Genomic DNA, 72,089 nt, shown 5'->3' with positions numbered 1-72,089 from the left:
CCTAACACTGGAAAATATAGTAATGTTGCCTCAATAGATGTCCTCTCAGGAGCTCCTCTCATCTCTTTTCCTAGTTGCTAGGCCAACACCTTGGGTTAAATCCCAAGGTTCCAGTAGAATCCAGCTGGGAATGTACTGGACCTGATAAGGGAGGGAATAAATTATATTCTAAAGTATAATTAGCTTGCACTGGAAGGAGTCAATGGGGACAACTGATACTGAATTTTGAGGATGCTTGAACAAGGGCTGGAATGTGAAACTGGATGAGTAATATTTAATTGACTTGAAAGTACTTCCATAGGATGTATAATTTAATACTTTGGCAAGATGCAGGAGATAAGGCAAATTAATTGTTAGAATGGCTCTTAGAAGACTAAAGAAAGTGATGGCCAACACTTGGGACAGTGGAAATGTCTGAGTTTCCTGGGCAGGAGGAATAAGAAGAAATAAAATTGCTGAGGAAAAGGAGGAAGAAGTAAGCTTGCTGGAGCAGATATATTATGTGAGGTCAGAAAAACTACAAGATGATTGTGTTACATGGAGGAGTCCAGAGAAAACACCATTCACCAGGGTCATCAGGGATATACTGGTAAGAGGGGCACCAGCATCACTAAGAAGTTCCCCTGCAAGCTAAGACTGACAGTAGACGCAGTCACAGAGCTAGGCTTGCTAGTATCCAGTGGGAATAATGGGATCCCCAAAGTCACAGTGGTCAGGTGATGATGCTTAAAGTAAAAAGCCAGAACCTAACAACAACCAAGGTCAGAGGGGCAGACAATGAAGGCTTGATCCATAGCAGATTGTGAAAGTGACTGCTAGAGTATGACATCTCTAAGAGCAAAATGGGGGGGGGGGGAGCCAGCAAGGATGGTATTTAACATTCACTGGCAGAACAATGCAAGAATGGAGGAGCAAGAGACTGAGGACAATTGCCTCAAGAAAATTCACAATCTACTACTCAGTTCCCAAACTTGACCTGATTTCCAGATCCAAAGCCCATTAACTGAAGAGGTGACCAGATTCCTAGAAGGGACTCTGCAACATTGCTGCAAATATACCCATGTACTGTAATAATTCTCCCAGTCCTTCCTCAAAGGGACTGACAGCCATCTACTAGGATGACCATATACTAGGACGACCATATACTAGGACAAGAGGAATACCTAACATGTTGAGGACTACTGGTCATGGGCAGAGTTGACATGGATACAGGGAGACCCACGTCGTCACCATGTGGAATCCTGTATTGGCATCTGCTTCTCATAAAGAGAGAGTTAGCATGGGAATGAAGTTCTTTTAGAAGAAGAAACATGGTCCTGGTCATCCATCAGGACACTGGGTCAGACAGTGCTTGGAGTTGATTGCTCCATACTCAAAGTAAAAACATTCACCTGTTGCTTTAGCCATTTTGAGTTATGTTTTCTGTCTCTTGAAAATCCCTTGATGATAACATATTAAAACTTCAATTAGGTAGAAAAAAATGGGGGTAACAAATTTGTGATTATTGCTCTTAAACTAGGTCTCCTTGCCCCTTCCTAGAGCTGATCTGGATATCACAATAAGGAAAGGGAAGATGTAAGTGCCTTATAAGGGAGGTTTCATTGCCTCATCAAAAGTACCATCCTGCCCAGAGGGTAGCCTCAACTCTGACAAATTTAAAACCAGAATCTCATACACTCCCAACTAACTGCCACCTATTTGTCACCCTTACAAACCACTCTTAGTTGATACCCTTACTTGCTATCTCGGAGAACATGGACCAAGCCCACTAGAACTCACACTCTTCATCTTCCCAGCACCATTCCTCCAACAACTCTCCTTTTTTTCTTCTGCATTATTCATTTTTCAGTCTCTACTGAATAATTCCCAATAGTATATCACCATGCTGTTATTGAACCTGTCTTCCAAATCACATATAAACCTTGTCCTAACACCACTTTCTTAACCAGATATCACTGCATTGTTCCCCTTAGTAGAAAATGTTACAAGAGAAATCTCAACTATTGACTTCATTGTTCATCTAATTGTCTCTTAAATCCTCTCCAATCAGATGTTCCCACAACGGCTCAACCAAAATGACTCTTGTTAGGAACATTCATGACCTCCATGTTCCATATTCAAAGCTCAAATTAGTCATTCTTCTCCTTGACTTATTAACCACACTTGGCATAGTTGGTCACATCATCTTCTTTGATATCTTTTTCACTTGGCTTCCAGTTCACCATGCCCTCTTGAATATCCTCCAACCTCTCTGGTTGCTGCTGCTCAGTCTTTTTTCTTTTTTTGGATGTTCCTTTACTCTAAGGCCTGTTAATATTGGAGTAACCTAGGATGAATCCTTGTTTTTCTAAGCATATTCATTCTCTCAGTGACCTCATCCAGTGGTATGGCTGTAAATACCATACATGTGGTGTACTGCACACTTCCAAATTTATATCTTCAACTTGAACCTTTCTCCAAAACTCTAGTCAAGCATACCAAAATGCCTACTCAACATCTCCAAATGGATGACAGCCATCTTAATGTGTTATGATCTTTTCTTCCATCCATTTTCCCATCCTTCTTGTATTTAATTTAAAAAATCGAGGAGTCCTTTCTTTTCTTTTAGGAAACTCCACATACAGTCCACGAGTAATTTACTTCTACCTTCAAATTAGAAAATTTCTCTCTCCTCTGATGCTACTTCATGGCCTCTTCACTAGTCTCCTTGCTCCTCCCCTTGACCTGCTCTCCTCTCACACTCTTACAACCTATCATTGAGTTTTGCTGTTTTGTTTTGTTTTTTGAGATACTCTACCACCCAGGCTGGAATGCAGTAGCTCAATCATAGCTCACTGCAGTCTCAGCCTCCTAGGCTCAAACAATCCTTCTGCTCCAGCCTCCCCAAATACTTGGATTACAAGCATGAGCCACCATGAGTGACTTCACAGCCTATTGATAGCATAGCAACCTGCAATTCTTTTAAGATGAAAGTGATACCAGATAATACCTCTATTTGGAAGCTTCTGTCTCACTCAGAGTAATACCTGAAGTCTTTACAAAAGACTGATGGCTGTGTGATCTGACACTTATCCATCTTGCCTCTCTGGCATCATCTGTTATTACTTTCCTCTTCTCTTAGGCTATAGCCTTCTGGAGTTTTTGCTGTCTCTCACGTGCACCAGATATGCTGTCATCTCAGGGCTTTTACAATGGTTGTTCCTTCCTTCTGGAACACATTTTCATCAGATAACACCTTGGCTAAATCACCTTAAAAACTTTACTGAAATGGCATCTTCTGAATGAGACCTAATCTTAATGGCCTTGGAGACTATTGCAACTAGCACTCCCTCACACCAGCATCTCCAATTGCAGATTGCTATATTGTTCTAAGGCATTGCTTACCTTCCAAAATACCGTATACTTTGTTTGTTATATTATTTATTTTTCTTTCTCCTGTTCATTAGAATTTTAACTCCACAGGGTAGGAATTTTTGTCTTTTTTGTTCACTGATGTAACTCAAGCATTAGAACAGTGCCTAGCATATAGTAGGTGCTCAATACATATGTTTTAATTAAACCTATGTCCCCAAATTGTTTATCACCTTACCTCTGGTCTTATATTCTAAGTTCTTTCTTTCTTCACATACCTTAAACTCAGTATGCCCAAAGTCAGACTTGTCTCCCCTATTAAATTTTTCTTCCTTTTGTTTTCCTAATTTGATTCATAGCATTGATATCCATCTAGTCACCTCAAGGAGAAGCTGCAGGGTCATTGCTCATTTTCAGTTTTGGGGCAAGTTCCTAACCCTTTCCAAATGCTAACCGGCAGTTGAAGTTAATACTGATCTTTTAGTCACACATGCAAACATTTTCTTTTTCATAGACTTTTCTTTTCATAGACTAAGACTTGTCCTAGTCTCTTGTGGATTATCATCCATTGATTAGTGTACTACTCTGCTGGGGTGCCATAACAAAGCATAACAAACTGGGTGGCTTCAACAAACAGAAATTTGTTTCTCACAGATTTATTTCTGCAAGCTAAATGTCTAAGATCAAATTGCCAGCAGGGCTCGTTTCTCCTGAGGTTTCTCTTGGCTTGGAAATGGCCGCCTTCTCACTGTATCCTCACATGACCTTTCATCTGTGTATATACACTGCTGGTGTCTCTTCTCCTTACATAAAAAAACCAGTTCTATTGGACTAGTGCCCACTCTTGTGACCTCATTTAACCTTAATTATCTCCTTAAAGGCCTTGTCTCCAAATAGAGTCACATTAGGGATTAGGGCATCAGTATATGAATTGGAGGAGGGGATGAAATTTAGTCCATAATAGGCACAGTCCATATTATCTCTTCCTGCCTTTATCATAAGCAAATGTAGGACTGTTAAAATAGATTTTTCAATACTCTTACTGTTTTGTATCTATCAGGTATGTATATAGTTAATATTTGTAAAGCATTTTTTTAAATAGAGAAAAATAGCAAAAAGAATCAAGACAAGAACACCTCATGGCCCGAAACGGCTGAGTATGACTACTAATGCCATCTGCTGGTGGCAACAGAAATGGCATGTTTTAGTCTGGATAGCAGCTTTGTTCGAGTCTATCACGGTCTCTGTGCTGAAAATCTGTAGGTAAAGAAAACCCTGTATTATCTTCCTTGACCTTCTGTATTTTTGTCCATGGTAGTTGGAAGCCAAGCAGGAAGGTTGATTGAAGAGAATTAACTGAAGGAACTAAATACAGAGATGTGGCAAGAGTAACACAAACAAATGATGGACTAACAACAAAGGGAGACTTTTACTATCTTTGGAATTGAAGGGAAAAAGAGAGGCTGAAATAAGAGAGAATGGAGAAGATCCACCCAACAGAAGCTGTTGCCACGAGGGAGAGAAAACACAGTTTGACTGAGGGAATAGGGGTTATAAATACCCTAACCTTTTTCTTCTCTTAACTGTCTGTTCTTCCAAAGCCAATGGGACAAAGAAACTCAGGTAATACAATCCGTAGTGGTCAAAGCAGGGCAGAGAATGATGGAGAATGGATATGGAGGGTCAGCTGGTGTCTTAGTCTTCTTTGTGCTGCTATAACAAAATACATGAATTTTGTAACTTATAATGAATAGAACTGTGTTTGCCTCATGGTTCTGGATGCTGGGAAGTCCAAGATCTTGCATCTGATGATGGCCTTCTTGCTATGCTATCACATGGCAGAAGGCAAAAGGGCAAGAAAGCACACATGTGAGAGAGAAAAGGGGACCAAACCACCTACTCTCATAATAACCAACACACTTCCGTGATAATGGCATTAATTAGTAAGCTCTGAAAGTTCCCACTTCTCAACACTGTTGTGTTGGGGATTAAGTTTCTAACATATGAACTTTGGAGGACACATTCGAACCACAGCAGTCAGTGAATAACTAGCATGCCTTCTCTTCATAAAATAAATCATCCTGTTTTCATACATCTATACATATACATATCTATGGGTATATGTATGTAAAATCAACTTATTTTTCATACTTGGCTCCCTAAATTAATCCAAGTTGAGTTCTTAAATGTTTCATTCATGGTGGTCAGTATTCCAACATCCAATTATAGGAGGAACTCATAAATGATTATTTTTGGATAAATAAATGAGGGAGTGAATACTCATTATTTACCCCCATGACTTAATATCTTGTTGAAGGAAAAGAAAAAGGCAAATGCATTTTATCTTATGTCTTATGCTCAGTGAATTCCGTCTGGAATTCAGTCCATCAAGTTCCAGGCCAGGTATCATGTTTCACACCTGTAATCCCAGTGCTTTGGGAGGCCGAGGTGAGAGGATTGCTTGAGCCCAGGAGTTTGAGACCATCCTGGGCACCATAGCAAGGTCTCATCTCTACAAAAAATTTAAAAAATTAGCCAGGCATGATAGCACATGCCTGTAGTCCCAGCTCCTCAGAAGGTTGAGTCAGAAGTATAGCCTGAGCCCAGGAGGTAGAACCTGCAGTGAGCCCTGATCGTGCCTCTATACTCAAGCCTGTGAGACAAAATGGGACTCCAACTCAAAAATAAATTAATTCCAATTCTGAATATAATAGATACAACAACAAAGCAAACAAGATCATTTTTCCTGATTTCTGGCTACCTGTTTATGGAAAATCAAATCCAAATAACAGATTCTAAGAGAGCTTCCCCCTGTTTGACTTTTAAGAATACAATTTGCAGTATATTTTAAAAGTGAGACTAGCTCACTTATCTTTGCTTTCAGTCTTAAAAGTTTATAGAAATGCTTTAAATGGAAGTGAGGAGGTCTGTTTATCTCCAAAAGAAGCATTAAAGTCAACATTGAAAGCATTCAAATGTAGTGTAACAGTTTAATAAATAAAAGCCTACTGAAAGCAAGCAGATAAAAATTATTTGGCATACTGCAGGTTAATCAGTGAACATTGTTACAGCCAGAATCTATACCTCCTTCCCCCAAATACAGAGAAATTATGTTGATGGTGACTTTGTTCTAACCATTTTAACTCTCAATCACTGAACGGTGGAAGTTGTTGTATATGACATTCAAGACAAACATACAAGTATATTCATTAATGGCTTTCTAATTACTGCATTCGGCTTCCTGACAGGGTTGCATCAATTTTTTAGTAGTACTATCAATCTTGAAATTCTAAGGCAGATAGTTCTCCAAATGTGATTTTCCCAACTAGGGAAAAGACAGTATGATGAGATTATATTCTTGTTATTTTGTTGTTATAGAAAAGAGCTATTTATAATCTATTAGACATTTTTAAGGGCATATATAACATGAAAAGGACATTTCAATGAAAAATGTACATTTTGGTTGGCTATCATTTCCAAGTGCATTGTTCAGCAAATGTTCTACTATATTAAGTTTCAGGCGTCAGTTGAATTATATTATGGCAAGATTTGTGATTAAAGTAAGCTAACTGAAAATGACAAGCCAGGGGCTTTTAAAACCCACATTTCAATGAAATCTGGCAGCACAAAAACAGCTGCTGTAAGTCTGCTCTTCTAATATTTCAAAGGAAGAATAGCATTGGATTTCTGATACCATATGTGCCAATTGCAGAAATTCTAGACCAGCCTGAGAGACCATGGGTGAAAGGTCACACTGCCTTATACAGATGGCATCTTTAATTATTCAAGAGCAATTTTAATCATTTAATCATTTCAGACTTTGAAATGAAAGGTCTTTTTGGGTATCTTGAAGCTTGTTGCAACCTAAACTCTGCTGTCAAACTTCTAGGGAGCCAGTAAGTAGCATATTTGATTTCATATACTAACTTGATTTACATTCTCCTGTGAGTTGAATTCATTTTGCAGGCTTTAAAAGACATTTCTTGGGGGAAAAAATGGAGGAACGTGTCTTTGGCAGAGAATTTAAAATTAAACCAAAATCCTTGCTTCAGACTTAAGTCAGTCTCAAATTCCTCAGAAAGATGACTGAAATAGCCCTATCTTTCAGTAGAATATTTTATAGTTCTGCTGGAAAATTTCACATATAGCCTCAAAAATATTTTCAAAAATTGTCTTTCTAATTTTTGTCCGTTACAAACACCACCACCAACAAAGTGGCTGATATGTAATGTTCAGTAAATGTTAGGCCCTCTTCTCATTCTCTCATCAAATGCATGTACGCACATTCACAGGCACTCACTGGAATTCACTTTTATGTAATTTTATAAGAATACGTGGAATAAAATCAGGGATAGTTCAACCATTATTTGAAAGCAATATCAATTACAAAGCTTAGAATTAGTGTGGTCTTTAGATGAAGAAAGTAGGACTATAACTGAGCTAATAACAACAAACAGTATTGAGTAACTAATATCAACAAGAAGGCAGAACAGGATTTTCCAATGCTCATCCCTCCATAGAAAATTCAATTTGAACTACCCATGCAAAAAAAACCTTTAGAAGAGATGAAGATTAAAAGGCAAAACTATTACAAATGAATAATATCTGTAATGGTTTCTTAAGCAATACAAATATTTAAAGATGTGTGCATTGTGACACTGTAAATGTAAAATGTGGAGTTGTGGTGGAGTAAAAGTATAAAGTTTCTGTAAGTAATCAAAGTTAAGGTGTGAACATATTAAAATAGCGTGATATAACTATGAAATGTTTTATATAAGCCTCATAAAGTAAAAGCCTATGTATAAACATAAAAGATAAAAAGCAAGGAATCAAAGCATGCCACTAGAGAAAGGAGAGCAAAGGAGAACAGAGCACCTAAATTTAGAAAGTAAATATTAAAAGACATGAAGGGAGATATAGACCATAGTGATATAATAGTAGGGGATTTCAATAAACCACTTCAATAATGGTAAAATCATCCAGACAGAAAATCAATAAGGAAACATTAGACTTAAACTATATGTTAGACCAATGGACCTAACAGACATACACAGAATATTCCATCCAACGGTATCAGAATATACATTCTTCTCAAGCGCACATGGAACATTCACTGGGATACAACATATTTTAGGCCACAAAACAACAAATCTTAACACATTTAAGAAAACAGAAATCATATCAATTATCTTTCCAACCCAAACAGTGTGAAATTAGAAATCAGTAACAGGAGAAATTTGGAAAATTAGCAAAAACATGGAAATTGAACAACATGCTCCTGAACAACCAATGGGTTAAAAAATAAATTTGAGAGAAAATCAAAAGCTATCTTGAGACAAATGAAAAAAGGACACACAACATAAGAAAACATATGAGAAGAAGCAAAAGCAGTATTGAGAGGGCAGGTTATAACCATAAGTGCCTACGATAAAAAAAGTTGTTTTAAAAATTTTTTTATTTTAAAGATATGGGGTACAGTTCAGGGTTAGGTATACAAATGTTCATTATGTAGGTACCCTTGGTGATTAAGTGTGTACTTCCCCTACCCCTGGCAGTTTTCCATTACTGCCAATCCCACCCTCCCCATATCCTGGCAGTTTCCTACTACTGCCAACCCCTTTCTGATAGTATTATGATAACTACTCAAGGTCCGCTTGGAGTGAGAACATGTGGCACTCAGTTCTTTGTTTCTGTGATAGATTACTCAGTATTATAGATTCTGAGTCCATCCAAGTTTCAGTGAAGTTCATAATTTTGCTCTTGCTTATGATTGCATAATATTCCATCATGTATATGTTCCACATTTTAAAAATTCAGTCCTCTTTTGATGGACAACATGGTTGGTTCAGTGTTTTTGCCTTTGTGAATAATGCTGCAATAAACATGCATGTGCAGGTATCTTTTCCATAGAGTGATTTGAGTTCCTCAGGGTATATTCCCAAAAGGGGGATTGCGGGGTCGTATGGAAGGTCAATTTTTAGATCTTTTAGGAATCATCACACTGTTTTCCACAGAGGCTGTAATAGTTTAAGCTCCCACAACAGTGTAGAAGTGCTCCCTTTTCCCTGCCTTCTCTCCAGCATCTGTTTTTGAGTTATTGATGATGTTCATCTTGACTGGAGTTAGGTGGTATCTCAGTGTGGTTTTAATTTGCATTTCTTTCATGACTAGTGGGGCTGAGCATTTTTTCATGTATCTGTTGGCTGCTCATATGTTTTGTTTTGAGAAGTGTCTGTTGATATCTTTTGCCCACTTTGTAATGGGGTTGTTTGTTTGTTTTCTTTTTGGCACATTTGTGTTCCTTGTAAATCCTAGATGTTAGGCCATTGCCAGATATACAGTTGGCAAATATTTTTTCCCAGTGTGTGGGCTATCTCCCTGCTCTCTTGATGGTTTACTTGACTGCAGAAGTTTGTCATCAAATTGATGACAAACTTGTCTATCTTATCTCTTATGGCATGGGCACTTGGGGTTTTGATCAGGCATTGGTTGCCAGTTCCAATTTCCATAAAGTTGTCTCCTACATGTTTTAAGATTCTTATTGTTTGAGGTTTTACATTTAGGTCTTTGATACATTTAGAGTTGATTTTTGTGTATGGTGATAGGTAGGGGTTTTGTTTTAGTCTTCTGCATGTGATCAGCCAGTTTTCTCAGCACCATTTACTGAACAGTTTCTCCTCTCCACAGTGGTTGATGGTGGAGGCTTTGTCGAAGATGAATTGGTTGAGAAATTGAGGTTTTGCTTCCAGAATCTCTATCCTGTTCCATTGGTCTATATGCCTGTTCTTGTATCAATACTGAGCTGTTTTGATTATTGTAGCCTTATAATAAAGTTTTTTAAAAAATTATTTTAAAGATATGGGGTACAGTTCAGGGTTAGGTATACAAATGTTCATTATGCAGGTACCCTTGTTGATGAGGTGTGCCCCTCCCTCCCCCAGTGGTTTTCCTCATCTGCCAATCCCACTCTCCTCCCCTGGGAGTTTCCCACTACCACCAATCTCTTTCTTATAGTATTGTGCAAATTGTTCAAAGTCCGTTTATGAGTGAGAACATATGGTACTCTGTTCTTTGTTTCTGTGATAGATCACTGGGTATAATCGACTCTAAATCCATCCAAGTTGCTGCAAAGTCCATATGTTTGTCCTTTATGGCTGCGTAATAGTCCATTGTGTATATGTACCACATTTTTGTATCCAATCCTCTTTTGATGGGCAACGTGGTTGGTTCCATGTTTTTGCTATTGTGAATAGAGCTGCAACAAACATTCAGGTGCAGATATCTTTTCTGTAGAATGATTTGAGTTCCTCCGGGCATATTCCCAGCAGGGGGACTGCAGGGTCATGTGGAAGGTCAATCTCTAGTTCTTTCAGAAATTGCCACACTGTCATCCAAAGAGGTTGCACGAGTTTTCATTCCTATCAGCAGTGCAGAAACATTCCTTTTTCTCCACATTCTCGCCAGCATCTGTTGTTGTTTGTTTTATTAATAATAATCATTCTTACTGGGGCTAGGTGGTATCTCAGTGTGGTTTTGATTTGCATTTCTCTGATGATTAGTGAGACTGAGCACTTTTTCATGTGTCGGTTGGTTGCCTGTATATCTTCTTTTGAGAAGTGTCTATTCATGTCTTTTGCCCACTTTAAAAAAAAAATCTTGGGTGAACAGCTTGGGACCTAGAAAATAAACAAGCTAAGCCCAAAGTTATAGAAAGAAGAAAATAATAAAGATCAGGGCAGAAAAAAATAAAATAGAGATTAGAAAGCAATAGAAAAGATCAATAAAACATTTAACTAGACTGAAAAAAAAGCAAGCAAACTCAAAAAAAGGAAATAAAAAATGAAAGAGGAGACGTTAAACATATCACAGAAATACAAAAGTTCTGGATCCCTAAATTACATTAAAATTATTACTAATTGGGGCCATACATGATGTCTCACTATTTTAGTCTCAGGACTTTGGGAAGCTGAGATGAGAGGATTGCCTGAGCCCAGGAGTTCAAGGCCTGTCTGGGAAACATGGTGAGAACTTGTTTTCAAAATAAATAAATAAATAAATAAATAAATAAATAAATAAGCCAGGCGTGATGGTGTACACCTCTAGTTCCACCTACTAGGGAGACTGAGGTGGAAGGATCACCTGAGCCCAGTAGGTCAAGGTTGGGTAGCCATGAACATGCCACTCTACGCCATCCTGGGCAACCAGAGTGACTCTGACTCAAAAACAAATATTAATCTCAACAACAAATTTTAAAATAAGCATTTTTCTGTGTTACTGGTTGGTTGTACTTTTTTTTTTTGGTTAGAAATAATATTTATTATCCCTTCGCTCCATGTACAGATTACTTCTCAGAGTCATGAAGATATCATCCATGTCCTCATCAATTACAGTTTGTAGAAAATAAGCTTAACTCATATCCTGCCAACAATATATTTTTCCATAATTTTTTTAAACAATATTCATTTAATTTTTCCATGTTAGTTCAAGTTTTATCTTTTGGATCAAATTAAGTCAATCTCTGTTTATAGGTAACAATTTCCTGATATATTCCCTCCTCCTGATCCTTAAAAAAATCCCATATCCTAAGTGATAAACTCTTCTTGTACATTCAGCAAGCTTTATATTGGAAAAGAAAAAGAATAATTGAGATAGGTGCTTACTCTCATGCACAGTAATAAATCAAGCTGAGCTCTATACCTCGCTTTGCAATGATGTTTACATAAAATAAATAATCTCTTAACCAAGTTATAATGGTGATTTCCTAAAATGTAGATGTGAAAGCTATATATTTAGTCCACTGAAAATTCCTTCTAATTTTTAAACTGCAATTGTACCATCTCTATAAGGACAAGTTGCATCCAAAGATGGCTTCTCCTTTCCCTCAGTCATTTCTCTCTAAAAGCTTGAATCCTCTCTTGGATATGTAAGGGGATACATTAAAAGCATAGAAAAAAATGTTTTAGCTTGCTGACATAATGCCCTTAAGTTTGCTGATATAATTTCCTTAAGTTTGCTGACATAATGCCCACACTTAAACTTTAAAAATGTAAAATCAGAGTTAATCACTTAATTCATACAGTACATTATTAATTAATCAACAATTAAGTTTCCTGAATTAGTTGTCTTCCCTGCATTTAGTAAGTTTATAACCAATGGCTCAGTCAAAGAATGTGCTTATAATAGGTTGCTTGTCTAATTTTAGAATCAGAAGTTTCATATTGGGCTGTTTTCAAATATAGAAATGCTGTGTGTGGCATACAGCTATTAATTTTGTTTCCCATTATCTACAAGAAGATTTATTCAAATAAAATTTTACAAAACAAAAAAGTAAATCTATATATCTATATAGAAATTTATACGTATATATATTAAACTTATTTTATAAGCAATGCTCACATAGTTCTGGTTGCATATTCCTCAAGATTTAATTGTTTTACAGATGCATGTTATAAACAGGCTTCTGCAAAAGGCAAAATTAAGACTCAACATGATCTTTGAGGTCTTCAATATTACTTCAAAAAGCTATTTCTATCTCCCATACAAGAAAACTATGCATTTGTTATCTTAGGAAAAAATATTATAAAAATATAATGCTATCATGTAAAGTGTTCACAAAAACTATAATGTATAGCCCATAAGAGTCATACCTACTTAAGGTAAATCACAATGAAAGTTTATATTGTATTACAGACATCACCATTGCCTTTTCTATTTAATAATGAAGGTTTAACTTTCTTTAACTTACTTAACTACCTACTGCCCAGTGGCAACAACTCAAACAAGATTACAAAATCAGGCATTCTGCCCACATGTCATTAAGAGTAACAAGTTTAGGACAGTAAAGTGGGCTCGTATCTTTCTTGCAATGTTATACAACCTAAACATTATATAGAAAGGAAACTTTACCCTCCCCAAACCAATTAATTTCTATTTTCCAGGGGAATAAAAAATACAAAAAATCCTCAAATTCGGCTACTTCTACTGTCAAACAGAAGTTGATCTTACCTATGTAACAAAGCCCACTATCAGAAATGCAAATGAGATGTCTTGGACTATACCATTTCTAAGCCTGTAGGTCACATGCTAAATGACTTTTAAAATGCTAGATTAAATCTAATTTGACAAAATTCCTGGGGTGTTATTTAGATAAACAAGAAAGTAGACTCAGAGCACATGTGCATGCACACATGCCACGGCGTCAATTTCCTTATGCATCATTCAGTTCTCCAGAAAGAACCCAAGTTCTTCATCACTGAGCTGCAGCTCACGGGAAGGAGTGGTAGTGCAATCTTTTCAGCACAAGGTAAGAATATGATTCTGTTTTTAAACAGTGAATACCTTGAACCAAAAAGCCTTGTGTTGAACTTGAAAGTGCATCATTTAATGAATTTGGACCCAACTGCTTGTTGCCCTTCTGCATTAAGTGTTGCTTAAATAAACAAAAATAGAGCTTAAATTCAGTATTCTACTGTCTACACATTTTAAACCAATGGTTATTCCATCACCAACAGGTAAAATGCACCTAATTTGGGTCTTCTGACATCTCTTATTTAATTTTATTGTATGATAAAGTTCTTCACAGTTTAAAGTATTGTGAAGAAATATATTTATACTTAACTCTATTTACACACATATTATGTACTCATATGATGCATTGGATATACCTATAAACTCTGAACATGTGTGTATCAGCAGGATGCCTCACACAGATGCGGGAAGGATAACATGGTTGGTGTGTACAGTGAAATGACTTCCCAGAAAGACTTAGAGGAAAATATTATCATCATGAATAATTATAATAACAAAATTGTTACCTTATTTACATAGTGCCTATCTCCTAGGAAGTACATATACTTTATAGACACTTTTTAGTATTTCTGTGAGATGGGACATTTGGGACACTATTCATTCTCATTTTCCACAACCAAGTAACCTACCCAGGGTTATAAACTTTGCTTTTTATTTCTATTTTTATAATAAAGATGTGGGGTACAATTTAGGGTTGGGTATACAAACATTGATCATGCAGATACCCTTGTTGATGAGGTATGCCCCTCCCTCCCCTAGCAGTTTCCTTCAGCTGCCAATTCCATCCTCCCTCTCCTGAGAGTTTCCCACTACTGCCAATCCCTTTCTTATAGTATTATAATAATTGTTCAAAGTCTGCTTATAAGTGAGAACATAGGTACTCTGTTCTTTGCTTCTCTGATAGATCACTAAGTATGATAGACTCTAAATCCATCCAGGTTGCTATGAAGTCCATATGTTTGTCCTTCTTTATGGCTGCATAATATTCCATTGTGTATATGTACCACATTTTTAAAATCCAGTCCAGTTTTGATGGGCAGACAATGGTTCCATCTGTTTGTTATTGTGAATAGAGCTGCAACAAACATACATGTACAGGTATAATTTTTGTAAAATTGGAGTTCCTCTGGATATATTCCCAATAGGGGATTTGCTGGGTCATATGGAAGGTCACTTTCTAGTTCTTTTGGAAATCGCCACACTGTCTTCCAAAGAGGTTGCACTAGTTTGCATTCCCACCAGCAGTGTAGAAGAAGCATTTCTTTTTCTCCACATCCTCTCCAGCATCTGCTGCTTGTTTTTATTAATGATGGCCAATCTTACTGGGATTAGGTATCTCAATGTGGTTTAGATTTGCATTTCTCTGATGGTGAGTGAGGCTGAGCACTTTTTCATGTCTGTTGGCTGCATGAATATCTTCTTTTAAAAAGTGTCTATTCATGTCTTTTGCCCACTTTTTAATGGGACTGTTTGTTTTTTTCTTTTCGGCATGTATGAGTTCCTTGTAGATCCTAGATGTTAGGCCTTTGTCAGATATACAGTTAGCAAATACTTTTTCTCATTCTGTGGGCTGTGTCCCTGCTCTCTCAATGGTTTCTTTTGCTTTGCAGAAGCTTGTCAGTTTGTTGATGTCCTACTTGCCTATCTTATTTCTTAAGGTATGGGCATTTAGGGTTCTGAATAGGAATTGGATGCCAGTTCCAATTTCCATAAGGGTGTCTCCTATATTTTCTAAGATTCTTATAGTTTGAGGTTTTATTTTTAGATCTTTGATCCATTTAGAGTTAATTTTTATGTATAGGTAGGGGTCTTGTTTCAATGTTCTGCATGTGATTGGCCAGTTTTCCCAGCACCATTTACTGAATAGGTTTACCTCTCTCCAGTGGTTGTTGTTGGAGGCTTTGTCATAGATGAATTGATTAAGAAATTGAGATTTTACTTTTGGAATCTCTAACCTGTTTCATTGGTTTGTATGCTTGTTCCTGTACCAATCCCAGACTGTTTTGATTATGGTTGCCTTATAGTAAAGTTTGAAGTCTGGAAATGTGATACTTCCCGTTTTTTTCTTTTGCTAAGGATTGTTTTGCTATTTGTGGCCATTTGTGTATCCACAAGAATTTCTGTATTTTTTTTCCAAGTCTGAGAAGATTGATGTCAGCAAGTTAATGGGTACTGCATTGAATCTGTAGATTGTCTTGGGTAGGATGGACATCTTAACAATGTTGATTCTTCCTATCCATGAGCATCTGGATTGTGTCTTCTTGGATTTCTTTGAGCCATGTTCTGTAGTTCTTATTGTAAATGTCATTCATTTCTCTGGTTAGGAAGATGCTGAGGTATTTCTTTCTTTTTTTTTGGTGGCTATTGTGAATGGGATTGTGCTTTTTATTTGGTTCTCCTCCTGCTTATTGTTGGTGTATGAGAATGCGACTGTCTTTTTCACATTTATTTTGTACCCTGAGATTTTGCCACTGTCCTTTATTGGTGAATGCAGGTTTTTGACAGATTCTCTTGTATTTTTGAGGTATAGGATCATATTATCAGCAAAGAGGGATAATTTGACTTCCTCTTTTCCTATTTGGATACCCCTTATTTCCTTCTCTTGTCTAATTGCCCGAGCTAGGACTTCCAACACAAGGTTGAACAAGAAGGGTGAGAGTAGACAGCCTTGTCTTTTTCCAGGTTTCTGAAGAAATGTTTCCAGTTTCTGTCTATTTAGCAATATGTTAGTTGTGGGTTTATCATAGATGGTACTTAGTATTTGGAGTATGTTCCTTCTATACCTAGGTATTTGAGGGTATTTTATCAAGAAAGGATGCTGGATTTTATCAAAAGCTTTTTCTGCATCTAATGATATAATCATGTGGTTCTTATTTTTACATCTGTTGATATATTTAATTACATTTATGGACTTGTGAATGCGGAACCAACACTGCATCCTAGGGATGAAGTCCACTGGTCATGGTGGAAGATTTTTCAGATGTGCTTTTGGATTCGATTTGCTAGAATCTTGTTAAGGATTTTTTCATCTATGTTCATCAGGGATATTAACCTGTAGTTCTCTTTTTTTGTTAGATCTTTACTTGGTTTTGGTATCAGTGGGATGTTAGCTTCGTAAAATGATTTGAGGAGAATTCCATCTTTCTCAATTGCCTGGAATACTTTCAATAGGATAGTATCGGTGCCTCCTTGTATATTTTGTAGAATTCTGCTGGAAAACCATCCGGTTCAGGGCTTTTTTTGGTAGGAAGTTTTTGTATGACAGAATCAATTTCCTGGGCTGTTATTAGTCTATTTAGTGTCTCAATGTCTTCTTGTTTCAACCTTTAGAGGTTGTGTGATATCAGAAAGTCCTCCATTTCATTTAGGCTATCAAGTTTGTTTCCATATAGGTGTACATAGTAATTTCTTATACAATGTACAGAGATATGCACTGATCGAATCAGTTGTGATTTGATCTTTTGTATTTCTGATTGTGTTTATTTTGGATTTTATTCTCTTTTTCTAGGTCATTCTGGCTAGAAGGTCCATCAATCTTGTTAATTCTTTAAAAAAAACCAGTTTTTTGTATTGCTGATGATTTCTGTGATATTTTTGTCTTCTATGTCCCATATTTGGGCTCTTATTTTGGTGATTTGGATTCTTCTGTTAAAGTTGGAGTTTTGGTGGTCTTCTCCTTCCAGTTCCCTTAGGTGATTTGTTAGGCTCTCCACTTTTAATCTTTCCATTTTCTTGTAGAGATATAAATTCCCCTCTTGGAACTGATTTCATGGCATCCCAGAGGTTTCAGCAAGATGTTTCTTCATTTTCATTTGTTTCCAGGAATCTTTTAATTTCTGCTTTGATTTCAGTGCTGACCCAGTAGTTGTTCAGCATCATGCTGTTTAGTGTCCATGTCTTTGTGGGCTTTGGGGAAATTTTGTTGGTATTGATATTTATTTTTATTACACTGTGGTCTGAGAATGTGCTGGCAAGATTTCAATATTTGGAACTTGTTTCTGCTTGATTTATAATCAAGGATGTGATTAATCTTGGAGTACGTTCCATGTGGTGATGAGTAGAATGTATATTCTGTGGTTGTTGGGTGGAATAATCTGTAGGTATCTATTAAGTCCATTTGGTTGAGTGTCAAACTTAAGTTCTGGATCTCCTTGTTGATTTTTTCACCCTAGTACCTAGGATTGTTAGTGTGTTATTCAAGTCCCTTGCTATAATAGTGTTAGAGTTAATATCTTTTTTCAGTTTACTTAGTTTTTGCTTTATAAATGCTGGTACTCCTGTGTTGGGTGCATAAATGCTTAGGATGGCTATTTCTTGTTTGATGTTAAACCTTTTATCACTATGTAGTGTCCTTTGCATCTTTTTGATAGCTTAAAGGTTGTTTCGTCTAATATTAAGATCACAACTCCTGCTTCTTTTGTGATCCATTTGCCTGGGAACTCATTTTCCATGCTCTAACTTTGAGTTTGTGTGCATCCCATGTAGTGAGATGAGTCTCCTGGATGCAGCAAATAATTGCTGTGGTTTCTTATCCAGTCTCCCATCTGTGTCTTTCAGTGGTGCATTTAGTCCATTCACATTCAGGCTGATTATTGAGATGTGATTGTTTATTCCTGTCATGAGGCTCTTGTAAAGTTTTTTCTGTTTGCTTTTTTCTTTTGGTTTTGGGATTATGTATGTGTGTGTTTTTAAGTTTCTTGTTGTGCTGTATTCTCTGTTTATTCTGTTCTCTGCTGTTCCCTTGAGAAGTGTGTGATCATTCTTTTTTTGCTTTTTTCTGTGCTTAATACCTTTTTAAGTGTCTCCTGTAGAGTTGGTCTGGAAGCTACATAATCTCTTAAGGATTGAATGTCTGGGAAGGATTTTAACTCTCCATCACCATGAAATATCTATAACAGCTTTGTTAAAACAGCTTTGTTAAAACTTGACACAGTTAGCTACATTTTGTAACAGATTCATTTGTTTTGTCCATTTCATTTGTCAGCTTACCCAGATTTAACTCCCCAATGTGTGACTGTTGTAACCTTTCTGTAATTGCTAGGCCACATCCTTGTTCCCCCTTGGCATCTGGAAACTGTTAAACTGCAAGTTCTGTATGTAACTGTATCCTTGTTCAACCAAAACCAGATGTTCTGCCAAGAAATGTAATCATAACTGTAAAACCCCTTGCTTCCTCCATTCAGGTTTAAGAGTTTTTCTGGCATTAACCTGCTCTTGACCACCAGCAATAAAGGACTCAAAAATTCGACCCTCAGCGTGTTGGCAACTCCTTTCTCACAGTTTGGATATAGCATTTGGAGGCCCCAGCAAGATTCGCCAAGCTTGGGAAGTGGCCTCACACTGACTCTCTCCAGCTTGGTGGAGAAGTTATAGGGGAGGCACCTCTGAGATGTTCCAGGGACCCATAACCCCTCACATGGCCTGGATGGAGTTGGAATGACTGCTGACTTCCCATCACCTCAAAATTACCTGAGTCCATCTGCATTCTCCTAGAAGGTAAGAATCTCTTCTGCTTGTGGTCACTCTATCAAGGGATTTATTGCTTGACAAGGCTGCCCTTCTTGGACTTTGTTAGGTCAAGACATTGACTGAATAGAGTTTCAGTATTATCTGAATTTCTTCTAAGCCATCTCTAGTTATACCAACATAGGAGCAAAGACTCCTTGCCCCACCAGTCCCTTGGACTGTATGATTAAAAACTTTTTTGTTGGATTTGGCAAGGACTATGGTGTTCACCTCTCAAAGGGTAAACTCTGGACCCTCTGTCAAATCGATTGGCTATCAATTAATTTTTGCTGGCCCTCCACGGGGTCTCTGGACATTTGCGTCACTCAGTCTGTTTGGAAGTTTGTTACAGGGACTCCTGGTCATCCTGATCAGTTTCCCTATATCAACCAATGGTTAACTTTGGTCCAAAATCCTCTTCCCTGGTTAAAGACTTGTTCCCTCGGCACCCCCTCCTGCATTCTTGTTTCTAAACCCATGTTGCCCCTTTCCAGGGCAATCTCACCATGATCCTACTTGCCCCTTTCCAAAGCGTTGCCTCACTGCCTCTTACCCGTTCTGTTTTCCCACCACCCAGTATGTCACTCTCTTCAATTACTCCTAAACTCTGTCCTGTTCTCCCCGCTTCAGGTAAGGACCCTCCAGAGGGTCCCCTTACCTCGAACCTGAGCCCTCCACCACCCTATAACCCTCAAACTTTCTCTCCAACTGTTACTTCCTCTATGTCCCCCTTACCCACTCTGCCTTTAGATTCCTGTCTCTGATCCCAAACTGATCCACCTCCTCTCCTCCCTCTTCAGGAAGTTCCCAATCCACAGGGAGCTGATCAATCCAAGTGACCCTTCTTGGTATATGCTCCTATTTTCTACTTCTGATTTATATAATTGGAAAGCTCTAAATTCACCATTTTCTGAGAAACCCCAGGTTTTAACATCTCTATTTGAGTCTGTCATGCAGACCTACTGCCCCGCCTGGAATGATTGTCAGCAGCTCCTCCTAACCCTGTTTACCTCTGAGGAGCATGAATGCATTAAAACAGAGGCTAAGAAATCTGTCCTAGCCTCCACTGCCAGTACAGAGGAGGAAAGTCAGGAAATATTAGATGAGGTTTTCCTTTTTCCCATCCAGACTGGGACCCCAACACCTTGGTGGCATCCAGGGTTAGATACTTACCACCTGACTCTATTAGCTGGGCTAAGAAGGGCGGCCTGCAAACCTATCAATCTCTCTAAAACAACAGAGATTCTCCGGGGTCCTGAGAAATTTCTAGGGGTTTTTCTTGAACACCTTCAGGAGGCTTTTCGTACCTATACCCCATTTGATCCCTAGGCCCCTGAGAGTGCTCGAGCTATCAATTTGGCATTTGTGGCTCAGGCAGCTTTGGACATCTATAAAAAGTTGCAAAAGCTAGAGGGATTTGCAGGAATGAACTACTTGAGGTGACTCAAAAGGTATTCAACAATCAGGATGCTGGGGAGCAGAAACAGACAGCATGGGCGGTGGATAAGACCACAAAACACCAGGTCAAAATGCTGGTGGATGCTCTATAGGCTACCAGACCAGACTCCAGGCCACCATACCAATGAAGAGGAGGACTTGAAAACAACCCAAAAGGTACAGAGTATGGGGAGCCAACCCCTCAAAAGAGATTTTGAGGGTCCCTGGAAGGTGGGGCAGCGTTGGCGAATATTCTGGGAGAATAGAAGGGAAGAAAGAGACCGGACTCTGTCTAGTGCAGAAGCCGATTCTGTAGTAGGGATAGACATTAAAAGAAAGCAAGATGGAGGCATAGATATAAAGAGGAAGAAAGAGAAAGAAAGAAAGTGGACAACTGTTCAGTGAAATGAGCAGAAGCCATTTATTGGGAACAAACGTTAGTCTTTTATCCCAAATTTTCACATGTCAAATCACAAGACTTTCACGTGGGCACAAAGTCAGGTAGGTGAGGGGCGTCCCCCACGCACCAGGCGTTTCCTTAGGAATGAGGAAGGGCAACCTTAATCAAATCACAAGAGTTTACATGAACACAAAGCCAGGTGGGTCGGGGCATCCCTGCCCACCAGGCATTTCCCCCCAAGCATGAGGAAGGACAATCTTAATCAAATCACAAGAGTTTACATGAACACAAAGCCAGGTGGGTCGGGGGCATCCCTGCCCACCAGGCGTTTTCCCCCAAGCATGAGGAAGGACAATCCCAAAATTATTTCACTGTTCCTTATGCTTGGTTTATGTTCCTCAAAAGCAATACAACAGTTTTAATATCATAAAATCCTAATAGTCAATAACTTCTAAAACTTATGCATACCCACACCTAATGACTGACTTAAATCCTAATACCTTTCTCTATTCTGTGCTAACTTTATCTGTACTATAAAAAAACTCTTAATTGTAGGTCAGACCAGTTCCTAAAGAATGCGGCCCAGTCCAAAATGGACGCTGGGCCCTTAGGAATGCGGCCCAGCCCAAAGTTCGTGCTGGGCCATTTCTGGTAACCCTAGATAACCATCTCATGCTGGAAACAGCTCTCTAAATGTATATACTAATTCTACAAATATATTTTTAAATCTTATAAAGAAGCTTGTATCACGTATAAGGCTCCCAAATGTGATCTGAGTTTGAACGTGTTAAGTTTAAAGCCGAAACCGCAGTCTGTGAGAAGTGGGAACAATGGATCCCTAGAGTCAGCCATGCCTGTCATATACTCAAAACTTCATGCTTAGATTGTCAAAATTCCTACCAGTGGGTAATGCTAAACAACAAGGAAAGGAGGAGGGAATGGGCCTTCAGCTCCTGAACCAGCCTGGTGGTCTCAGGGTTCGCAGCCCGCCTGGATCCCTAACGCTCAGGCAGGCCTCCACGGCTGGCTCCCAACAACAGAGCATTCTCCTTTGGCTGAAAATCAATGTGCATACTGTAAAGAACTTGGTCACTGGAAAAAGGATTGTCCCCACTGTTCGAAGGCTGAAGACCCCAAGCTGGTCCTGGTCTTGCCTGCCGCAGGAGGGACTGAAAATGATTCAGACTGAAGAGGCCAGGGCTCTTTTCCTTAGGCCCCCAAGAGCCCATGGTAACTGCTGCTATGAGGGGCCACCCGGCCTAACTCTTGGTGGACACTGGGGTAGAGCTGTTGGTGCTAAAGTCACCACTGGGGCCTATGCCCAGCAAACAATCTTGGTTCAAGGAGCAATGGGGGCAATTACCAGCTGCAAGTTTTTTTATTTTTAAGCTGGAGTGTCACTCTGTAGCCCAAACTGGAGTGCAGTGGCTGCTCCTGGCCACTGCAGCCTCGACTTGCTGGGCTCTGGCGATCCTTTCGCTTCAGCCTTCCAAGTAGCTGGAACTACAGGCATGTGCTACCATGCATGGCTAATTTTTTGATTTATTGTAGAGATGAGGTCTTGCCAAGTTGCCCAGGCAGGTCTCGAACCCACGGGCTCTGGCAATCCATTCACCTCAGCCTCCCAAAAGTGGGATTACAGGCTGAGCCACTGAGCCCAGCTACAAATTTACTTCTAATCAAACTGTTGACTTAGGACAGAAATGGGTCACCCACTTATTCCTCATAGCTCCGGACTGCCCATTCCCTCTGATGGGTTGAGATCTGCTCTGAAAGCTAAGGGCTATCATTGTGTTTTCCCCTGATAAAACTAAGATGTTTGTTCCCACTGCCTATCAAATGCTTTTAACCATCCCACTCTCTGAAGAATATCTCTTAACCTCTCCTAAATCCTCCACTGAGAATACCCCATTGAGCTTGCTTCTACAGTTGCAATGGGAACTTTCTTCAGTCTGGGCAGAGACCAACCTGCCAGGATTGGCAAAACATCACCCTCCAGTTGTGGTAAGTCTGTTGGCATCAGCCACCCCTGTTCACATTTGTTAATACCCTGTAAGTTTACAGGCCTGGAAAGGAATTGCTCCTCACATCAAAAGACTCTTAGCAGCTAATATTCTAACACCTTGTCAATCTGCTTGGAACACTCCGTTCTTATCAGTCCAAAAGCCAGGAACATCTGATTACTGGCCTGTCCAGGACTTAAGAGAATTAAATAAGCAGGTTGAAACCATCCATCCTATGATTCCCAACCCTTACACACTGCTCAGCTTGCTTCTCCCTCAACATCAGGTGCACACTGTGCTTGGTTTAAAAGATGCCTTCTTCTCTAGCCCCTTACCCCGTCAGTTAACCCATCTTTGCCTTTGAATGGACAGATCCTGACTCAGGGGACATTAGTCAGCTGACATGGATCTGGTAGCCACAAGGGTTCAAAAACTCTCCAACTCTCTTTGGGGAGGCCTTACAACATGACCTAACAGGGTTCCGTGCCCAGAACCCTGAATGTACTTTGCTTCAGAATGTAGATGATCTCTTGCTCACGAGGACAGATTTAGACACTTGTTTAAAAGGTACCAAAGTTCTGTTACAGCTCCTCCAAGACTTGGGCTACCATGTATCAACTAAAAAGGCACAGCTCTGATTGACTGAGGTCTCCTATCTAGGTTACCGACTCAAAAAGGGTAAGCAAACCCTAAACATGGCCCAGAAGGAGGTCATCCTCCAAATCCCCAAGTCAATTTCAAAAAAAAAGCAGGTACACAAATTCTTGGGGGTGGCGGGATACTGTCAGTTATGGATCCTGGGATTTGCCAAGATTGCCAAGCATGTATATTCAGTCACAGCAGGGGATCAACCTCTGATATAGACTGCCACTGAGGAATAAGTGTTCTGGCAGTTAAAGGTGGCTCTTACCCAAGCCCTGGCTTTGGTCTTCCTGTATGTTACAAAGCCTTTCCACTTGTTCATTCATGAACAACAGGGAATTGCAAAGGGGGTTCTTAACTAGACCTTGGGACCCTGGAGGCAACTGGTGGCCTACTTGTCAAAAAGAGTGAACCCAGTAGCCTCTGGCTGGCCTTCTTGTCTTTGGGCCATTGCTGCTATGGCCATACTAGTCAAGGAAGTGGACAAACTAACCTTTCGTCAAAACTTGGTCCTAACTGTTCCCTATGTTATGGGGAGTTCCTTGTTATGGGGAGTTACAGGCTGCTGGATGTCAAATGCATGCATCACCCAATATCAAAGTCTCTTACGTGACCAGCCTAGATAAACTTCCTCTTCTACTCAAAGCCTCAATGCAGCCACTCTAATGCCTGATGATGATCCAAAAATGTCAGTCCATGACTGTGAGGAAGTATTGGACATCTCTCAAGCCAGCCGCCCTGATCTTTGGGACACTCCCTTAAACCAGGCTGATGCTGACCTGTTCATGGGTGGCAGCAGTCTGCTAATAAAGGGAGTTAGCAAAGCTGGTGTGGTGGTAACCAAGGTTTGTGATGTAATCTGGTCACAGTTTTTGCCCAATGGCACATCTGCCCAGAAGACTGAGCTAATTGCTTTAATCCAGGCCCTGCACTGGGGAACAGGAAAATGGGTAAATATTTTTACTGATAATAGGTATGCTTTTACTACTATCCATATCCATGCCATGATCTACAAGAAACAAGAATTTCTTACTGTGGCAAGTAAGTCTATAAAAAACAAAGAGGAAATTTTAGCCCTTCTAGAGACCATATGGCTCCCCAAGGAGGTAGCTGTCATTCATTTCAGGGGTCACCAAAAATCAGATACCCAGAGGCAATAGGAAACTGCCTGGCCAATCAGGTGACCCACGAAGGAGCAGAGCTCCCAGTTGAACCCCTCATTATCTTACTAACTGAAACTTTTCCAGCTCCTTCACTTCCAAACCAGCCTGTCTATACCCAAGAAGAAGAAAAACAAGCTGACCTAGTGGAAGCACATAAGGACACCTCCAGATGATGAATAACCAAGGACTCCAAAATTATTCTCCCAGCCACCCTTGGATGAACACTGGTAAAATAACTTCATGCTAGTACCCATCTGGGAGGCACCAAGTTAACCAAAATGCTAAACCAACACTATTACATCCAAGACCTACGAAGCCTCACTGACACCGCTGCTGCCATATATTCTGTTTGTGCATGAGTAAATTCCAAAGATGAAAACCACCAAATAATATCAGGGCCTGGGAATTAAGCTCCAGAGAAGCATGGGAAGTAGATTTCACTGAGATAAAACCCCCTCATGCAGGATACTTGCACTTACTGTTTTTTGTAGACACATTTTTGGGATGGGCAGAAGTTTTTGCCACAAAAAATGAAACTGCACATACAGTCACAAAGTTTTTATTAAATGAAATTATTCCTAGGTTTGGGCTCCCTCTCTCTATTGGCTCTGATAATGGTCCTGCTTTTATCTCATCCATAGCCCAACTGGCCAATAAGACACTAGGCATAACCTGAAAATTACACTGTGCCTACTGGCCACAAAGCTCTGGACAGGTAGAATGCATGAATCAAACTCTAAAAACGACTTTAACCAAATTAATAATAGAGACTGGTGAAAAATGGATAAACCTTTTACCTTTGTCCCTCCTCTGAGTCTGATGCACCCCTTACAAAGCTGGATTCACCCTATATGAAATTATGTTTGGAAGACCTCCCTCCTCTGTTACCCCAATTACGGTATCCCATTCTTGAGGAAATTACTAATCAGTCTCTATTAAAGTATTTTCAATCTCTCCAACAGGTCTAGGCTGTTGTTCAATCTAACATTCGAGCTGTCCTGCCAACCACTACACCTTGCCATCCTTTCCAACCTGGAGACCTGGTTTATGTCAAAAAGTTCCAAAAAGAGGAAATAACTCCTGCCTGGAGAAGACCATTCAACGTCATCCTCACCACTCCTACAGCACTCAAGGTTGATGGAATACTGGCCTGAATTCATCACTTGTGAGTCAAAGAGGTCAAAAACAGCAACCAACAATGGACCACCATGCCTGGATCTGACCCTCTCAAGCTAAGACTCTCTCATTCTATTCATTTTCCCTCATCTCTTTTGCATTGGGTAAGCTGTTAGATATCCAGAACTGTACTGCCCCCTCTAACATGGTCCTATTAAAAGCTGATTTTGTTGGCCTAGTAGCCATGAGACCTAGAACCCTTGTATCCCTGCCAGCAAACATCCCACCTGACTTCTACCCCAATGGTAGTCCCTACTTTTCTTTACAAGGCATAGATTTTTATCTATGCCCTGGAAATCCCACCAACTAAAACTGGCCTATACTGGAAATGTGTCACCATTGCAACCTATGGTAGGAGGCCTAATAGCATTGACAAAATCACCCTTTGGCAAGGCACCAGCCCAGACCCCACTCAGTTGCTTGTATACATAAAAGTCAACCATCTCTCTCATTATTCTTGGAGTACAGGCTCCACCTGGGGCATACAACTTTATGTAAATGGCTATGACCACAGAGACTTATGCACCACTCAATGGTGAACACTAACCTACAGAACCTTGACCAAATCAATAGGGCCATTGGCAGACCTAGAGGACCCCTTGTTCAGTAATCATCAACCTCTGCCTCTTTCCAACCGAATCACCACCCCAGGTTCACCTCCACAATCTCTAAAGCCAGCCTGAAAACTTCCATTCTTTTTCCCAAGTTAACAAATATGCACTGCTTGCTTAACACTACCCAGCCCCAATTAGCTTCTGATTGTTGGCTTTACTTAAAGTCAACCCCCCCTTACTATGTAGGCCTAGGAGTCAAAGCTCCTATTGCCAGCAAAACTGACAAGACAAAATGTTCCCCAGAAATAGTTCACATTACCATAGGAGATGTAACTGGTAATGCCTCCTGTCTTTTAACTTCAGATTTCAACCTTGCAGCTTCCCTGTATTCCAATGTCTGTCATTTCTTTCTCATCCTAACCATGTCAGAATCCATGGCTTATATGGCCCCTACCAACACTTGGTTAACATGTACTACAGGGCTTACTAAATGTATAACTGCTAAACAGTTATACACCAATGAACCTACCTTATGTATTACTACCCATGTACTTCCCCAGATATATGCTTATAGGGGCCCTGTTACTCAATCCTCCTGATTTTCTATCTGCTTGTGCTTCTCATTGGAAATGTGGTGCCCCATTACTAGTGCTTGCTTTAAACGGGCTGAGCGTAGCTGGAATGGCTACACTTAGCACCACTGCCCTGGTCCATGAAAAACTAGGTCTATCTAACCTTGCACAAGAAATTGATGTTGACATAGGAAACCTCCAATTTGCCATGGACCAACTCCACGACCAGGTAGAATCCCTGATGGAGGTTGTTCTTCAAAATCATAGAGGGCTAGACTTACTCTTTCTATCCCAAGGAGGACTCTGTGTAGCTCTCGGAGAATCTTATTGCTTCTATGCAAATAAGTCAGGAGTCATTAAAAACACCCTCCAAAGGGCCCAAGAAAATTTAGACAAAAGACAAAAAGAAAAATAAAGTAATAAATCCTCGTTCCAATCCTTGTTCGATTGGAACCCATGGTTAACAACTCTTATTAAAAGCTTGGCCGGAGCTCTCATACTTCTTTTCCTTGGTCTACTCATAAAACCCTGTATATTAAATTGGATTATTTGCTTTGACAAACAGTGACTCACTTCTGTAAAACTCATGTATGTGAGAAACCACTATAACTCTATACCCATGACTGATGAATCAACACATTGATTTATGAACAACTAAAAGGGGGGAATGAAATATCTATAATAGCTTTGTGAAAACAGCTTTGTTAAACTTGACACAGTTCCATTTTGTAACAGATCCTCCATTTTAGTTGTCAGCCTATCCAGAGATGACTCCCCCTGTGTGTGACTGTTTTAACCTTCCTATAATCACTAGGCCACATCCTTGTTCCCCCTTGGCATTTGGAAACTCCCTAACTGAAAGATCTGTATCTAACTGTACTCTTGCTCAACTGAAACCAGATGTTCTGCCAAGAAATGTAATCATAACTGTAAAGCTTTTGTAGTTTTTGCCTTTATAAACCCCTTGCTTGCTCCATTTAGGGTAAAGAGTTCTTCTGGTGTTAGCCTGCTCTTGACTGCTGGCAATAAAGGACTCAAAAATTCAACCCTCAGTGTGTTGGTGACTCCTTACTCATGGTTCAGCTGTAACAATGGATGAAGCTGAGTTTGGCTGGATAGAAAATTCTTGGTTGAAATTGTTTATCTTGCTAGGGGAGGGAGGGACATACCTCATCAAAAAGTGTACCTGCATGATCAATGTTTATATACCTAACCCTGAATTGTACCCCACATCTTTATAATAAAGATTAAAAAGAAAAAAAAAATTGTTTATCTTGGAGGAGTTTGAATATAGGGCTCCAGTCCCTTCTTGCTTGTAATGTTTCTGTCAATAGGTCTGCTGCTATTCTGATTATTGTTTTTTCCAGTAGGTAGTCTGACTTTTCTCTTTTGCTGCCTTTAGGATTTTTTCTTTTGTGCCTACTTTGTGCAGGTGAATTACTATGTGTCTAGGGGTTGGTTTTCTCATATGATGTCTTGTGGGGGTTCTTTGTATCTCTTGTGCTTGGTTGGTCACATCTCTGGTGAGATAGGGAAAGTTTTCTTGGATTGCCTCCTGGAATACTTGCTCCAAGTTGTTCTCCATTTCCCTTTCTTCCTCTGGGATAGCAGTCAGGTGTAGGTTTGCCCTCTTGATGTAATTGCATATCTCTTGTAGACTTTGTTCTTTCTTTCTGAGTCTTCTTTCTATGTTTCTTACAGATTGGGTTAATTTCATGTTCTAATCTTCGAGTTTTGAGATTCTTTCTTCACCTAGACTGATTCTACTTTCCATGCTTTTCATTTTGTTATTTATTTCCTGGATGAAATTTTATTGCCAAAATCTCTGTTACAAGTTCTTTTAGTGTTGCATCCTGTCTTTTTTAAGTCTTGTTCACTCTTTCCATCCATTCCCTAACTCCTGTTGTATTCTGGGGCCAGTTGTTGATGATTCCCATTGTTTGGGCACCAAGGTCTGGTTTTTCAGGAGTTTTTTCTTTAGTACACTTGAAATTGCCTGTGGTCTTCCTTTGGTTTTTCCTCATTTATGAAAGAGCTGTTGTTTTTCTCTTTAGTTCTGTTATTCAGTGTCTTTGGGAGAGGCTTTCCCTTCTGTTGAATGCTCAGTCTTCTATTCTTCCTGATCCGGACTCTGGATTTGTTCTATTTTGAAATAGGATGGTGGACGGGAAGTTTTGGTGTCTCTTATAGTTTTTGAAAGTTGAATAAAGTAGGGGATGGGGCACTAGGATTCAGAACCTACTTGCAAATTACAATGTTCACTTTTTGTGGTATGTGTTTCATGAGACCCACTGCCCTCCACCACACAATATGATGATGCACAGCAGAAACCAATGCAAAAAACAATTGAACACACACACAGACACACCCCAAAACAAACTTGAATAACAAAAAAGTGAAACAAAACAAGCAACAACAACAAAACCAAGAAAACTAAACACACACATGCCTAGTACAAAGTGATTAGAGAAGAAAAACAGAAAGCCCAGAAAATAAAAAAAAAGTAATTCAGATCGAACCCTCACACATATATTGACACACACCTTAAAATATAAAAAATAAAAATAAAAACCCCAGAAGAACAAAGAGCAAAAACAATCCAACAAGAACAACAAAATTGAAAGATGAACACTCAATCATTCACATACACACATAAGCAGAAAATGACAAACAAAAGAAGAAACAGAAAACAACAAAAAAAATAAAATGGGGGGATGTAGCTCAAACTCTCACATACATATTCATGTACAAAGGAAAAATATTTAAAAAATAGATGAACTAATAGTCAAAACATTTTAAAACATTAAAAAATTAAAAATTACAGAGCCTATCTTCTTGTGACAGGCTCTGTAATTGTTCCTCTAACCAGGTCTTTCCTGCAGAGCCATCTCTTTCACTCTCTCCTCAGTGTCCGAAGCAGGGAAGGAGGACGGGCAGTGGAGGTGAGTGGGGCTGCGGTCTTCCCCTCCCACTCTCCTATGGTCAGGGAGATCTCCGTGGGGAGGTGCGGGATTGTCTTTTCCCCAGGTATTTACTCATGCGGGATGCCCCAGCCAGGCCTATCCTGGATTAGAGTTCTCCCATTGCAACTGACATCCAGGGTCCACCTGGGTTTGTCCCTCTCAGTTGTGGCCCAGCTATGTGGGTCTGATGTTCAGAGGATTGCTGGGGAGGAGGGGGTTTGGGTCAGCCCAGGACTCACTACTGATCTCATTGGAGTTCTTCCTCATCCTTTTCTGTCCACACCCTATGTCCTGCGGCTGGATCAGGTTAGGGGGTAGGGTGTCTGGAACTCAGCACTTGTTAGGTCCTCTGGAGTTTGTGCTTTCAGGATATTCCCTGTGGGTCACAATCAATCCCTGAGTAGTTGATCCATCAGTCATAGAGATTGGGTCTGTTGCTCTGTGGTGAGCAAGTCAGAGCACTTTCCTGCCCTGCTTTCAAGGTGATGGTGGGGGTGCCTCTCTTGTACTCTTCTGTGGGACTTTGCCTCTGAATTCCCTCTACAGCCCTTGCTGCCAGTGCCCTACCAGGCACTGAAGTGGTGAGGCAAAGCCTGGAACTGGCAGTCTTTCCTGCTGTACTGGTGAGGGAGAGCCTGGGGTGATGGTTTCTCCCCCACTGCTTTTTCACAGAATAATTTTTGTCCTTTAAAAAAAAGAATGGCACTTGGCTTCTGTGACCTGGGAAGAGCCAGGGATGAAGCAGAGAACCTGCAGCAACAGCTGTTGCACAAGGGGCCTGGTCACTTGCTTTGAGTCCCCACTTAGACATTCTCTCCCAGTATTTTCTTCCCAGGAATGGTTTTTTGATTTAAAAAAAAAAAAGGAAAATGGCACTCAACTTCTGCAACCTGGGAATTGCTAGAGTCCAATCCCATCAGCTGTGGCACCAGCTGCTGCACCAGGAGAGCCCTGGCTGCTAGCTCACTAGTCAGTCAGTCACTTATACACCCACTCACTCACCAGCACATACACAAAATTTTCCATACACTCACTCATTCACACCGGGACTTGCATAGTTCAACTGGCTTGGCCACCATCCTCCCCCCCCATCTATCAGGTTACACACATTGAAAGTGGCAGAGTAAGATACAGACGTGGAGATCCCTGACTGCAAGTCTCCAATGACCAGATCAGTAGTCCTTTGATTTCCAGAATCAACAGAACTTCTACCACAAAGGAATAATTTCTTAAGTTATATGCTTGTGATTGTGTGTTATATTCATACCACAGGGAGATTAAAATGTTTTTTGGCTTTGGCAGGTGAAAAAGTCTCACATTCAGTATAAGTACATTCAGGGTAACTTCTCCAGTTTAAGTGTGACACAGCTGATGGTTCTACCAGGGAGATGCAGTCAAGGTATAATGGTAACGGAAGAGTTCTCAATCCAAACAGCTACTGCATAATTACAGAGATCACCTACCATCTTGTGTTGGCTTAAAGGCCATTTCTATCTCCACTTATGGTATACACATATACATAAGCATTTCAGCACAAAATGTACAGTTAGCATCAGTTTGTGTTTAAATAAAGGCCTTAAGGGTGAAGTTTAAAGGCCAAGAGCTCCTCAGAGTGCACACTGTTCAAAGATCTGGAAACTTCAGATGTCATTTTATAAAACTAGAGGCCTCATTTGAATGGTTTTTCATCATTAAGATCCTTGGTGCACGGATGAGGGTCTCTTGCTGTGCCTCCATGGAGGTTGTTGTTTTCTATTCCAGATCCATCTGCGGACACCAGGACCATGGCTGTAAACAGGTTCATCATCTAATAACTGCGCTAGAGGGCGTACAGCTTCTCACTGAATTCAAACATGGAGTCGAACAGGTCCTCCGCGTCCATCAAGTGAAAATCATCCATACTGTGCTTCTTTCCACTCAGAAAGGTGACTGTACATTCCTTTGCATCAAATAAGAATGCAGACTATATTATTAAAACCTTGAAAGTCCCTGCCTTCAGGAGGTTGACCTGTTTGTGCTGAGAGAGGTCACTGAATCCACTTGGCAAACTCTATCACTTCCTTCATTGCTGGGGTGAAGCTCATGGAAAATTCTTCCCAGATTTCGTGGTCTGACTTGTGAGGATCCACATATGGAGATTTACTCATTGAACAGACCAGATGCATTCTCCCACCAGTGTTGCACAGGTAGCTATTCTTGTTCTCATTCTGAGAAAATTCATCTATTATGTACTCTTTGAGTATAAGCATTGGAGAAGTTCACCCAATGTTCTTTTTCAAGAAAAGTGACATGCCCATCTGGGTAATGCATCATGTTCCTCCCTCCATGCTGTCCACTGAGATGCTGCTGGCATTACTACAACACAAGGAAAATGGCCACTAAACTTGTTGCCACAACGCTCATGGTTTAAGTTGTACATGTGCTTGGGAATTTTTTTATCTGGAGCTGCACACTCTTGGTGAGTTTTTTCGCTACTCCTGATTACACATAAAGGTATCCTTGTGAGCTCTGGTCACCATGCCAATCACTTCTTCCTTGGTGAAATCAGAAGGTGGAGGAGGAGAGCTCTTGACATTCTCTTGCTCCAGCTGGAGCTTCAGCTGCTCCTGGACTGGTAAGGCCGTCTGCTCATGATGTTCCAAGAGTGTGTCATTCTGCAAGTGGTCGCAGAACTGGCTGTTCATCACGGTCTTCATTGCACTTTGCATTTCAGTAAGCATCCTCTGCTTTTCACTCTTAGGAATACAACCAGACAGAACAGAATCCCTCCACATCCTCACAGACAAGACACTTCTTGAAGCAATCCCGCTGAAACAGGTTCGGGTTTATCCTCATTATGAAGCAGTTCTCCTTCTTCAGGCACTTTTTATACTGGATGTTCTGCTGGACACTTCTCTGGAAGAAGCCCTTGCAGCCATCACAGGCCTGATTGCCATAGTGGAATCCCGACGCCACATGCCTGCAGACCTTGCACAGCAGGACCGTGCCACTGAACTTTGTTACCCAGCTGTGACACTTGGTCATCCCCGGGAGTGCTGGACTTGCCGGTCTTGGTGGAGCAATCTAGCTGATCACTCTTCAGTATACCTTTGATGTTGGTGAGGTTACTGCCCTTGGGGGCACAATATATGATGATGAAATGGGTACATGTGTACCCCCTGAGTCCAAGATACAGTGACAGCAATGAGGAGTACAGAGTAAAATAGAGTGAAATAAGATGAACAAGAATTAGAAAGAAAAAAAAAACACAGAACAATGAAAGCAGAAACCAAAGCAAAAAACAACTGGACACACACACACACACACACACACACACACACACACACACAGACATACACACACACCCCAACAAACTGGAATAACAAAAAAAGGAAACAAGACAAACAACCAAAAAACCCCAGGAAAACTAAGCACACACACACACCTACCATAAAATGAATGGAGAAGAAAAAGAGAAAGACCCCCCCCCAAAAAAACCTAAAAAATAAAATAAAAAAAAACCCCAAAGGAATTCAGACTGAATCCTCATACATAAATTGACACACACTTTAAACTAAAAATAAAATAAAATAAAATAGAGAAGCAAAAGAGCAAAAATCACCACCAACAAAAAAACTAAAAGATGTACACTCAATCATTCACAAACACACATAAACAGAAAACAAAAAACAAAAAAAGAAAAAGAAAAGAATAAAAAAGGAAAATAAAGGGGGGAGGAATGCAGATCAAACCCTCACATACACATTCAAGCACAAAGGAAAAATCTTAGAAAAATATATGAACTAACAAACAAATAGGCAAAAAAAATTTAAAAATTAAAAATTAAAAAAGAGAAAAAAAACCCCTGCTCTCTTGTGGCAGGTTCTGTAATTGTTCCTCTCATCTGCTCTCTCCTGCAGAGCTTCCACCTCTTTCACACTCTTTCCAGTGTCTGGAGCAAGGAAGGAGGAAGGGAAGTGGGGGTGGGTGTGGCTACAGTCCTCCCCTCCCACTTTCATATGGCCAGGGAGATCCTCTCCAGTGGGGGAGGTGTGGGATTGTCTCTTCTCCAGGTATGTACTAGTGGAGGGTGCCCCAGTCAGGCCTACCCTGGAATGGAGTTCTCCTATTGTGACTGACATGCAGACTCCTCCTGGGTTTGTCTCTGCCAGTCATGGTCCAGCTGTGTGGGTCTAACATTCAGAGCACTGTGGGGGAGGAGGAGTTTGGGTCAGCCCTGGAATCACCACTGATCTCTTTGGAATTCTTCCTTGTCCTTTTTTGGCCACACCCATTTTCCCTCAGCTGGATCAGGGTAGGGGGTAGGGCACCTGGGACTCAGTACTCATCAGATCCCTCCAAAGTTTGTGCTTTCAGGATATTCCCTCTGGGTCATGGTCAACCCTGAGTAGTTGATCTGCCAGTCACAGAGATTAGGTCTGTTGATCCATGGTGAGCAAATCGGAGCACTTTACTGCCCACCCTTCAAGATATGGTGGGGTGCCTCTCTTGTCTCTCAGGTGGAACTCTGTCTCTGGGCTCCCTTTACATCCTTTGCTGCCAGTGTCTAACCAGGCAGTGAAGTGGTAAGGTAAAGCCTGGAGTTGGCAGTCTCTCCTGCTGCAGTAGCAAGGCAAAGCCTGGATCTAGTAGTCTCTCCCCACTGCTTCTTCACAGGAAATTTTTGCCCACTAAAAAAAAAAAAATGGCACCTGGCTTTTGTGACCTGGAAAGTACCAGCAATCAAGCAAAGAAGTTGCAGCACCAGGTGTTGCACCAGAAGGGCCCTGACCACTTGCTCACAAACCCCCACTTAGTCAGTCTCTCTTACCATTTTCTTCCCAGGAAGGGTTTTGTTGATTAAGACGAAATGGCACTCAGCTTCTGTGTCCCGGGAATCACTAGAGTCCAAGCTGAGTAGCTGCAACACCAGATGGTGCACCAGGAGAGCCCTGGCCACTAGCTCCCTAGCCCTCACTCTGTTAACCACTCACAAGTTCACTCACTCTCCAGCATGTACACAAAATTTTCCATACACTCACTCATTCACACCAGGACCTCACAGAGTCTGACTGGTTTGGGCGTCATCTTCTCTGACCACACAGGCCAATATTTCTGATGAACATAGATGCAAAAATTCTCAACAAAATACTAATAAACTGAATTCAACAGCACACTAAAAGAATCACTAATCATGATCATGTGAAATTTACTCCTGGGATGCAAGGATGGTTCAACATAAAGCTAAAAACATAATATAACATATTAACAGAATGAAGGACCAAAAAACATCAATACATGGTCATCTCAGTACACGCAGAAAAAGCATTTGACAAAATTCATCATGCTTTCATGATAAAAACTCTCAACTAGTAAAATATAGAGGAAATGAACCTAAACACAATAAAGACTTTATATGACAAACCTGAAGCTAACATCACACTCAACAGTGAAAAATTGAATGCTTTTTCTTTAAGATCAGGAACAAGGCAAGGATACCCACTATTACCGCATTTATTCTCCATAGTACTGGGCATTTTAGTCAGAGCAACTAGGCTAGAGCAAAAAATAATAGACCTCCAAATTGGAAAGAAAGAAGTGAAAATGTCTCTTGTGGGGGGATACACTTCATCAATAAGGATACTTGACTTCAAAACAGGTGAAGTGGGGACCAAAAGTGAGGCCTAAACTTTTCCTGTACAATGACCATTTGTATACCAAATCCTGAACTGTACCCCACATCTTTATAATAGAAATTAAAAAAAAAGATATCTCTGTTTACAGACAGTATGATTTTATTATTAATATATATAAATAACCCTAAAGACTACACCAAAAATATGTTAGAATAAATGAATTCAATAGTTATAGGATATAAAATTAGCATAAAAATCAGTATCATTTCTATACACTAACAACAAATTATGTGAAAATTTTTCAAAATCTCATTTACAATAGCTAAGAAAAATAACTTTTAGGAATACATTTAACCAAGAAGTTAAAGATCTATATACTGAAAACTATAAACATGAATGAAAGAAATTAAAGAAGACACAAGTTAATGGAAATATATCCCATGTTCATGTGTTGGAAACATTTATATTGGTTAAAAGTCTACACTACCCAAAACAACCTACAGATATAATGCAATACCTAACAAAATTCTAATGACATTTTTCACAGAAATAGAAAAAAAGGTCTTAAAATTTGTATAAAACCAAAGATTCCCAAATGGCCAAAGCAATCATAAACAGAAAGAAAAAAGCTAAAGACACCAAGCTATATCACACTACCTGACTTCAATATACTACAAACTGACAGCAATCAAAATAGTTTTTATTGGCATTAAAAAACAGATGCACAGAGTAATGCAACAATAGAAAGAACCCAGGAACAAACCTACACATTGACAGTTAATTGATTTTCAATAAAGATGTCTAGAACACACAATGGGGAAAGGATAGTATCTTCAATAAATACTGATGAGAAATCTGGACAGTCACATGCAGAACAATGAAATTAGACTCTGTTCTTACCCTATATACAAAAATCACATCAAAATGGATTAAAGATTTAAATATAAGACCTGAAACTGTAAAACCACTAGAAGAAAACATAGAAGAAAATGTTCATGACATCGGTCTAGGAAATGATTTTTGGATATGACCCCAAAAGCCTAGACAATAAAAGCAAAAATAGACAGATGGGATTACATTGAATTTAGAAGCTCTGTACAACAAAGGAAACAACCAGTAGAGTGAAGACAAAAACTGCAAAATGGGAGCTAATATTTGTAAACCATATACCTCTGGGCACGGTAACTAACACCTGTAATCCCAGCTCTTCGGGAGTGGAAGGGAGGAGGATTTCTTGACCCCAGTATATTGAGACGACCCTAGGCAACATAGTGAGACCTTGTCTCTACAAAAAATTCAAAAAATTATGCCTGTAGTCCCAGATATTCAGGAGGCTGAGATGGAAAGATTGCCTAAGCCCAAGGTTGAGGCTACAGTTAGCTGTGATTATGCCACTGCACTCCAGCCTGGGCAACAAAGTGATACCCCTATTCCAAAAATTAAAATAAAATAAAAGGAACTCAACTCAATAGCAAGTAAACACCTAAATTGAAAATGGACAAAGGACCCAAATACACATTTCTCAAAAGAAGGCATAAGAATGGTATATGGAAAAAATGCTCGGCTGAGCTCGGTGGCTGAGCCTGTAATCCTAGCACTCTGGGAGACCAAGGTGAATGAATTGCTTGAGCCTGCAGGTTTGAGACCAGCCCAGGCAACTTGGTGAGACATCATCTCTACAGTAAATAAAAAATTAGTTGGGTGTGATAGTGTGCATTTGTAGTTCTGGCTACTTGGAAGGCTGAGGTGGAAGGATTGCTGGAGCCCAGCAGGTAGACCCTGGGGTGGCCGTGATGTGTCACTGTACCCCAGCCTGGGTGACTGAGTGAAATTCCAATAAAAAAAAAAGAAAAAAAAAGAAAAAATGCTCAATATCAGTAATCATCAGAGAAATGCAAATTAAAACCACAATGAGATGTCATCTTACACCTATTAGAATGGCCATTATCAAAAAAGGTTCAAAATATTGAGAAGGAACATACAGGTAAAATCTGCCTCCCAGGTTATATGAAAAACAGACTACAGTTTCCCAGGAGACTCACTTTATGAAGATTACTGGTCTTTTCCCCCAGTATTGATAAGTGATCAGAATAAATAGCCAGAAAGATAAAGGGTCTTTGTGATTTTCATTCTTTGACTCTTCTCAATGGAACAGATAATGTTGAACTCACAGCTCTTTTCCAAATGGGTTAATTGACAAACAAAAAGAAAACAGCTTAGTTTGAATCTGTTTACATAGAAATCTGATTAGGTGCTTCCTAACTCTAAAGACCATTTTTTCCCCCAAAAGTCCATTATTATATGAAATTATGGGTATTAAGTGTGGTAACATGTTTTTCTTGAGCGCCCATTTGCTTCCAATCCTAGGGCTTTGTGGTGTTCCATCTGATGTCACACCATGCCCAGCACAGTGGTTCATGCCTGTAATCCCAGCACTTTGGCAGGTCCAAGAGGGCAGACTGCTTGAGCCTAGGAGTTCAAGTCCAGCATAGACATAATAATGAGAACGCCTCTCTTCAAAACCAAACCAAACCAAACCCAAACAAACAAAAAACATAGCTGGGTGTGGTGGCACATTCCTGTATTCCCAGCTACTTGAGAAGCTGAGGTCAGCTGTTTTTTCAGTTCAGTGTTACTCGGTGATGTGTTCTCATCTACTCCTGTAGCCATACCATTCAAGGGCCCTCTGCAGTCCATTCAGGTCTTGGACGAGAGACTGAGGTGGAAGAATTGCCCGAGCCCAGGAGGTTGAGACTGCAGTGAGCCATGATTGTGTAACTTCCTCCAGGCTGGGCAACGGAACGAGACTTTAACTTAAAAAAAAAAAAAGAAGTCATATCAAGTATCCATGAGGAATAGCATCTTTGAATGACACAGTAAGAAAGGAGCATGGCGATTACAATACCTCTTGAACACATTCAGGACAGGACTAGGATATTTTTGTATCTGCATTGGAAATGTGCTTGTAGATACTGGAGAGTTATTTTATTTAAGACATTAGTTATCTTGCAAGCTTTTTATTCTGCAAAGTAGCAGGTCACACTGAGAAAGATGATCATCCTAGAAATGCTTTCCTGTTCTCATTGTCATAGAAAATCCAAGAGAATCTATAAACCATTAAAACTAATGAGTTCAGAGAGTTTCCTTGATTCCACATCAATAAAGTTCTCATATACTAGCCATAACCAATTAGAAAATATGATGAAAATCCCATTCACAATAGCATAATAGCTAAATCTACAAATCTACTAGCTTTAAATAGCAACATAAATCTCAAAACAACTAGTATAAAAACAAATTATGCAATGGCAGACATCATTTATATAAAAACAAAAAATCTTGTTTTTAAGGTTTCAGGCCAGGAATGGTGGCTAATACCTGTAATCCCAGCATTTGGGAGGCCAAGGGCTTGAGACCAACCTAGCAACCTAGGTAACATAGTGAGACTTTGTCTCTACAAAAAAAAAAAAAAAAAAAAAAGAAAGAAAAGAAAAGAAAATTAACTGGGCTTGGGGGCATATACCTGTAGTTCCAGCTACTAGGGATGCTGAGGTGAAAGGATCACCTGAGCCTAGGAGGTCAAGGCTGTGGTGAACTGTGATTGTGCCACTGTGCTCCAGCCTTGGCAACACAGTGAAATCCCAATCAAAAGATAATAATAAATAAAATGAAGTTTCAAATGCCAAAGTACTATGTGATTATTTATAGATTGATATACAAAATTCAGGTTGCTAGTTACCTCTGGGTAGTGCAAGAAAAGAATAAGATTGGAGATATCCTCACAAAGACTTTATTACTCAAGAATAAATCTGAAGCAAATGCATGGCAAAGTGCTAAGGTGTGCTATAGATGAGTGGTGAGTATTATTTTCTTCAAGAGATCATTATTGCTCTCAATAACTTTATATTTCATAATAAAATGTTTTAAAATACGAATGTAATTGTCAGGAATAGAGCAAACATTTTTCTTATTGTTCTTTTAGAAGATTTTCTTAGAATCTTAGAATGAAATAAGAATCAGTCAGAATGTGTGAATGGTTTTGTTGTTTTTGGAAAACATCATCAGCAACTAGCTAGCAAACAAAGTTATGTATGAAACAAGTTATAACTGACATTCCCAGAGTTGATACTCTTTGGATAAGCAACTTTCAACATTCCTCTTATGGAGAAACCTATCCCTCAAATTTTTATGTAACAGAGACTGTTTTAGGGACCCTGTACTAGGGGAAAAATGTTTGGAGTTTTGGTACCAATTTTGACAGTACTTGGTGGCATTGGAGAAGTTACTTCTCTTGTGCTCACTCTCCTCATTTGTAAAATATGGGTATTCACTCTTTTCCCCTTCTCACAGGTCTATAGTCTCCAAGGAGACTCTAACTTGTGAAGATTAATGGTCTTTTTCCCCAGCACTGATAGGTGGTTGGAATAAATAGCTAGACAGATAATGGGTCTTTGTGATTTTTGTTATATGACTCTTTTCTTGTCTTTACTTCTCTTCTCAATGGAACATATGATGTGGAACTCACAGCTTTTCTCCAACTGGTTTAATTGACAAAAAGAGAACACCTTAGTTTGAATCTGTTTATATAGAAATCAGATTAGGTGCTTCCTAACTTTAAAGACCATTTCCCACCCCCCAAAGTCCATCATTATATGAAAATGTGCAGAGTAAATGGGATAATAAATCTGAGACTGTGTATTGTTATAGAAATGTTAGGGGATCCTGTGTACTTGGTTTTAACTGATTTTCAGATTGAATTTCATGAAAAGTCAAGCATAGTTAAGATGTTGGGCAGTGCAAAAACAATCATGTTTTAGGGAAAACGAGTAGAGTCCACCTAATATTGAAGGTTCAGGAGACTGGTAATGTGCAAATAAGATATAATCTTAGGGATTCTCTTTAGAAAGAAGTGTGCAGAAGTGTTACTGCAGTGCTCTTTTCCTAAATTATTACAGTCTTAAAAAATTATTTCTATTTTAAAGTTGTGGGGTACAATTTGGGGTTAGGTATACAAATGATCATTGTGTAGATAAAGTTTGGGCCTCACTTTTGTCCCCACTTCATCTGATTTGAGATCAGGTACTCTTACTGAAGTGTGCTCCCCTCTCTCCCCTGGCAGTTACCACTACTGCCAATCCCTTTCTTATAGTATTATGATAATTGTTTAGGGTCAGCTTATGAGTGAGAACCTGTGGTACTCAGTTCTTTGTTTCTGTGTATTATAGACTCTAAGCCCATTCAAGTTGCTGTGAAGTTCATAATTTTGTCCTTCTTTATGGCTGTGTAATATTCAAAGGTGTGTGTATACCACATTTTTTGTAATCCAGTCCTCTTTGGATGGACAACACACTTGGTTCCACCTTTTTGCTATTGTGAATAATGCTGCAACAAACATGCATGTGCAGGTTTCTTTTTCATAGAGTGATCTGAGGTTCTCTGGGTATATTCCTAGACGAGGGATTGCAGGGTTGTATGGAAGGTCAATTTTTAGGTCCTTTAGGAAATACGAAACTGTTTTCCATATAGATTGCACTAGTTCACAATCCCACCAACAGTGTAGAAGCGTTCCCTTTTCCCTACATCTTCTCCAACATTCGCTGTTTTTTGAGGTATTGAAGATGGCCATTCTGACTGGAGTTAGGTGGTATCTCAGTGCAGTTTTAATTTGCATTTCTTTGATGATCAGTGAGGCTGAGCACTTTTTCATGTATCTGTTGTCTGCTCACATATCTTCTTTTGAGAAATGTCTATTCATATTTTTTTCCCACTTTGTAATAGGATTGTTTGTTTTTTTCTTTTTGGCATGTTTGTATTCCCTGTAGATACTGGATTTTAGGCCTTTGTCAGATATACAGTTGGCAAATATTTTTTTCCCCATTCTGTGGGCTGTCTCCTCCTCTCCTGATGGGTTCTTTTGCTTTGCAGAAGCTTATCAGTTTGATAAGGTCCCATTTGCCTATCTTATCTCTATGGCATGGGTATTTGGGGTTTTGATCAGGAATTGGTTGCCAGTCCCAATTTCCATAAGGGTGTCTCCTGCAATTTCTAAGGTTATTATAGTTTGAGGTTTTACATTTAGGTCTTTGATCCATTTAGAGTTGATTTTTGTGTATGGTGATAGGTAGGGGTCTTGTTTTAATCTGCACGAGGTCAGTCAGTTTTCCCAGCCCCATTTACTGAACAGTTCACCTCTTCCCAGTGATTGTTAGTAAAGGCTTTGTCAAAGATGAGTAGTTTGAGAAATTGAAGTTTTGCTTCCAGAATTGTTATCCTCTTCCATTGGTCTATATGCTTCTTCTTGTACCAATAACAGGCTGATTTGATTAGTATAGCCTTATACTAAAGTTTAAAGTCTAGAAATGTGATACCTCCCAATTTGTTTCTTTTGCTGAGGATTGTTTTGGTTATTCATGGTCATATATGTTTCCATATGAATTTCTGTATTGTTATTTCCAGGTCTAAGAAGAATGGTGCTGGTAATTAATGGGTAATGTGTTAAATCTGTAGATTGTCTTGGGTAGAATGGATGTCTTAAAGATTCTTCCAGTCCATGAGCATGGAATATTTTTCCATTTGTTTGTCATTTTTGATTTCTTTGAGCAGTGTTTTGTAGTTTTCATTATAAAGGTCTTTCACTTCTCTGACTAGGAGATGCAAAGGTATTTCATTTTTTTGTGGCTATTGTGAATGGGATTGTACTTTTTTTGGGGGTTTCTGTTTGTTTATTGTTGATATATAGCAATAAGACTCTTTTGCACATTTATTTGATACCATGAGACTTTTCCAATGTCCTTAATTAGTGCAAAGAGGTTTTTGACAGATTCTCTTGAGTTTTCAAGGTACAGGATCATGTCATCTGCAAAGAGGGATAACTAAACTTCCTCTTTTGGTTACTCCTTATTTCCTTCTCTTGTCTGATTGCTCTAGTTAGAACTTCCAACACTATGTTGAACAGGAGGGGTGAGAGTGGGCAGTCTTGTCTTGTTCCAATTTTCTGGGGAAATGGTTTCATTTCTGTCTGATTAGCAGCATGTTGCCTGTGGGCTTATTGTAGATAGATTACTATTTTGAGGTATGTTAATATCTATGCCTATGTGGTCAAGGGTTTTTATCAAGAGGGGATGATGGATTTTATTGATAGCTTTTTCCAGATCTAATGATATAATCATGTGGTTTTGTTTTTATATATGTTGATGCATTTAATTATGTTTGTGGTCTTGTGGATGTTGAAGCAGCCTTGCATCTCATGGATGAAGCCTACTTGGTCATGGTGGATGATTTTTGGGATGTGTAGTTGGATCTGTTTGCTAGAATCTTGCTGAGAATTTTTGCATTTATGTTAATCAAGGATATTAGCCTATAGTTCTCTTTCTTTGTTGGATCTCTTCCTGGTTTAGGTAAAACTTCATAAAATGATTTTGGGAAAGCTTCATCTCCTTGATTGCCTGGAATACTTTCAATAGGATTGTTATCAATTCCTTCTTGTATGTTTTGTAGAATTCTGTTGAAAAGTTATCTGGTCCAGGGCTTTTTTTGTAAGTAGTTTTTATGATGAAGTCAATTTCCTGGGTTGTTATCAGTCTATTCAGGGTCTCAATTTCTTCTTATTTCAACCTGTGTGATATCGGAAAGTTCTCCATTTCATTTAGGTTTTTGAGTTTGTTTCTATACAAGTGTACATAGTAATTTCTGGTAATCTTTTATATTTTATTAGGGTCAGTTCTGATCTCATACTTTGCATTTCTGATTGTGTTTATTTGGGCTTTTTTTTTTCTTTTTCTTGGTCAATCTGACAAGGGGTCCATCAGTCTTGTTTATCCTTTCACAGAACCAGCCTTTTTTTTCATTGATTTTTTTCTATTATATTTTTGTCTTATATGTCCTGCATTTGGGCTTTTATTTTGGTGATCTGGATACCTTTTTCCCTTTTAATTTTTTTGTCTTAAAGATGTGGGGCACAATTCAGGGGTAGGTATACAAATGTTCATTATCCAGGTACCCTTATTGATGAGGTGTGTCCCCCTGCTCCCCCAGCAGATTCGCACTCTTGCCAATAGTGATCTGGATTCTTCTGCTAAAGTTAGGATTTTGGTGGTCTTGCTTTTAGAGCTTCCTTAGTGATTTGTTAGGCTGTTAACTTGTGATCTATTCATTTTCTTCATGTGTGTTGATAGAGATATGAATTTCCCTCTTAGGAGAGCTCTCATGACATCCCATAGGTTTTGTTAAGTTGTGTCTTCATTTTCACTTATTTTCAGGAATCTTTTAATTTCTTTTTTGATTTCCATGTTGATCCAGGAGTTTTTCAGCATCATGCTGTTTCATGTTCATGTCTTTGTGGGTTTTGGGGGGAATTTTGTTGGTGCTGATATTTATTTGTATTCCACTATAATCTGAGAAGGTGCCTGGCAGTATTTCTATCTTATGAAATTTGTTTATGATTGTCATATGGTCGAGGCTGTGGTCAATCTCAGAGTACATTCCATGTGTTGATGAGTAGAATGTATATTCTGTGGTTGTTGGGTGGAGTGTTCTATAGGTATCTATTATGTCCATTTGGTCAAGTGTCAAATAGAGGCTCCAGATCTTCTTGTCTAGAGTTGTTAGTGGAGTATTTGAGTCCCCAGCAATGATAGTGTTAGAGTCAATATCTTTTTTAGTTTGCTTAGAAACTGCTTTATGAAAGTTGGTGCACCTATGTTGGATGCATATATCCTAAGATGAATATTTCTTGTTGATAGAGTGAAACTTTTATCATTATGTAGTGACCTTCTGTATCTTTTAAAATTTTGGATAGCTTAAAGAATATTTTTTCTGATATTAAGATTGTAACTCCTGTTTTCTTTTGTGTTCCATTTACCTGAAAATTTGTTTTCCATCCTCTTACTTTGAGTCAGTGAGTGTCCTTTCTGGTGAGATAAGTCTTCTGGAGACAGCATTTGGTTGATTCATGCTTTTTAAATCCGGTTTGCAATATTTTGGCCCTTTATATTTTTCAGTGGTGCATTTAGTCCAATCACATTCAGGCTAATTATTGAGATGTGAGAGTTTATCCTTGACATGAGGTTCTTATAGAGTTTTTTGTTGTTCATTTGTTTACTTGTTTGTTGGTTTCCTTTTGATTTGGGGGTTGATTTATGTGTGTTTTCAATCTTTTTCCTGAATTATTGGGAAGGGTATGGTCTTCTTTCTTCTGTGTTTAAGACTTTCTTAAGTGTGCTTTTAGAGCTGATCTGGAGGCAGTGGCACAAACTCTTAGGGATTGAATGCCTGGGAAGGATTTTAATTCTCCATTACTGATGAAGCTTAGCTTAGCTTGGTAGGAAATTCTTGGTTGAAATAGTTTATCTTTGAGAAGTTTGAAGATTGGACTCCAGTCTCTTCTAGCCTATAGTGTTTCTGTAGATAAGTCTGCTGCTATTCTAATTGGTCTTCCCCAATATGTAGTCTGACTTTTCCCTATTACTGCCTTTAGGATTTTTTTCTTTTACTCTTACTTTATGTAAGTGAATTCATATGTGTCTAGGAGTTGGTCTTCTCATTTGATGTCTCACAGGGGTGTTCTGATCTCTTACTTTTAAATGGTCACAGCTCTGATGAGATGAGGGAAGTTTTCTTGAACAATTTCATGGAATGTTTATTCCAGGCTGTTCTCTTTCTCTCTTTCTTCCTCAGGGCTTACAATTAATCTTAGGTTCAGCCTCTTGGTAAAATCACACATCTCTTGGAGGCATTGTTTCATCCTTTTAAGCTTCTTTTATGTGTTTTCAACAGCATGCATTAGTTCCATATTTTGGTCTTTGAGCTATGTGATTCTTTCTTTTGCTTGGTTAATTCTGCTTTCCATGCTTATCAGTTTGTTATTTATTTCATTCACTGTATTCTTTATTGCCATCATCTCAGTTATCAACTGCTTCATTCTTTCTTCTTGTCTCTCCTCATTTCTATTTATTCTCTCTTTTAATATCTTGACATCTGCATCTGTGATTTGAGACCAGCCATTCTGGGGCTCTTCACTGAGTTCTGACGTCTGTATTCTCAGTTGTTGTCTTCCCAGGAGTCTGTATGGCACCTTTTCTCTTCCATTGATTTTTCATTTGTGAAGATTTTTCTCCCCTTTTTCCCCTTCTTTAAATCTGTTGTTCAGTGGTGGGGGGATAGCTTTCACTTCTGTTTTCTCAATCCCCTATTATTCTTTATGTAGATCCTCTGGGTTTGTTCAATTTTGAAGCTGAACTGGGGATGGAGGGCTGTGCTTTTTGGATTTTTGAGATTTGATTAAGGGAGGAGCTGTGCTTCAGAAGTTATCTACAGATCCCAGTATCTACTGACAGGTATGTGGGCCTCCCAGAATCCACTTCCCATCACCTTAAAATCTGTCCATATAGTGGGGGTGTATGTTTGCCCCATGAAAGCAAAATGAGATAAGATAAAGAAGAATAATGGAAAAAGGAAGGAGGAAGACAAAAGCAAGGTGAAGAGAGGGAAAAAATAGAGGGAAAACAGACATGCACACCAACTAATGAATAAACAAAGAAACAAACACAAACAGAAAAAACAAATATAACAAAACATACAATCATACAAACAAACAAAAAGCCCCTGTTTATCTGTTGATGTATTTGCTCTCAAAAATATCCACACACAAACAGAAAATACAATAAACAACAATATAATAACTAAAACAAAGCAAGTATGAAAACATAAACAAAAACTGAAAGAAAGGGAAAAAAAGAACTTTCTTTGTGGTCATTTCTGAGACTTCAGGTTACTTTCCCAAGCACTGCTGGTGCATTTGGCTGCTACCATGTGGCTCCATGGCTCCATTCTCCAGCCCATCCCCACTGTTCTCAGAGCAGGCCAATCAGATTGCTCTCAGTGTGGGTTAGATGCCCCACAGACTGCTGTGGGAGGAGCGTGAATCAGATCCAGGTTCACCCAACTCATCTGCTGCTGCAGTCAAGTCTCTCACTCAGGTAAGATGTGTCTGTGCCTGGTCCAGCATGGGGAAGAGCATCTGTCTCCCTGTGTCCAGTGGTTGATCCCAGAGGGGTGTGGAGATCAACTTTGCCTCAGGTTGGTGGCTGGTGGAGCTGGCAGGGCAACACAGGTCTCTGCATGGTTCTAGAACAGAGAAAATAGTGGCAATGTCTTCTTATCAGTGGCAGATCTCATGTCCAGATTTCCTCACCACACCTTCTCCACAGTTCCTTTTGCCAGCACCCAGCCTGTTGGCACAGGTAGTGGCATGGGCCAATACCCGATGCTTAGTAGCAACTGATCTCTGCTGTCTTTTCCCAAGAGCCCCTGAGAATGGCAGATTATCCTGCCTGCTGGGGGCTCTGATCTTAGGGCAGTGGTGGGTTGCAGTCACTTCTTGAGGAGATCCCTGGGTGCTTTAACCCAAATCTCCCCTCAGTTGGACATTCATTCACCCACTGGTACACACCCACTCATGCAGACAGTCTTTATGGATACTCACCTTTTGCAGAGACTATTATACTCTGACCAGTTCTGCTGCCATCTTTCCTGCTTCTACTAGTCTTTGAAGAATTTCATTCTCCTATCAGATTGAGAGGTATTATTGACATTAAGATTCCTTGTTGGAAGCAATCTACAGATTCAATGCAGTACCCATTAAATTACCAATAGCATTCTTCTCAGACCTGGAAATGACAGTACAGAAATTTATATGGAAACATAAATGACCATGAATAGCCAAAACAATCCTTAGCAAAATAAACATAGCAGGAGGTATCACACTTCCAGACTTCAAACCTTACTATAAGGCTAAAATAATCAAAACAGCCTGGTATTGGTACAGGAATAGGCATATAGACCAATGGAACAGGATAGAGATTCTGGAAGCAAAGTGTAAATTTCTCAACCAATTCATCTTTGACAAAGCCTCCAACAACAACCACTGAGGAGAGGAGAACCTATTCAGTAAATGGTGCTGGGACAATTGGCTGATCACATGCAGAAGATTGAAACAGGATCCCTACCTATCACCATACACAAAAATTAAATGGATGAGAGACCTAAACATGAAATCTCAAACTATAAGAATCTTAGAAAATGCAGGAGGCACCCTTATGGAAATTGGAATTGGCAACCAATTCCTGATCAAGAACCTAAGTGCCCATACCATAGGAAATAAGATAGACAAGTGGGACCTCATCCAACTGACAAGCTTCTGCAAAGCAAAAGAAACCATCAAAAGAGCAGGAAGACAGCCCACAGAATGGGAAAAAATATTTGCCAACTGTATATCTGACAAAGCCCTTCCATTAGGATCTACAAGGAACTCAAATGTGCTAAAAGGAGAAAAACAAACAGTTCCATTAAAAAGTGGGCAAAAGACATGAATAGACACTTCTCAAAAGAAAATATATGGGCAGGCAACAGACACATGAAAAAGTGCTCAGCCTCACTAATCATCAGAGAAATGCAAACCAAAACCACATTGAGATAACATCTAACCCCAGTAAGAATGGCCATCATTAATTAAACAAACAGCAGATGCTGGCAAGGATGTAGAGAAAAAGGAACACTTCTACACTGCTGGTGGGAATGTAAACTAGTGTAAACTCTTTGGAAGACAGTGTGGTGATATCTGAAAGAACTAGAAATTGATCTTCTATATGACCCACCAATCCCCTGAGTATGCTGGAAATCCCTCAGTATACTGGGAATATACTCAGAGGAACTCAAATTATTCTACAAAAAAGATACTTGCACCCATATGTTTGTTGCAGCTCTATTCACAATAGCAAAAAAACGGAACCAACCATGCTGTCCATCAAAGTTGGACTGGATAAATAAATGTGGTACAGATACATGTTGGGAGGCAGCCGTGGAGGCCTGCCTGAGCGTTAGGGATCCAGGCAGGCTGCGGACCCTGAGACCCCAGGTTGGTTCAGGAGCTGAAGGCCCATTCCCTCCTCCTTTCCTTGTTGTTTAGCATTACCCACTGGTAGGGATTTTAACGATCTGTAAGTTCTGAGAATATGACAGGCATAGCTGACTCTAGGGATCCATTGTTCCCGCTTCTCACAGACTGCGGTTTCGGCTTTAAACTTAACACAGTTCAAACTCAGATCACATTTGGGAGCCTTATACATAATACAAGCTTCTTCATAAGATTTAAAAATGTATTTATAAAATTAGTATATACATTTAGAGAGCTGTTTCCAGCATGAGATAGTTATCTGGGGTTACCAGAAATGGCCCAGCACGAACTTTGGGCTGGGCCACATTCCTAAGGGCCCAGCGTCCATTTTGGACTGGGCCACATTCTTTAGGAACTGGTCTGATCTATAATTAAGAGTTTTTTATAGTACAGGTAAAGTTAGCACAGAATAAGAAGGTATTAGGATTTAAGTCAGTCATAAGTGGGTATGCATAAGTTTTAGAAATTATTGACTATTAGGATTTTATGATATTGAAACTGTTGTATTGCTTTTGAGGAACATAAACCAAGCATAAGGAACAGTGAAATAATTTTAAGATTGTCCTTCCTCATGCTTGGGGGAAAAACGCCTGGTGGGCGGGGATGCCCCCCCCACCTGGCTTTGTGTTCATGTAAAACTCTTGTGATTTAATTAAGATTGTCCTTTCTCATGCTAAGGAAAACGCCTGGTGGGTGAGGATGCCCTCCACCCACCTGGCTTTGTGTTCATGTAAAACTCTTGTGATTTGATTGGGGTTGCCCTTCCTCATTCCTAAGGAAATGCCTGGTGGGAGGGGGACGCCCCTCACCTACCTGGCTTCATGCCCACGTGAAAGTCTTGTGATTTGACATGTGAAAATTTGGGATAAAAGACTCATGTTTGTTCCCAATAAATGGCTTCTGCTCATTTCACTGAACAGTTGTCCACTTTCTTTCTCTTTCTTCCTCTTTATATCTATGCCTCCTCTTGCTTTCTTTTAATATCTATCCCTACTACAGAATCGGCTTCTGCACTAGACAGAGTCCAGTCTCTTTCTTTCTCCTTATTTCTCCAGAATATTCGCCGACGCTGCCCCACCTTCCAGGGACCCTCTAAATCTCTTTTGGGGGGCTGGCCCCCCATAGATACACAATGGAATATTATGCAGCCATAAAGGACAAGCATATGGACTTTGCAGCAACTTGGATGGATTTAGAATTGATCATACTCAGTGATCTATCACAGACACAAAGAACAGAGTACCATATGTTCTCACGCATAAGTGGACCTTGAACAATTATCATAATAATATAAGAAAGGGACTGGTAGTAGTAGGAAACTGTCAGGGGAGGGGGGTGGGATTGGCAGTTGAGGGAAACTGCCAGGGGAGGGAGGGACATACCTCATCAACAAAGGTACCTGCATAATGAACATATGTATACCTAATCCTGAATTGTACACACATCCTTAAAATAATAATAAAAAAGACTTCTTGCTGAGATAAGAAATATCCTCTGGGACTTAGTTTCACTGAAAAGAGAATGTCAACTACTTTCTTATGGTTATCAACAGATGTAGAAAGACAGTGGTTAAAACTCAGGAGTTACACTGTCTGGGTTTGAAACTAGACTCTACCATTTCAAACTGGATGCCAAAATATGTAAACGTTCTCACCTTCATCTCTTTATGAGTAAAATGGGGATGATTAATGGTACCTGCCTTTTGGCTTGTAAGGGTTTTAGGGAAGGCAATCATATCTCTTTTCAAGGGAAGATCTGGTTTTATGAAGCCTGAAGCCTATATTTTTCAGTTCTTTTTAAGAAAAAGAATATAAAATTATAAATAAAAAATAAAGGCCAAAGGAGGGGTCTGTGTGACTGGGGGAACCTAAAGCTTCATGGTACATCTTCATTACCTTCATGGCACATCTGTCTCTGCTCTTCTCCACTCACCAATCCAGGAACCAACTAAGAAATTATACACAGGAGTCAGTCAGTCAGGGATCAAAGACAGTCAACCATCCCTCAGCTACCATTCCAAAATCCGAAAGCTCTAAAAACCAAAAATATCGTTGTAACTCATTTGGCGGCAAAATCCAACATCATCTGAATTCTTTTGACAGTAGAATCTGAACTGATGTAATATAGTCTTAATTTATCACACTCAGTGTGGATGGATATTCATATATTTCATTGCAGAAATATTATTAACATGTTTGATGACAAAGACTTGCCCCAGAGTCTGTATGTGAACTATATGACCTTTCTAAAACCTAATAGTTCTGAATTTTAAGACCCACTTAGCTCTAGGAGTTTCAGATAACAAATTATGGATGGTGTCAGGTGTATTACCGATAAACTGAGTTAAAGAATACATCAAAATCCCTGGGTTGGAGACTGGACTTCCCCTGAGGAACAGGCTGCAGTATATATCCCTTATCGCAAACTCACCAGCTCCTCCAAGTTCATCCTGAGGAGGAAGAAATAAGAGGGCAGAATTGAGAAGGTTAGAGAGCTTCTCCCAAATATTTTCCTCCTAGGGAGTCAAATGGAAACATGAGAAGTGGGAATAAGTGCTCCACACTAACAATGGGATTCTTGTGAAGATTAAGTCAAATCATGACTTCAAGTGCATAGAGCTATTCTGGACCCATCAGAAGCCTCAGTAGCCATTGCTGTTGTAATTGTCTACATGTGCCTCATGCACTGGACTAACTTCCCCCTGGTCTCAGTCTCTGGACAGTCTGACCTTCCCCAACTCTTTTGGGGGAGATTGTTAGGGGCTTGCTTAGAGGAGTTAGTGTAGTCATGTGCTGCATAATAATGCTTCTGTCAATGAGGGACTGCATATACAATAGTGGTGCCATAAGATTGCAAAGGAGCTTAAAAATTATTATCATCTGGTGAGCTCATAGCCATTGCAATGTCTTTGTACAATGCATTGCTCATGTGTCTGTGGTGATGCTGGGGTAAACAAATTTACTGCATTGCCAATTATCTAAAAGTATAGCACACACAATTATATATCGTGCATAACACTTGATAATAAAAGCTTATTTTACCAGTTTATGTACTGACCATACAATTTCAATTTTTAAAATTATTTAACTTTGTAAAATTGTATTTATAAGTTAACTGTAAAATGTCTTCAGGCAGGTCCTTCAGAAGTTGTTCCAGGGGAAGGCCTTGTCACCATACGTGTTGACTTCATGTGATTCATGGCCCCTGAAGACCTTCCAGTGGAATAAAATGTGGAGATGGAAGGCAGGGATGTTGACGAGCCTGACCCTGTGTAGGTCTAGGCTAATGTGTAGGTCTAGGCTAATGTGTGTGTTTGTGTCTTAGTTTTTAACATAAAAGCTTCAAAAGTTAAAAAAGTTAAAAAGTTTTAAAATAGAAAAAACTTATAGAATAAGAATAGAAAAATAAAAGTAAAAAAATTTATTAAAAATTAAAATGTTTACTATAAGAAAGGGATTGGCAGTAGCTGGAAACTGCCAGGGGTGAGGGTGGGGGAGCACATAACATTAATAAGTGTACCTGATCTCAAACCAGGAGAAATGGGCCAAAGGGAGGTCCAAACTTTACCTGTATGATGACCACTTGTATACCTAATCCTGAATTATAGCCCACATTTTAAAATAAAATAAAGATAAATAAATAAATGCTAACCTAAGAAAAGTTAAAATGTTTATAAAGTTTAAATGCTAGAGTAAGTTGAGGTTAATTAATTATTGAAGAAAGACTTTTTAAAAAATTAGTGCCAAAATGTACAATGTATATAAAGTCTAAAGTAGTATACAGCAATGTCGTAGACTTCCACATTCACTCGCTCACTGATTCACCCGGAGCAACTTCTAGTACTGCAAGCTCCATTCATGAGAAGTGCTTTATACAAGTGCACCAGTTTTAACTTTTATTTATTTACTTAAAGATGTGGGGCACAATTCAGGATTAGGTATATAAATAGTCATTGTACAGGTAATGTTTGGGCCTTTCATCCCCATTTTGCCTCATTTGAGATCAGGTACACTTATTAATGAAGTGTGCCTCCCCTTCCCTGGTAGTGTAACTTTACTGTACCTTTTCTGTGTTTTGACATGTCTAGTTATACAAATACCATTGTGTTACAATTATTCACTGTATTCAGTACAGTAGCATACTGTATAGATTTCTAGCCTAAGTGTGTACTAGACTCTACCATCCAGGTTGTTTGTGTAAGCATACTTTATGATGAAATCACCTAAGGAAGCATGTCTCAGAACATCTGTCTCCATTGTTAAGTACTGTCTAGAAGTGCTGACCCTTCAGGAAGAGCTTGTTTTCTTTCTTTTTTTGAGTTGGAGTCTTACTCTGTCACCCAGACTGAAGTGCTACGGCCGCTCCCGGCCACTACAGCCTCGACCTGCTGGCCTCCAGTGATCCTTCTGCCTCAGCCTTCCAAGTAGCTGGAACTATAGGTGTGCGCTATCACACCTGGTTAATTTTTGATTTATTGTAGAGATGAGGTCTCGCCAAGTTGCCCAGGCGGGTCCTGAACCCATGGGCTCAGGCAATCCACTCACCTCAGCCTCCCAAAGGCGCGGGATTACAGGCTGAGCCACTGAGCCCGGCCAGGGAGAGCTTTCATCTTGTGATTTCATTTTCTAACTCCTCTTATGTTTTCTTTGTTCTGATTTCTTCTTTTACTCATTTTATGTTTCACTTTGCTTTCTGAGTTGGAGGTTTCACTTTGTTGCCCAGGCTGGAGTGTATATATTCATTCAATTGAGACTTTTTCTAGGGTGAATTTATGAATTTTTATAGTAGACTTTTTATTCTCCTCTTCACTGAGTCATTGCCAAGACAATTCTTGTTTCCATTTGTAGAACACATTTTATTTATTCCATTTTTCCAATGGTGATACAGAAAATCCTTGTTTTGCATGGCTACAACAAGGACAAATTTCAATTATCACAGTTTAATTAAATAATACCAGTTCCTCAGCAATATAATTAAATATTCCCTGTTACAATATAGCAACTATTTGTAGTTGAATCAAGTGCAAATTTCACTGTCAGCTTTTCAGCCCACGAATTACTACCAATATTACTGGCACATATCAGGATTCAGGAGCAATCACATGACTCCTTTTTTTCAAAATCTGTTTGTGATTGGTCACTGAGCATCCATTCTTTAGTTCATGCATTCACACACAAAAGCTGCAAAATGTTTAGTTGTGCTACCTTCTTTTCTCCTAGAGACAAACCCACATGACATTTTACAAAAATGGATAATTAAAAGAGGGACTGTCCAACAAAGACATAAGTGTCATATGGATATGAATAGTGGCAATTCTAGATGTGAACTTAAAATGAAACATAAATGGAGTTATAAAGAAAGAAGAGTTTACTGCTTTTTCTCACACCTGCCAACCTATCCCTCTGTCAATCCATTCCAAATAACATACTGTTGTCAGGTTTATTTTCTTAAAATAGCACTATTTTAACTTAACCCTTAGCCATAGATTCTTTTTCCCTACAGAAAGATCTAATTTTGTTGGGTGAATAAATGTTGAGCAACATCTTTGTATGGAAAGTGATGCATTTCAGACACGTGCGAAGAAAATCCACAAACTCCCTGCGCCAGTGTTTTGTTTTTGCTTACTAGATAAATGAATTGTTCAGGGCACATGTGGGAAATTAAGGTAAGAGATATTTAAATGGAAAGAACAGAAATATTTAATGTGCAATTTAAATTTCCTTCTTAATTTATCTGTGATATGACTACTTTTCCTTATGTCTTTTTTCAGTCTTCAATCTATTTGTAATTTATGGTTTGGATGTTGGATCTGTTTGGGTGACTGTTACTTAGAAATGAGAGCAACTGTAGAAAGCAGTAAGGAGTAAGAGGCTGTTGAGTGAGTAAGTGTGAGGAGTGAGCAGAGGTGTTGAAAGGCTCACAGATCTGCCCAATTATTTCACTTTCTTCACCCACCTACAATGACACTTTATCCTGTGATAATCAAATACATGCTTTTTAACATTTAAGGTAATGTTAGAATTGAACTTATTTCAAAGTCCAGTGTTGTCTAAAACTCTTCTTCCGGGGTGTAGTTATTCTCTTTACCATCCTTAACTTGATGCTGTTGTTTGAATTGTGGGTATATCAATGTGTGTATCTGGGAATGCATACTTTTTCTCTGGAGAAAACTCATTCTCCCCTCATCCTCACAAAATAAAAGCAATTAAAAATTAAGGTATGGACATCTGGACATTGTTTTTTTTATGTTATGGCTTGTTCCTTTTCAGAGGAACTTGGGAATGACTTTATCTTCTCTGGCCAAAAATACTCTGTGTCTCTCTTAGTCTGCAGCAGCTCTACTGTTATGTTGCTATTGGATTTTTCTCTCACTGTTTCATGCACATGTATCTTGTCTTTTGTTTTCTTCCATCAAAGTTTAAACCACAAACTACTTGAGCATTAAAAAATGCCATATTTTTCACACTTTAAAATATCTATTACAGTGCCAGAGTTCATAGGGAGTAGGGAGGAAATACTACTGAGTTTGTCATAGTTTGAATATAGTAACTGATGCAGTCAACAATAATTGACTCACTCATTCATGATTGTAAAAAGTTCTATTTCTCCACCAAACACCAAATATTTATCAAGAATGTATTATTTGTAGATGGAGTAGATAGATGTATAATGGTAAAAGTAAACTTCTACTTATCTTGCTATTATCCTATATGAATTCCCCAGAAGTATCCACTATTAATAGTTGTGTATGTGTATGCATATTCTTTCATTTATTTTCTGTTTCTCTGTAGGCAGATGATACCAAAGACAATACCAAATTAAGCTCAAGGCCTAACCCTCAAAACCAAGGACAATAAACAACACACTGTTGAACAACTTCTGGGTCAGCATAGAAATCAAGATAAAAAGATTCCTGGAAACAAATGACAACAAAGACACATCTTATCAGAATCTCTGGGATGGCATGAAAGCAGTATTAAGAGGAAAATTTATAACATCGCACATACTCACATCAAGAAAATAGAAAGATCAGAAACAAATATCTAATGTCACAACGTAGGAAGTTGGAAAATCAAGACCATCAAAACCCTAGCTTCAGCAAAATAATCCAGATCACCAAGATAAAGTCACAATTGCAAGGCATAGAAGACAAAAATATCTTAAAAAATCAACAGGGCAAAAATCTGGTTCTTGAAAGGATAAATAAGATTGACAGACCACTGACCAGATTGAGAAAACAAACAAACAAACAAAAAAGAAATAAAGCTCAGATAAACACAACTAGAAATGCAAAAAGTGAAGTCACAACTGACCTTGATGAAATTCAAAATTATTCAAAATTATCAGATTACTGTAAAAACCTGTTTGCAAATAAACTAGAAAACTAAAGGAAATGGAGTAATTTCTGACATCACATAATCTCCCAAATTTGAAACAAGAAGAAACTGAAACTCTAAACAAATAATCTAGGAAATTGACTCAGTCATAAGAAACCTACCTAATAAAAAAAGTCATGATATGATGATATGATGATTTCCCAGCTGAATTTTACAAGACATACAAGGAGGAGCTCATACCTGTTTTACTGAAAGTTTTCCAGGAAATCAAGAAAGAGGGAATGTCCCAACTCATTTTGTGAAGCCAACATCATACTGATATGGCAAATATCCAACAAGAAAAGATAATTACAGACCAATCTCCTTGATGAACCCAGATACAAAAAACCCTAAACAAGATTCTAGCAAGTTGGATTCAACGACACATCTCAAGGATTATCCACCATGACTAAGTGGGCTTAATTCCTGGGATACAGGGCAAGTTCAACATTTCTACGACCATAAATGTAATTCAGCACATCAACAGATATAAAACTAAGGACCATGTGATTATATCATTAGACATGGAAAAAGCATTTGATGAAATCCAGATCCCTTCCTGATAAAAACCCTAAAGCTCCTAGGCAGAGAAGAAACATTCCTCAAAACAGTACCAGCCATCTATGATAAACCTACAGTCAACATTTTTCTCAATGGGAAGAAATTGGAAGCATTTCCCCTGAAAAAAGAGAACCAGACAAGGATGCCCACTCTCACCCCCCGCCTTCAACATAGTGTTAGAAGTCCTAGCCAGAATAATCAGGCAAGAGGATAAAACCAGGGGTATTCAAATAGGATAAGAAGAAGTCAACTTATCTTTCTTGGCAGACAAATATGATCCTATATTTTTGAAAGCCTAAGGGAATCTGTCAAAAACCTCCTTACACTGCTAATCAGCTTTGGTAAAGTGTTGGGGGTACAAAATCAGTGTACAAAAGAAACTGCATTTCAATACACTAGCAACAAGCAGACAGAGTTCCAGATAAAAAGGACAATCCCATTCACAGTAGCCACAAAAAAATGGAATACCTTGGCATCCACCTAACCAGAGAAGTGAAAGACCTTTCCAACAAGAATTATAAAACACTGCTCAAAGAAATAAAGGATGACAGGATGGTGATGGAACTGGTTACAGTATGAGAGTCTCTGAAAAAGTGAGTGTTCATAAAGACTGTCTATGTGAGTGAGTGTGTACCAATGGGTGAGTAAAAGTCTGTCTGAAGGGAGATGGGTTCAAGTATCTGAGACTTTCCTCTGGAGGTGTCTGCAACCCACCACTGCACTGAGACTAGAGCCCCCAGCATGCAGGATTGTCTGCTGTTCTCAGGGGTCTCTTGGGAAGAGGCAGCAGAGATCAGCTGCTCCTCAGCATCTGGCACCTGGCCCACACCACCACCTGCAGCAGCAGGCTGAGCACTAGCAGCAGGTGCTGTGGAGAAGATGTGGTGAGGAAATCTGGAACTGAGCCCAGCCACCAGTGAGGAGACACCGACTGCTGCTACTTTCTCCATCCTGAGACTGGGCAGAAACCTGTGTTGCTCCACCTAGCTCTGTCCAGTCACCAACCTAGACCCAAAAGTGATCTCCACACCCTTCTTGGATTGACCATCAGACACAGAGAGACAGATGCCCCTCCCCCACACTGGACTGGGCACAGCCATATCTGATCTGAGTGGAAGACTTGGTAGCAGCAGCAGCAGCAGCAGCAGATGAATTTGGTGAGCCTGGATCTGATTCACCCTTTTCCCACAGCAGTCTGTGGGGCATCTGGCTCATGCTGAGAGCAGTCCAATTGACCTGTGCTGAGAGCAGAGGGGATGGGCTGGAGACTGGAGCCATCCCCTAACATTGAGGCAGCCAAAAGTGGTGGCAGTCAAAAATGGTGGCAGTGCTTGGGAAAGGAACCTGAAGTTCCAGAAATGATGACAGAGGGCACTCTTTTTTCTCTCTCTCTGTTTTTGTTTACATTTCATACTTGCTTTGTTTTTATTTTTTATTTTTTTAGATTTTCTGTTTGTGCATGGGTATTTTTGAGGGCAAGTACATCAACAGGGTTTTTTTCTTATATGATTGTTTATATCTTTTTTTATATTTGTTTTTTCTGTTTTTGTTTGTTTCTTTGTTTATTTGTTAGTGGATGTTTTCCCTCTTCTCTCTCTTCACCTTTCTTTTATCTCACATTTTTCCATTTTCCATTCTTTTCCTTTTTCTTATCTCATTTTGCTTTCAGGGGGCAAAATACACTCCCACCACATGGACAGATTGTAAGGCAGTGGAAAGGGGGATCCATTGGGGCCCACACACTTGTCAGTGAATACTGGGATTTGCAGATAGCATCTGAACTGCAGCTCCCCCTTAATCAAATCTCAAAACTGCAAAAAACACAGCCACCCAACCCCAGTCAAAACTGAACAGACCCAGAGGATCCACATAAGGAAGAACAGGAGATTGAGCAAAGAGAAGTGCAAGCTATCCCCCCATCACTGAATAACAGAATTAAAGAAAGAAGAAAAAGGGGGAGGAAAGTCTTCACAAATGAAGAAGAATCAGTGGAAGAACACAGGTCCCATACAGAACTCTGGGAAGACAGCAACTGAGAATACAGACTTTGGAACTGAAACAATGAAGAGTTCCCAGAATAACTGGTTTTAAGCCACCAGCCCAGATATCAAGATATTAATAGAAAGAATAAATAGAAATGAGGAGAGACAAAGTAATAGAAGAAGGGAGTTGATAACAGATGATGGCAATAAAGAATACAGTGAATGAAATAAATAAGAAACTGACCAGCATGGAAAGCAGAATTAATCAAGCAAAAAGAAAGAATCACAGAGCTTAAAGTCCAAAATATGGAAATAACAAAACTTTAAAAACATAGAAAACAACCTTAAAAGATGGACCAAATCGTCCAAGAGATGAATGATTATATCAAGAGGCCAAACACTAGATTACTTGAAATCCCTGAGGAGGGGAGAGAGAGAGAGATAGAGATAGATAGATAGATAGAGAGAGAGAGAGAGAGAGAGAGATCAGCCTGTAACAAATGTTTCATGAAATTATCCAAGAAAATTTCTCTCTTCTCATCAGAGATGTGACCATTCAAAAACAAGAGATTCAGAAAACCCTTGCAAGACATCAACTGAGAATACCAACTCCTAGACACATAGGAATTCACTTACACAAAGTAGGAATAAAAGAAAAAAATCAGAAAGGCAGCAATAGACAAAGGTCAGAGAACATACTGGGGAAGACCAATTAGAATAGCAGTAAACTTATCTACAGAAAAACTATAGACTAGAAGAGATTGGAATGCAATCTTCAAAGTTCTCAAAGATAAACAATAGAGAATAGAAAAAAAATTTTCAGGCAAATGGAAGACAGAAGAAGGCAGGAGTTGCAATCTTAATATCAGGCAAAATATCCTTTCAGTTATCAAAAATCTTAAATGATATGGAAGGTCACTGAATAAAGATAAAAGTTTTAATCCATCAATAAGATGTATTCATCCTAGCTGAGCTCGGTGGCTCAGCCTGTAATCCCGCGCCTTTGGGAGGCTGAGGTGGGTGGATTTCCTGAGCCCATGGGTTCAAGACCTGCCTGGGCAGTGAGACCTCATCTCTACAATAAATCAAAAAACCAGCCTGGCATGGTAGTATATGCCTGTAATTCCAACTACTTGGAAGGCTGAGGTGGAAGGATTGCCAGAGCCCAGCAGGTCGAGGCTGTGGTGGCCGGGAGTGGCCACTCACTTCAGTATGGGTGACAGAGTGAGACTCCAACTCAAAAAAAAAAAAAGACGTATCCATCCTAAACATATATGCACCTAACATAGGAACACCAACTTTCATAAATCAGCTTCTAGGCAAACTAAAAATAGATATTGACTCTAACACTATCATAACTGGGGACTTAAATACCTTACTAATAGCCCTAGACAGAACACTGAGGCAAAAAGTCAACAAGGAGATCTGGAACCTCAACTTGATGCTTGACTGAATGGATTTAATAGATACCTACAGAACATCCCACCCAACAGCCACAGAATATACATTCTATGTATCACCACATGGAATGTACTCTAAGAACAACCACATCTTTGGCCATAAATCAAGCATAAGCAAATTTCGTAATATTGAAATACTGCCATGCACCTTCTCAGACACAGTGGAATAAAAATGAATATCAACACCAACAAAATTTCTTCCAAACCCTCAAAGAAATGGGCACTAAACAGCATGATGCTGAATGACTCAACACTGAAATCAAAACAGAAATTAAAAGATTGCTGGAAACAAATGAAAATGAGGAAGCATCTTACCAAAATTTTTGGAATGCCATGAAAGCAGTACTAAGAGGCAAATTCATATCTCTACAAATACATGAAGAAAATGGAAAGATCACAAGTTAACAGCTTAACAAAGCACCTAAGGAAGCAAGAAAAGCAAGACCACTAAAACCCTAACATCAGCAAAATAATCTAGATCATCAAAATAAAAACCCAAATGTGGGACATAGGAGACAAAAATATAATAGAAAAAAAAATCAATTGAAAAAAGCTGGTTCTTTGAAAGGATAAACAAGATTGATGAATCTCTAGCTAGATTCACCAAGAAAAAGAGAGAAATCTCCCAAATAAACACAATCAGAAATGCAAAAGATGAAGTCAAAACTGACCCCAAAGAAATACGAAAGATGATCAAAGATTACGATGTACACTTGTTGGAAACAAACTTGAAAACCTAAATGAAATGGAAGACTTTCTGACATCACACAACCTCCCCAGGTTGAAACAAGAAGGAATTGACACCCAAAATACACCAATAACAATTAGGAAGGTGACTTTGTCATAAGAAAACTACCTACCAAAAAAACCCTGGGCCAGATGACTTCCTAACAGAATTCTACAAAACATGAAAGGGGGAGCTGATACCATTCCTATTGAAAGTATTCCAGGCAATTGAGAAGATGGAGTTCTCCTCAAATCATTTTATGAAGCTAACATCACATTGATATCCAAACTAGATGAAGATTCAACAAAAAAAGAGAACTGCAGGCTAATATCCTTAATGCACATAGATGTTAAAATTCTCAACAACATGATTCTAGCAAAGCAGATCCAACAACGCATCTCAAAATTTATCCACCATGACCAAGTAGGCTTTATCCCTGGGATGCAGGGCTGGTTCAACATCCACAATAATAAACATAATTAAATACATCAACAGATGCAAAACCAAGAACCACATGATTACCTCATTAGATGCTAAAAAAACTTTCAATAAAATCCAGCATCCCTTCTTGCTAAAAATCCTTGAACACCTAGGCATAGATGGAATATACCTCAAAATAGTAAGAGCCATCTACAATAAACTCATAGATAGCATACTGTTAAACAGACATAAAAACCATTTCCCCTGAAAACTGAAACAAGACAAGGCTGTCCACTCTCTCCCTTACTGTTCAACATAGTTTTGGAAGTCCTAGCTAGAGCAATTAGAAAAGAGAAGAAAATCAGGGATATCCATATATGAAAATAAGAAGTTAAGCTATCTCTCTTTGCAGATGACATGATCCAATAATCTGAAAACTCAAGATAATCTGTGAAAAACTTCCTTGCACTGATAAAGGACTTTGGCAAAGTCTCAGGGTATAAAATAAATGTGCAAAAGACAGTCACATTCCTATACTCCAACAATAAACAACAACAACAAAAAACACCAAATAAAAAGCAGAATCCCACATACAATAGCCACAAAAAAATGAAATACCTTTGCTTGCAAGAGAAGTGAAAGAACGTTACAATAAAAACTGCAAAACACTGCTCAATGAAATCAAAGATGATACAAGCAAATGAAAAATATTCCATGCTCATGGATTGGAAGAATCAACATTGTTAGGATGTCCATCCTACCCAAGTCTACAGATTTAACCCATTACCCATTATATTACCAGCATCATCCTTCTCAGACAAGAAACCAACAATACAGAAATTCATATGGAGATGTAAATGACCATGAATAGCCAAAACAATTTTCAGAAGAAATAACAAATCAGAAGGTAGCACACTCTCAGACTTTAAACTTCATTAAAAGGCTACAATAATCAAAACAGCCTGGAGTTGGTACAAGAAGAGGCATATAGACTAATGGAACAAAACTTCTATTTCTCAAACAACTCATCTTTGACAAAGACTCCAGCGACAACCACTGGGGAGAGGAGAACCTAGTCAGTAAATGGTGCAGGGAAAACTGACTGATCACATGCAGAACGTTAAAACAAGACCCCTACCTATCACCATACACAAAAATCAACTATAAATGGATTAGATACTTAAATGTAAAACCTCAAATTATAGGAATCTTAGAAATTACAGGAGACATCATGATGGAAATTGGGACTGGCAACCAATTCTTGATCAAAACCCCAAATGTCCATGCCTTAAGGGATAAGATGGACAAGTGGGCCTTCATCAAACTGAAAAGCTTCTGCAAAGCAAAAAGAAATTATCAAGAGAGTGGGAGACAGACCACAGAATAGGAAAAAAATATTTTCCAATTGTATATCTGACAATGGGCTAACATCCAGTATCTACAAGGAACACAAGCTGAAAAGAAAACAAAACAAAAAACAGCCCTATTGCAAAGTGAGTGAAAGATATGAAAATATGCTTCTCAAAAGAAGACATATAAGCAGTTAACAGATACAAGAAAAAATGCTCAGCCTCATTAGTCATCAAAGAAATGCAAATTAAAACCACACTGAGTTACCACCTAACTCCAGTCAAAATGGTCATTATCAATTACTCAAAAAATAACAGATGTAGGAGAGGGTGTGGGGAAAAGGGACCACTTATACACTGTTGGTGGGAGTGTAAACTAGTGTAGCCTCTGTGGAAAACAGAGTGGCAATTCCTAAAATATCTAAACATTAACTTTCTTTTTTTTTATAATCAATATTTTTTATTATGATATTGTGGGGTACAGTTAAGAGTTAGGTATACAAATATGCTTTGTTCAGGCACCCTTGTTGAGAAGAGGTGTTTCCCCATCCCCTGGCAGATGTTTACTACAATTAATCCCATCTCCCTTCTCCCCCGCCATAGTTTCCCACCACTGTCAGTCATTTTCTTATGGTATTACGTTGGATGATCAAGGTCCACTATATGAATGAGAACATGTGATACTCAGATCTTTGTTTCTGTGAGAAGTCACTCAGTATTAACTTTCAATATGACCCCACAATCCTTCTCCTTGTTTTAAAATATCCTGAGAAACTCAAATCACTCTATGAATAAGATACCTGCACACGCATGCTTATTGCAGCATTATTCACAATAGCAAAAACATGGAATCAACCGTGCTGCCCATTGAAAGAAGACTGGATAAAAAAAATGTGCTACATATACAGGATGGAATATTATGCAGCCCTAAGGAAGGAAAAATTATGAACTTCACAGCAACTTGGATAGACTGAGAGTCTATAATACTGAGTGATCTATCACAGAAACAAAGAATGGAGTACCACATGTTCTTACTTATTTATTTATTTATTTTTTTGAGTTGGAGTCTCACTCTGTCGTCCAGACTGGAGTGCAGTGGCCACTCCCAGCCACTGCAGCCTAGACCTGCTCCAGCCATCCTTCCGCCTCAGCTTTTCAAGTAGCTGGAACTACAGGTGAGCGCTACCACGCCTGGCTAATTTTTTGATTTATTGTAGAGATGAGGTCTCGCCAAGTTGCCCAGGCGGGTCTTGAACCCGCGGGCTCAGGAAATCCACTCACCTCAGCCTCCCAAAGGCGCGGGATTACAGGCTGAGCCACTGAGCCTGGCTTGTTCTTACTTATAAGTGGACCCTGAACAATGATAATAATACATAATAAAGGCATTGGCCTTAATGGGAACTTCCAGGAGGGGGAAGCAAACCTCCTCAATAAGTGTATCTGATCTTAAGCCAGATGAAGTGGGAACCAAAGTGAGACCTAAACTTCACCTACATCATGATTGTTTGTTAACGAGCCCTTAATTGTACCCCATAACTTAAAAAAAAAAAAGAAATCAAGGATGACACAGACAAATGGAAACAATTCTATGCTCATGGACTGGAAAAAACAATATTACCAAGATATCCAGCCTACCCAGGGTACTCTACAGATTCAATGCAATACCCATAAAATTACCAACATCATTCTTCTCAGACCTGGAAATGACAAACCAGAAGTTCATATGGTTTGAGCACAATAACCAAAATAATCTCCAGCAAAAGGAACAAAGCAGGGCACCCCCTGTGAGTACATACCTGGGGGAGAGACAATCCTGTATCTCCACACAGGAGGAACTCTCCCTGACCATATGAGAGTGGGAGGGGAGGACTGCAGCCCCACCCACCCACTGCCCCTCCTCCTTCCCTGCTTCAGACACTAAGAGTGAAAGAGGTGGCTCTGCCAGAGACCTGATTAGAACAATTACAGAGTCTGCCACAAGAGGGCAGGATTTAAAAAAATTTTTCTTTTACATTAAAAAAATTTTTTTGACTGTTTGTTTGTTAGTTCATCTATGTAAAAAATATTTTTCCTTTGTGCGTGAATGTGTACGTGAGGGTTTGATCTGCATCCCCTCCAAATTTTTTTTCTTTTCTTTTTCTGTTTCTTCTTTTATTTGTCATTTTCTGTTTATGTGTGTATGTGAATGATTGAGTGTTCATCTTTCAATTTTGTTGTTGTTGTTGGTTTGTTTTAGCTCTCTGGCTTGTTTAATTCTTCTGGGCTTTTTAAAATTTTCATTTCTTAAAGTTTAAGGCGTGTGTCAATAAATGGGCGAGGATTCAACCTGAATTCCATTTTCCCCCCTCCTATCTTTCCGTTTTTCTTCTCTATTCACTTTGTGCTAGGCATGTGTGTGTGTGTTTAGTTTTCTTTTTTTGTTGTTGTTGTTGATTGTTTTGTTTTACTTTGTTGTTATTCCAGTTTGTTTTGGGGTGTGTGTGAATGTCTGTGTGTGGGTTCAATTGTTTTTTTGCATTGGTTTCTGCTTTGTATCATCATATAAAGTGGTGGTGGGGATTGGGTCTCAGGGAACACATATCACAATAAGTGAACTGTGTAATTTTGCCAGTAGTTTCTGAATTCTAATGCCACATCCCCTCCTTTATTTGCTTTTCAAAAACTACAAGAGACAGCAAAGCTTCCCATCCACCATCCTATTTCAAAATAGAACAAATCCAGAGCCCAGATAAGAGAGGAATACAGGACTAAGCAAACATCAGAAAGAAAAGCCTGTCCCACTGACACTGAATAACAGAATGAAAGAGAAAAGCAGGAGATCTGTCACAAATGAGGAAAAACCAAAGGAAGATGTCAGGCAATTTCAAGTGTACCAAAGACAATACTCCTGAAAAATCAGACCCTGGTGCCCAAACAATGGAAGTCACCAACGACTGGCCCCAGAATATGACAGAGGTTAGGGAATGGATGGAAAGAATGAATAAGGCTCAAGAAAGACAAGATGCAACACTAAAAGAACTTGTGACAGAGATTTTCACAATAAAAAATTTCATTCAGGAAATTAATAACAAAATGACAAGCATGGAAAACAGTTAATCCAGGAGAAGAAAGAATCTCAGAACTTGAAGACCAGAACATGGAATTAACCCGATCTGAAAAAAACATAGAAAGTAGATTCAGAAAGAACAAAGCCTACAAGAAATGTGCGATTATATCAAGAGGCTGAACCTATACCTGATTGGTATTCCAGAAGAAGAAAGGGAAATGGAGAACACCTTGGAGCAAGTATTCCAGGAGGTTATTGAAGAAAACTTTTCCCACCTCACCAGCGATGTGGCCAAACACAAGAGATACAGAGAACCCTCACAAGACATCAAATGAGAAGACCAATGCCTAGACACATAGTAATTTGCCTATAACAACCTAGGAAATTGACTCTGTCATACAAAAACTACCTACCAAAAAAAAAAAAAGCCCCAAACTGGATGGTTTGCCAGCAGAATTCTAAAAAATGCATGAGGAGGAGCTGATACCAATCCTATTAAAAGTATTCCAGGCAACTGAGAAAGTTGGAATTCTCTCCAAATCATTTTACGATGCTAACATCATACTGATACCCAAACTGGGTAAAGATCCTACAAAAAGAGAACTACAGGTTAATGTCCTATATAATCATAGATGCAAATATCCTCAACAAGATTCTAGCAAATTGGATCCAAAAACACATCTCAAAAATCATCCACCATGACCAAATAGGCTTCATTCCCAGGATGCAGGACGGGTTCAACATTTGCAGGACCATAAATGTAATTAAATATGTTTACAGATGTAAAAACAAGAACCACATGATTGCATCATTAGATGCAGAAAAAGCTTTTGATAAAATCAAGCATCTCTTCTTAATAAAAATCCTCAAACACCTAGGTATAGATGGAACATACCTCAAAATAGTAAGTGCCATCTACGATAAACACACCGCTAACATATTGCTAAATGGACACAAACTGGAAACATTTCCCCTGAAAACTGGTACAAGACAAGGCTGCCCACTCTCACCCCTCTTGTTCAACATTGTGTTGGAAGTCCCAGCTAGGGAAATTAGACAAAAGAAGGAAAGCAGGAGTATCCAAATAGGAAAAGAGGAAGTCAAGTTATCCCTCTTTGCTGATAATATGATCCTATACCTTGAACATCAAAGAGAATCTGTCAAAAATCTACTTGCACTGATAAAGGACTTTGGCAAAATCTCAAGATACAAAATAAATGCGCAAAAGACAGTTGCATTCCTATACACCAGCAAGCAGGCAGAGACCCAAATTAAAAGCACAATCCCATTCACGCTAGCCACAAAAAAAAAGAAATACCTCACCATCTTCCTAACCAGAGAAATGAAAGACCTTTACAATGAGAACTACAAAACACTGCTTAAAGAAATTCAAGAAGACACAAACAAATGGAAAAATATCCATGCTCATGGACAGGAAGAGTCAATATTGTTGATGTCCATCCTACCAAAGGCAATCTACAGATTCAATGCAATACCCATTAAGTTACTAACATCATTTTTCTCAGACCTGGAAATGACAATACAGAAATTCATGTGGAAACATAAATGACCACAAACAGCCAAAACAACCCTTAGCAAAAGAAACAAAGCAGGAAGTATCACTCTTCCAGATTTCAAACTTTACAAGTTTACAATAATCAAACAGCCCGGTATTGGTACAAGAACAGGCATATAGACCAGCGGAACAGGATAGAGATTCCGGAAGCAAAGCCTCAATTTCTCAACCAACCCATCTTTGACAAAGCCTCCAACAACAACCACTGGAGAGAGGTGAACCTATTCAGTAAATAGTGCTGTGAAAACTGGCTGACCACATGCAGAAGATTGAAACAGGACCCCTACCTATCACCACCATACACAAAAATTAACTCTAAATGAATCAAAGACCTAAACGTAAAACCTCAGACTATAAGAATCTTAGAAAACAAAGGACATGAATAGACATTTTTCAAAAGAAGACACAAGCAACCAACAGAAAAAATGTTCACTAATCAACAAAAAATGAAAAAATGTTCACTAATCAACAAAAAATGCAAATCAAAACCACAATGGGGTATCACCTAACTTCAGTAAGGATGGCTGTCATCAATAAATCAAAAAATGACAAATGGTGGTGTGGGTGCAGAGAAATGGGCATACTTCTACACTGTTGGGAGTTCAGGTTAATTCAACCTCTATGGAAAGCAGTGTGGTGATTCCTAAAAAAACTAAAAATTGACCTTCCGTATGATCCAGCAATACCTCTTCTGGGAAGAAATCCAAAGGAAATAAATCATTGTAGAAAAAAGACACCTGCACACACATGTTCATACCTGTAATATTCTCAGTAGCAAAAACATGGGACCAATCCTACTGCCCATCCAAAGTGGACTGAATAAAGAAAATGTGGTACATGTATATGATGGAGTATTATGCAGCTATAAAGAATAACAAAATCCATGGACTTCATAGCAAATTAGCTGGAGTTGAACACCATCATACTTAGTGATCTTTCACAGAAACAAAGAACTGAATACTGAATGTTCTCACTCGTAAATGGGACCTGAACATTAATCACAGTAGCACAAGGGAGGATCTAGCAGTTGATGGACATTGCCAGGAGATGGAGAGAGGGAGGGGGCATGTAGCATCACAAAGGGTACCTGGCTCTAAACCAGAGTAAAACTGAAGGCCACTTGGGGGTCTGTGGGGGCCAGCTCCTGTAAGTTTTGGGGAGTCCCTTGGAAGATGTGGTGGTGTCGGCGAATCTGTAGGGACAGATATTAAAAGAAAGAAAGAGAAAAAGGGGGAGAAAGAAAGAGACTGGACTTTGTCTATTGCAGAAGCCGATTCTGTAGTAGGGATAGATATTAAAAGAAAGAAAGAGAAAGAAAGAAAGTGGACAACTGTTCAGTGAAATGAGCAGAAGCCGTTTATTGAAAGTTATAGCAGGTATTTATCCCCAAATTTTACACAGGCAGTCTCACAAGTCTTTCACGTGAACACAAAGCCAGGTGCAGGAGGGGCATCCTTCACCCACCAGATGCTTAGGTGTGAGGAGGGACAAACCCCAAGATTGTTTTATTGTTCCCTTTGCTAGTTAATGCTTTTCAAAAGCAGTGTAACAATCCTTACTAGCCTAATGATGCTCTGATAATCAATAACTTCTAGAGCTCACACAAAACCCATGATGACTAACTTAAACTTTATTATCTTTCTATTTTATGCTAATACTACTTACACAATGGTATGGAAGCTCTTAGTTATAGCTTAAGCCAATTCCTAAAGAATGTGGCCCAGTCCAAAGATCACACTGGGCTCTACAGGATGTGGCCCAGTCCAAGGTTCACGGTGGGCCACCTTTTGGAACAATAGACTACAATCTCTTAACAAAATGGTTATTCTAAAGTCCTATATATCTATCCTAATTTCTATGAAAGTTTCCAATTCCTATTCTAATATATAAAGCTGATTAGCAGCAGCAAAGCTTCTAAAAATAAAACCCAAATATAAACTGTAAATGTACTAAGGTCAAAACCACGATAGTAGAAAATGGAGACAATGAAATTTCTAAAGTTAACTATATTCTTATTAAACCTAAAAATATTATGATTGATTATGCTTGAACTGACATGATTCCTTGACGTAGCATGACCTATTCTACAATACCTTCTATGAATAAAATAAATTCAATTTCTATAATAGGTAGAAAAAAGACCTTACATTAACTGTAGCTAAAGCCAGCCTAAAAGAATGCACCCCAGTCCAAAGTATGCGCTGGGCTCTCAGGAATGTGGCCCAGCCCAAACTCTGTGCTGGGCCACTCTTGATAATCATCTATACAATTGAAAAGCTGAAAACAGCTCTCCATAAGTATATACTAATTCTACAAATATTATTTTAAATCTTATAAAGAAGCTTGTACCATATAATAGGCCTGAATGTGACCTGAATTTGAATTATATCTAATACCTAAGCTGAAACCACAGTTTATGGGAAACAGGAACAATGGGTTTCTAGAGTGAGCATGCCTGTCACAGTCACAGAGCCTTCAGCTTAGGCCAGCAGAGTTCCTTTAGGTTGTTTGTGCTGTATGGCAAAAGGGGGAGGAAAATGGGGTCTACGGCTCCCGAACACGTCCTAGCGGTCTCGGGGTCCATGGCCCTCCCTGATCCCTAACGCTCAGTGGGCCTCCGTGGCTGGCTCCCAACAGTGATCCAAACTTTGCCTTCATGAAGACTTCCTGACTCGTACCCCACATATCTATAATAAAAAAATTTTTTAAAAAGCAACAAATAGAAAATATTTAAAATGACAAATAAAAAGTGTGTATAGTTATTGTGTGCAAGATGATGTTTTGATGGATATATGTATACATTGTGGAGTGGCTAAATTAAGCTAATTAGCATATCTAGTACTTCACATGCTTTTTTGTGGTGAGAACATTTAAAATCTACTTTTTAACAATGATCAGTTATACAAATATTGCTATTAACTATAGTTATAGCCAAGCCACTCCTTGTAATCCCAGCACTTTGAGAGGCTGTGGCAGGAGAATTTCTTGAGATCAGGAGTTTGAGACCAGCCTAGGCAACATAGTGAGAACTCATCTTTACAAAATATCAAAAATTTAGCTGGGTATGGTGGTGCATGCCTGTAGTCTCAGTTATTTGAGAAGCGAAGGCAGAAGGATCACCTGATCCCAGGAGGTCAAGTCTGCAGTGAGATGTGATCCACTGCATCTTAGCCTGGGTAAGAGTGAGACTCTGCCTCAAACAACAACAACAACAACAACAACAACAGCAGTCACCATGATGTACAATAAATTTCTTGAACTGATTTCTTCTGTCTATCCAAAATTTTGCATCCTTTGACCAACATCTCTCCAGTCCTTCTTTGCTCCCTGTTTCTGGAAACCATTCTATTCTCTGCTTCTGTGAGTTTGTTTTTTAAAAAAATTTCTCATAAGGGAGATCATTTGGTATGTGTCTTTCTGTGCCTGTCTTATTTCACTTAGCATAATATCCTCCAAGTTCATCCATGCTGTTGCAAATATCAGGATTTCCTTCTTTTTAAAGGCTGAATAGTATTGCAATGTGTGCATGCACATGCACACTACATTTTCCTTATCCACTCATCTTTTAATGGACACCTAGGTTTGTTTCATGTCTTGGCTATTGACTTATTAGTTTTTAAGAATCAGTCTCTCTCTCTGACCCAAATCTGTGGTGCCCTTCATACACACATGGTAGGTGTTGATCAGGGATTAGTGGTGTGGTCAGATATATATGGAGCCCACCAGATTTCCTTCCAAAATGAAAATCTTGGCTACTGGGTGGACTTTTAGAGGAATATTCCCAAAGTATCGGTGCACTTTGCTCTTGTAAAGTCAGAGCTGCTTGTGAGCATGTCTGTTGCATTGGGAATAACCAACAAACACTGTGACTTTTTCCAACAGTCACTGCAAACATTTTCAGAATTCAACAAGTTAATATCTGCCCTTTCCTCACAGCAGTGAAGAAAGGTGTAATAACTGAAGGAAATGGGCCATGCTCAATAGACATGATGCTTCTGAAACTTAAGTGGAGGCCTGGCACAGTGGCTCATGCTTATAAGCCTAACACTTTAGGAGGCTGAGGTAGGAGGATTGCTCAAGTCCAGGTGTTCAAGATCAGCTTGGGAAACATATAGACCCATCTCTAATATATTCTCATGTAAGGGAGATCATGTGGTATGTGTCTTTCTGTGCCTGTCTTATTTCACTTAGCATAAAGCCCTCCAAGTTCATCCATGTTGTTGCAAACATCAGGATTTCCCAACCTGGGCAGTATAGTGAGACCATGTCTCTCCAAAAAATTAAAAAAGTGTCTCTCTCTCTCTCTCTCTCTCTCTCTATATATATATATATGAGAGATATTAAATATATATATAGAGATATTAAATATGTATATAGATATTAAATACATATATATTATATAAAATAGAATATATATATATTTATATAAAATAGAAACTTAAGTGGAGCTCTTGGAAGCATTTGTTTTATATATAGACAAGATAAAGAACTACACAAATGCTAGATGGAATATCTTTTTAGTTGGTCAAGTATTTGTGTTCTGTTGCTTCATTTGTTTTTCTTAAAAGTGTCCTATCTTAATAAGAGCCTTTGGGAGGAAAAATCCAGTGGCAAACTTCTGACATCTTCTTGGAAGCCAGCAGCCTAATGACAGTGTCCTATTCACAAATGAAATGATGGAAAATATTGAATTTCATTTCAAGTTTTGGTTTGAGGAAGCCACAAATTTGGCCACTAAACATGATATTCAAATGCAACTTTCTGGGATTCTGCAGAGTTTACCGAGGTAACCTAGAATTTCAACTAGCTTTGGCATTATTATAAACATTCAGTGTTCCAACGGTGGAGAACATTATTCACTCACCTCAAGAGACAGTCTCAGGTCAGGACCTCAAAGGTCTTAGATTAAGACACAGGGTATCTTAAGCTCAGCATGTCAGAATGTTATTGG

The 72,089-nt window shown here is 39.1% G+C and overlaps 1 pseudogene; it reads right to left on the bottom strand.

The window, feature by feature from the left end:
• Window positions 1-31,650: 31,650 nt before the first annotated feature.
• Window positions 31,651-42,309, bottom strand: LOC103262027 (annotated as a pseudogene).
• Window positions 42,310-72,089: the final 29,780 nt, after the last annotated feature.

Source organism: Carlito syrichta, unplaced genomic scaffold (assembly GCF_000164805.1).
Source record: "Carlito syrichta isolate Samal-C Ts95f unplaced genomic scaffold, Tarsius_syrichta-2.0.1 Scaffold304306, whole genome shotgun sequence".
In the NCBI taxonomy this organism is placed as follows: domain Eukaryota; kingdom Metazoa; phylum Chordata; class Mammalia; order Primates; family Tarsiidae; genus Carlito; species Carlito syrichta.
This window is presented reverse-complemented; position numbering and strand designations above follow the sequence as displayed.